This window comes from Sabethes cyaneus, chromosome 2, assembly GCF_943734655.1.
Source record: "Sabethes cyaneus chromosome 2, idSabCyanKW18_F2, whole genome shotgun sequence".
Taxonomy (NCBI): Eukaryota; Metazoa; Arthropoda; class Insecta; order Diptera; family Culicidae; genus Sabethes; species Sabethes cyaneus.
The window spans coordinates 137,577,057-137,649,145 of NC_071354.1; the positions used below are offsets into that span (position 1 = coordinate 137,577,057).

Here is a 72,089-nt window from a genome sequence, read left to right on the forward strand (position 1 = left end):
CTCTAGAACGCATCGTCGAATGAGGGAAGGAACACTCTTTTCTTCTTCATTGTTTGCTGAACAACCACGACGCCGTATTTCGCCAGCGGTGGAGGAGGATATCCTGGCTGTAGTGGAAAACAATCCTAGTATTAGTACTAGAAGAATTGCCATGCAGCTAGGACAATCTCACTGGACGGTATGGAGGGTACTGCACTCCGCTGGAATGCATCCGTATCACATAATGCCGGTCCAGGGGCTGCTCGATACCGACAAACCGCGAAGGGTGACCTTCTGCGAGCTGATGGTCGAAAAGGATGCCAGAACTGAACATTTTTTAGAAAACATTCTATGGACTGACGAAAGTACTTTCACGCGTGAAGGGTACTTCAATGTCCATAACGAGCACAGCTGGTCAGAAGGGAATCCGCGTTTGGTGAAGCCAACGCGTTTTCAGAGTCGATTTTCCGTAAATGTATGGGCCGGTATTGTTGGTAATCGGCTTATCGGCCCATACATTTTCGAAGGTACGCTTACTTCTGCTGTTTATCTCGATTTTTTAAAGAACGAGCTCCCAATCTTGCTGGAAGATGTCCCATTACGAACACGACAGCGACTGACATTCCAGCAAGATGGAGCTCCGGCACATTCCACTTTAACCGTAAGAGAACAACTGAACTTAGTGTTCCGTGAACCTTGGATAGGTAGAAATGGGCCTATTTTGTGGCCTCCACGTAGCCCGGATTTAACTCCGATGGATTTTTTTTTGTGGGGGTTTATGAAAGCCGAGGTCTACAAAGTACCAATCAACACAAGAGATCAGCTCATCACGAAGATCTTTGCTGCAGCAGAAGTGGTCCGAAATAAATTAGAAGAAATTAGTATTTCTGATGAAGTACGACGAAGAGTTAATAAATGTATCGAAGTCGGTGGTGGACATTTTGAACAATTTTTAAAATAAAAATAATAGAACATATCTTTTTGTACAATTTTATTTAAAATAGCAAGCATGCAAAAAAATACTCTGTTTATAAAACTCACTAACTATTTTCCCAGAGAGTATAACATGTCGGTTATATCTGACCATAAAATACACCACCGGTACGGCAAAACAAAGAGATGAAATTAGATCTCCTTAGGGTTGGGATACCGGGAGTACCGGTGCAGCGTCAGTGCCCAGTACGGGTAACATTGACCACCGGTGGCCGCGACGGTTACCATTGACCGAAGCTGCGGGACAGCGAAAGTTTTACCTTTCTGTACGGCTGTAAAGTTTAGTTCTATGCCAGGCTCAGGGGCACGCGCAGATGTTTGCACATGGAAAATAACAAACATTGTACGTCGAACGTGCGATGGGAGTTAGCTTAGTACATGTGTGAGAAGTTTCGCGCGCCAACTGAAACTCTCATAGAACTTAAGTTCCGCTCTACTCTCTCTTTGTTTTTCTCAGCAGCTGCTCTAGTACTTCTTGCTACGAGCAATTAAAAGCTGTTATAAATACGGGCGGCAACGCCGCGAGCAGGGGTTGTTGCTTTTTGGAAGATATTACCCCAAGTGAAAACGGGGGCTAGAAAGCGTTGTAGGGTTAGGATAGTAGATAGTGATTTTAGGAATAAATTTCTACACCCTCATCTTGTGTTTTCCTTTTAAAATCGCCGTAGCGTTTAAGCTACAGAGCTACACCGGAACCGGGAATACCGGTACTACCGACTAATTTTCTAGTACCAAAATACCGGTACTGGCATAAGAGAATACCGGTACTTTCAGTACTGATCAATTATGAATTTTTTGAGACATTCGTCTATAAAATCGAAAATTAGCAACAATTTAACATAATTTCCGGGATACGAGCAACCTAAGTGGAGATCGGGTAACCAACCCCGGTGCAAACTAGGTCGTAAACGGACAGGGCACACATGCTTCTGCTGAGTGTTGGCAAAAGGAACAGCCTTGTCAGCCGTGAGCCTCTGTCTACAGGTTAGGGATGGCTCACGACGGTGATCCCACTGCACGGCGAATCGCCGTTTTCGTATGAGGTATGAGGTATGCGGCTGTATCCCAGGTTAGGGACGGCATACAACAGCGACTGATCCGGAGCGGGCAGCTGACTTATGATACACTGTGTCTCACCAGCTATACCCAAGACGACAGCCCTGCCCGCAAGACTATGCATTGCAGCTCCAGTAAGGCGGTATGCTTGCAATTTCAGGACTCTACTTAAACCGGCGTGCGGTTATCCAGGCAAAAGAGCTGCAGAAGATGAAGGTCGATGTTGCAGCCATCCAAGAAGTGCAATGGCCGAAGATGGGAAAACGCAGATTCCGCGCAGTAGATCCTATTGCGAGTACGACATTCAAGTATCACATCACACAGCGGCGGCAACAAAGCAGAGCATGGAGTCGGATTCATACCCGTTGGATGAGCGCTGTTGACGTGGATGCTAGAGCAGCGAGTGTCAGGGGCGACTGGAGAGCGACAAGACCGAGAAATGTGGAGACGGCTCCTGAGCTCGGCATGGATTCGATAAGCGGATTGTCGCCGAAAACGTAAAGTAAAGTAAGTAACTTTATTAACCGTTATGTGTGCTACAAAATACACCTTAAGCAGGGCGGCAAGGGTACTCGGATTCCCAAAATTGATATTGTTATTACATTAACAATTTTAAACCGATTTTGATGAAATAGGTGTCATTTGATTCGTTTATTTATCTAGTTTTAAATTCTCTGACCATTTGGCCATTAAAAACATATGGTACCCGAAAATCCGGAGTTTCGACAGTGTGTCCGCAGTGAGGTAGAGAACTGATTGTGTTGCAGGAACATCAGTCATGCGGATGTCAAAAGTCTAGAAATTCATACAATGAACTATTTCACAATAAGGTTTTTTTTTGTATGCCAGAAGGGCACTGGGTTTAAAAATGCCACTGCGACAGTCACGAAGATTGTCTTTTGTGGCTGGCCCCGATTGCTGTACACAGTTTACGGATTGCTCATGCCCATTGATGGAGTTGAGCTGGGTTGTAAGACTGTGCCCCAATTAGGTATTACATGGTTAATAAAACCAACTACCTTCTTGGGATGAAGTTTCCATACTGAGTATGGAGTTAATAGGTAGTTTCCGAAGAAGCTGAACCTGGAAGACGCAAGAGCTCCACAGGAGCAGAGCAAGTGCGCTGAACTTTCTAGTTCTAAATTGCAAAAGCGGCACATGTCGGTTAAGACCTTGCCAATTCTTTTTAAATAGTAAAGAGTGAGACAATGTCCGGTGAGGAGTCCCGTGTTTGTGCGCAGTTCCCTACGCGTTAAGGTAAGTAGTTTGTTAACTACTGCAGGGTCTGGGTAGATAAACTGTTTACCTTGTCTACAGCCGTGCGCTTTATACCAACTGGATGCTATTTCTAGCTTTTCCCAGGTCAGTCATTCAATTTTGACTGCGGATATGGAGGTGCCCAGAAACGGTTCGGAGCCAATGAACTGATGAGCTGATCCTTGTCTCGCTAGGCTGTCGGCAAGCTTATTGCCTTCGATTCCGCAATGTCCAGGCACCCAGAATAATGAAACTTTGTTCTGGCGGGAGAGCTCCCTCAAGATTGTGCTGCACTCCCAAACTAATTTGGATGCACATTTGGTGGACTTGAGAGCCAGTTGTGCATCCTGGCTGTCCGTGAAGATTCCGATTTTAGCATACCTATATTTTCGTTTTAGACATATCTTGGTGCAGATGTATATTGCATATACTTCTGCTTGAAAAACGGTGGGCCACTTTCCTAATGAGATAGTTTCCCTGATATCGGGTCAGTAGACTCCAGAGCCTGTGCAAGTCCGATCCATCTGTAAAGAAGCAGATGGTACCGGATGGAAGAACAGGCCGTCCATTGCTCCATACAGCGCGATCAGTAACAATTACACTGTACGGAACATCCATGTTAGGCCGTGCAGTCAGAGCAGTCAGTCAGAGCAGTCAGTCAGAGATTGTCGTTACTAGGGGTGATGGTTTGAACTCCCTTAGTACGCGAAGGTGACCATTTGACAATGAGTACCACGTCGTCGGCGTACGCAATGACCTCATGGCCATGCTGTGACAGCTTGTGCAAGAGTGGGGAGTGGGGAGAGAACTCCTCCTTGAGGACATCCTTTGATCGCTGAGATTGTGATCGACTTATCTCCCAATAAGGCTGTGATTTCCCTGCTTGACAGCATTGCTTCAGTCCAGCTCATTGTCGGCTGATTAGTTCCTTTGTTAAGGAGAGCCGTTGTAATTGAGGCGAATGACGTGTTAGCGAAGGCACCTTCAATGTCCTTTTGGACATTCAATCTGTTCAACCTTTTGGAGTCGCGCCGCCACAGGCAGAGTCTGGATGCTTTCGCAAAACTTGACTCTGGACAGGGACGTAGCCAGAAAAGTGTCCCGGGGGGGGGGGGCAGTTTATTCAACAAATAAGGATTTAAAAATCCAATTGAAATAAAATCAGAAAAATGTTAAAATTTTACCTTTCCGTTGGCATTGAGGTATGTTGTACGTTCGAATCTCGGCTGTGAGAGGCTGTAAGAATACATACATTCAAGTCTCTTCGAGACGCGGCGAGGGTCGAGACAAGCTGGCAAGTTATCATGCATGCTTTTCAAAATCGCTCTTGAAGGGGTGATTCGACGAGCAGATATCGAATCAAGAAGTTTTATTTTCAGAAATGTAGCAAACTTTTTGGCTACGCAAACTACGCGGTTAAATATTAAAACCAGAAACTTTGCCACGGCATAGGCTATTTGCACTGGATTGAAAGCGGAAGCTAGGAGGATTGCGTCGAAGGCCAAAACATGTATGGTAGAGGCTCAAACAAGACCAACGTGCGCTTTTCGCGAACGGTGATTGTTGACACGGACGAACCAGAAGTGGTTGATGAGTTCATGTATGTGGGATCGCTGGTGGCCGCGGACAGCAACACAAATGAGGAGATCCAGCGACGTATTCAAACAAGACATCGAGCGTACTTCGCCCTTCTCAAAACGGTACGATCAAGAGACATAAACCACCGTACGAAGCCGACAATATACAAACAACTCCTTACTAGACCGATAGTTTTAAGGATTTGACAATGCGCACTGAGGACATACGTGTCCTTGTGGACGATATTTGGTGGAGTACAAACTGAAAGTGAAGAGTGGCGGAGGGTACATGAATCAAAGGCCACAAACACTACTGGAGGAAATTACTAACGGATTTGAAACGTCTTAAGGAAAACAGTTTTATTTAACAACCCCACCGGCACCCAGAACAGAGGGACTCAACGTTCGAGATGGCTCGACCAGATCTAAACCGACATTCTTTTATTTTTAAATAAAAAAACTGCACTTCAAAATTGCCTGGAAAATTGGCGACGAGTAACCCAAAATCGAGTTGAATGAAGGTTAAAACAGCACAAACCACCCCAGTTCTAAGCTGCTGACAACGATGACGAGGATAGTACAACCAGCCCCACAAATTTTGTTGTGCTCTGAACCAGAGCCCAGCAACGAAACAAATAAATGAAGCTGACTTTTTTTTACCTTCGCATCATACATGAAGCGACTGTTTTCAATTGTTGAACAGCAAGCGTCAGCTGAAGTTGATGATTGTTTCAAATGACGACAACTGAAAGTCGGGCACGATTTGTCGATGTTGACTAGGTTAAATATTTTATACGTTGTGTTATAGAAATTGTTACTCAAATTTAATTCATTTGCGTTAAAAGCTACTGATCTTCTACTGAATATTTGATAGAAAAGTTAAAAGAAACTTTAAAACCGATCGTCATGGTGAAGTGAAGTCCGTTTTACTGAAGCTGATTAAACCCAGTTTTAAAGCAGAGCGGGTAGGAAGTAGGAAGTAGGCTCTTGCGGGGTCATGGGTGACCAGTCTAAGATTTAAGGTAAAACCTAGCAATATGCGTATCAAAGTTCTTGCAATTGATTCGGTACGTGATTTTTTTTACATTTCGAAGTATTTTGATTGGTTATTTCGAAATTGGTCACTACATGATCACAGATGATAGCTTAGGATTCAAAATAATGCTTAGCGTTATCGGAACAGTTTCAAATGTATACCTATCCGTTCCGAAATGATCAATCAGAACTAAACTGGCCATATCAGTTCGAAGTGTCTAAAACGATACGCTAAATCTGTGACCTGACAATACCCAATTCTGGAATGGTCGATCTGGTTTAAAGTGATTAATTTACATTTGATTTGTTATTTGACAACCAAGTGCTTTATCTTATCAAAACCCCATTCTGGAGACATCGGCCATAATATGGAGTCCCTATACCGAAATTTGGAGCAACCGGATTGAAGCAGTACAGGTCACATTTCTACGTTTCGCTCTGAGGTTTTTATCGTGGCAAAACCCCAACCATTTGCCGCCTTATGCTGATCGTTGTCGACTGCTCGGAATCGACACACTGGCAAAGAGGCGAAATATTTTTCAAGAAATTTTCGTGGGAAAGCTATTAACTGGAGAAATAGATGCTCCCAATATCCCTACTAGCACGGTTGTTACAATGTAGTTGTAGTAACCGAATTATGACTAATTTCAGTCGTAATCCGGTTGCTTCAACTAAATGGACCTAGAGTGTGCTACTTGGGTTACTATCCGAAATCGATTTGAATGTGCCCTCCAGAAACCTAAGATCCCGTGATATCCTGCGCCTTTCATTCCACCGCACAGATTATGGCCAAAACGAACCCCTTAGGGTAAAGTGACCAGATTTTTTTTTGGATGAATGCGGGACATATTGAATGTCTTATTTACTAAATCGATTCGGTAGTAAAGATGAGGTCATTTAGAAATTGGGCACTTCATTTTGGCGATAGCGGCGCTCCCAGTGGTTATGGATGCTAGCTTTTGGTAGCGTTGTGTTATTTGTAAACGGTTCTGCTCGGTATATTTTTTTCGCAGTGTAAAGGTAACGTGGTTTGGAGATATTCATCGCGCAGGAGAAATGAAAGTAATTGTGTACGGTCACCTGCAGAATCCATCAGCGTTGCTCGGGAGCTGGCGAGACTGACGGATTATCCTAAAAGACCTGGGGTGTGAGTAATTGAAGGGTGCAAGGAAACTCTCAGGACTGTCCGCAAGGTACAGGCCAAACGTTGGAGTTGAACTCTTGATCATCAACTGCGGTTGAGGGTCATTCGGAAAGTCAAGGCTGATCTCAGCATTACGGCATAGCGCTTTGAGGACAAAACTAAATACTGACCGCTGTACTGTACGGCGAATCCGACTCGGAATGGCTACAAGCGTCAACGAGCAAATGGAGAGCCCAACAGGAGCCTAAAACAATAAACAAAGGCTAGAATGCGGTCTCGTGAGCTGTGCGGTCGGGTGGCGACGAAACGCGATGCATATGTCTGACTCGATGATGCATAAGCTTCAGAGAAAACCGATTTCAGCCAAATCCAAGGGTGCTCTGAGTCGCGGTAGGGTTTGTAGCAGATTCGAGATTGGTTTTGGGGAAGGGTTCATGATAAAAGTTCATGACTTGGCAAGAGATCTGTTTCATTGGCATGCGTGTGAAAACCAATCTTTTGTGACGGATAGGAATTCGGAGATACACAGGGGTAGATGCCTCACCAGGCGGATTTTGCTCTTCATTAAGTCCCATGATAGCCTGCCGCAGTCAGCATGCATGCTACAATGGACAATGGACTTCAGTTCATCTCAAAAGAGCTGAGTGCATCAAATTGTCCTCGAGTTTGTCCAGTATAGAAATACGGGGGGATAATGAAGCGAAAACTGAAGATGAAGAAAACAGTCGCCAGCGACATTGGTCAAATGAGGAGATCGAGGTACCGGCTGGCCGTGGCCGTGACTGGGGAGGGTGTGCACCAACTGACAAGCGGTGTAAGCAGTAGGGTTTTTCATGCAATGTAACATAATTTCCTATGTTTCATCCTTAGAAACTATTTCGATTAAAAAATTAATCAATGCGGGACACTTTACGGGACGCTTAGTAATCCGGGACAAGTCATCCGAATCCGGGACAGTCCCGCATAATCCGGGACGTCTGGTCAGCCTACCTTAGGGCGATGTGCATCGTGGTTAATAACGTGTTTGAATTGTTTGACTTCGATTTATCGAGTAATAGTTTTAAAAATAGACTAGGGCAAATAATGTAATATGCTAAGTTAGAAATGTGTCAATGTTAAGCTAAGTTGTACTATGTTGATATTGTATTTGTATGTAGTATGTAAGTCAGATTTGTAATAGTGTCAAAAGATAGTGGGATTTTTACGCGCACTTGAGAGTCGACCTCAGTTTCATTGAGACCCACAGAGGTCAGATAAACAAATACAAATAAATAAATAAAAAACTAGACAAATTTACAAATCAAATGCCATTAGTTTCATCCAAATCAAAATAGCCAAAGTTATGAACATAGCAAATCATGGGTACCCGGGTACCCTTGTCGCCCTCTTACGTAATAAAAAAGTTTAAATGCCTCTCATTGCTAATCCCCTTGATAGATATGCAAGAAATTACCTCATTTACTTAAGATCAATGAGTTTTACGATGTCAGAAAATTTCAGTGACGTATCTTTCAAATTGAATGAGTTATAACTATTTTCAAACTAAAAAGGTACCTGGGTACCCTGTCACACACATAATGGTTAAGAATACACATTTTTACAAGGGCCCTATTCTCATAGTCACCTCACTTACATTTTTTAGATGAGAACACAATTAGCGGTTCTAAAAGTCACCTGAGACTCCGGTTAGCTAAGTGACAGTACAAATGTAATGGTGACTGCAAGGTGCGGAGGGGTGACTTAGAATAGGGCCTCAAATAAATAAGTATTAGTAAATTTTTCTTTTCTTTAAAGGATTTTCATTTTAAAAACTTTGGGTACCGGTACAAGTACCAATATTACCGGTACTGATGCTTCCTGTACCGATATACCAGTTTTCAAAAATGCTTTCGGTACTCCTAACCCTAACTCCACTGCCGCCGGTTACCCGCCGTGGTCTTTACCTGTCGCCAGGATAGGTTCTCGTCTACAGCCCAAATGTCGTTGGCTAAGCTGCATCGCCCTGTGCCTCAGGAACTGTATCTCCTACGCTGTCCTTGCGGATCCCAGTCGAGTGCTTTTCTGCAGATCTCGTTCGCTTCCTTCCTCATGGTGTGTCCTGATGGTCACCGTGAAAGGGTTATGCCCGCAACACGATACAGTGATGTGGCCTGCGACCTCGTACAGTCAAGCAAATTACACCCTCACCCCGATCAGGAAAAAGGAGCTCATTTTGGCTGCCAGGGGTCTAAAAATGAAGAAAGCTCCCTGTCCTGACGAGGCACTGAAGGCGGCGATCCAAGGATATCCTGATATGTTATTTATTTATTTATTAACTTTTTTTTAATGGGGCTTTCAACCAGTGGTTGGTTCGCTCCAATCCTGATATGTTTAGAGAGACGCAAAAGATTCACAAACTCTTATAACTCATAATGAGCAGAACTTACAAAGTTTTTTATGATTCTAAACAAAACACACTAGTTAGTGATTCTTGTTACCGTTCGTAACATTTATACTGCATGTTGTAAAATTATTTGAGTAAAATTGTCTAATAAAATATTTGTAGTCTCCGGACCACTAAAAACAAATACGGCCAATTCAAATGTACACTAGACAAATAGGGATAGAGTTAAGCACATACTACACTAAAAACGAAAAAAGTTCAGTTCAATGGGTGGTTGGAAAAGGAAGTATAAGGAAACAGCGAAAGAGATGTCGAATAAAGTGGAAGGATTGTACAAACTCATCAGAGGAAGTTAATTAGTGACGAACCACAGACTAAAACACATTGAAGTGGACCAAAAAACATGGTTTTAGACAGAGTGAAGGGAAAAGTAGTTAAAACTTAGATCTAGATAGATTATTTAAAAATAAAAAGTGTAAGTTACAAAAAAGGGAAGAGTCGAATCAGGTAAACTAAAATGCCACAAAATACTGTTACTAGCGGTGCGAAAATGTTCAGGGGAAAGTCTTAACCAAATACCGTGCAACTCGTTTTTCCCCTTGGACCCGTTTAAATTGGTTTATTTGCCCGGTAATCAATTACGGCGATTCCGAAGGACCAGTCGGATTGGAGAATGGCTAGAGCCTATTTAGAGGCCATAGTCCCCCAAAGTTACAGCGATCGAATCGAATCGAACTGAAATCTCAACCAACCATTCACCACGTGTCTCCACAGTCTCAGTCAGTCCACAGTCTCCAGGGCCCGGATCAGAAGGTCGCCGCGTATACTTACGAGAAGCTACCGTTGCTGTTCGGTTGCTACTACCGGCCGCAGCTACTGAAAGAGGCAACCGTCGTTGGATACCATAGGCCGAGCTGGCCTCAGCCTACGGAGATTTGAATATTCCCTTGAATTACATCGTCGGCCACCCGTCAGTGTAGTCATTCCGTCATCGTCGCCATCCCGTCATCATCGTCACCCCGGCAGAAAGTCGAAAAACCACCGTACTGAACCACCCATTTATTACTCCAATACTCACACACAGTTCTATGTATCCGTTAGGGAAAATTAAAAGGATAAATTATACACAGTAGCTTTTCTTTCGAACACTTATCACAGTCCTGGTTCACGGAATAAGCCAGAGCCGACCTTGAGCTTTTTCAGTCTCTCGCTCGTGCTCGAGCGTGAAAAGAGGTCGTGAGCACCCGCCCCAGACGGTCCCCAGTGATTCGACCAGCGACCAGGGGTATAGTAGGTGGAACCCCTCTCGTTTCGCCAGTAACATTCTAAACAAAACACACTAGTTAGTTCATCAGTACCCATGAATGAAGCTATCTAGTTATTTGCTTATTTTCTTATTTATTTATTAATCTATTACTAACTTACCATAAATACATTTTTTTAAGTGCGACAAAGTACGAATTTTTATGCATGAGAACATCTTAAATAGTGTCGAATTCTGTTCACAGTTTTATACTAAACAATGGCATCGGGGTTCCCAGAAAAGAACGTGAAGAATAATTCCCATCTTGTTATTTTCTGATTTGCATTATGAAAAAAAAGTTGGTTTATTGTGGAATACAACCCAAAGTTTACCGCATTCGTATCGCACACTTTATTCATACCTCCACGTAACCACTTGGGATCGCATGAAGCAAACATCCATTAATCACAAGCTTTATTGATTGTAATTAAAAAAAAAGTGATTAATAACAAAACTTTGGGATTAGAACCCAGTGCCAACAGAACTGATGACGCAGACTTTACTGATATCACCACGTGAACACCTATGGTTGGTTCGAGAAAATAATGTTGATGAGTTGCGTTTGTTGACTCTGTGTGTTTGTCTCCATAGAGACATAATGCGCCGCTATGTGCAATGTACGATCGAGCAAGTACGGCAAGGGACGTCGAAGTTTCACGGTGTGTTCAACATTAAATTTAATTAAAAATTAAACTGCATTCAACAGCATTCAGATTAAATCTGAAATATCTCTCAAATTAATGGAGATAGAAGAATAGTGTAAAAGAGATAAATGTAGATGAATCAATGGCCGTTCTTTATAAATTTATGAAAGACTAGGTTCACGAGCTACTTTACTAGATAATTGTAAAAAACCTGTGATAAATGAGATACCATGAGAAGTTTTTTCTTGAAAAGTGTTTTTGTTTCATGTTTTTCTGTAATATTTATACACGATCTAACAGAAAATCTTCTCAACTTTCCATTTAACATAAAATAAACACAAATTAGTACGTTCATTTTCAACATAAATTAGATAATGTGCAAAAACGTAAAAAAACAGTAAAATGCTCATATTTCTGTAACCAGCAATTTGCGACCCCATGTTTCATAGAGTTTTTTTCTTGTCTAGGGTTCCTCTATCTGTGGTAAAAATATCCCAGATAGGGAACCTAACACCCTGTATATCGCAATTATCATACGTTCACTTAGTTACTAATGAGGTACTAGCATTGTAGCACCGTAACTACAAAAGATACAGCAAAACTTTATTCAACAAAATTGTAGATAATAACTAGTTCTACAAATGTCTCATATATAACTATGTCCAATTTTGCTCCGCTGAGACGGTACTATCAAATGAAGCAGAATTGAGTCACAGTGATAGGACCATCCCTGCTAAGAACCGACTGCGAAGGCTGTCGATAAAGAAGGATCAAGTCTAAAAGACGTTTAACAACCCAAGGTTTTCCTTTGGGCGTTCACTAATCGGCACAAAGTTAGCTATACATTTTCATTTAGGAAGAATGTTAAGTTCAGGACATCTTCCACATGATTGTGAGGAACTTGCTGCTCGAACCAAAGATGCTGATAGCTAATACATAAATACAAAACATAACATATTATTAAACCGTGATCTGCAGTTAGCCTTATACAAGTAACCATAGGTCGATAAATAAACCCTATATAAGGTCTATAAGAATGATATCATAAAAAATAAGTCTATAAGTATAAACCTAGTAGAAATATAAACCTAGACGCCAGATTTCGTTTTCGGAACTTAACCATCTATTAACTATAATAATAATTCCTGGTCGGAATTGGAACATACGACGATCGGTTTGTTAGAACAATTTCGTATCTCGAAGTCAAGTGGAAGGCATCTAAGAGGCAAATTTTGTAATTATCAGTAAAAGTCAGCATTGTCAGTAAAAGTAAAGTATGACGAGGCTAGGCCTTATATAACTGAACTTCAATACAGTTTTAAAGTTTCCTGTATTCTCAAAGTGCATAATTCGCCACGCGCTTTGAATAAAATATTACTTCCGGGAGGATGGTCCGCACCTCTAACCATATTAATAATGCCAAGGGGTAGTCATAACTTGCTTTCAAAAACCGGTTTCTTCATCACTTTCAGATAGCAACGACAGCACTAGTTAAAAGCGTACTAAAGAAAAATTACTAAGTAAAACACCGACATCGACTCCCACTGCATAACACATGTATATTTATCAGCAAAAGAGCGCAAAACAAGAAACAACAAACGATTTGTTGTTACGTAGCAGATACTGATACGCAAAGTCATATGATTCCAATTCATCTGGAGAGTCAAACAACAGTGTGGTTGTTTACCTGCTTATATACAACCAAATAATCTTTATTGTGACTGACTGTAACCCTTTCACTGCTAAAGGATATTGATTGTTTCAAACTGTCCAGCTTCTATCAGATAGATAAGAAACATAAAAATAATTATTGGCTTAGCTTAGCTTAGGTAGACTGGCCGTAGTTGCACTCCGTGATAAAACTTAAAAATAATTATTGAAAATACAAACAAAGTTTAGGTGATTTATATAAGTAATCTTACGGTAATCCAAACCAATTTTGTAGGTATGGACTATTTATAGAAATATTTTTCGTTCTTTGTCATTTTCCTAACATATATTGCTGATTGCGAGAAAAGTTGTACCATCCAGAGTGCGAAATCGCTCATAAAAGTGCTATTTTGCATTAAATCGTTTCGATATCTTCGGCGCACTTTTTCGTTACATTCCAAGCAATAAGTGCGCCGAAGAGACCAAAACGATTTAAACTAAAATAACGATTATGAGCGATTGCGCACTTATCGATTGGACAATTTTTCTTGCAATTAGCAATATTGTAATTGTTAGGACGCCCGAATGCTTTTTAAAAAAGGGCTTGGCTTTAAGTTTCGTTAAAGAGCAGCCAACGAGTGCCTGTATTGCTTAATACATAATTTACAATTTAGAGCATGTATCTTCTAAGTTCGTATTAAAAAATTATAAGTTATGTTTTTTTTCATATTATTGAATTATTAATATTCAATTATTGATCATATATCGGTATAGATAAATAACGTGATTCCTATATGACAACTCAACGAATAGTACCACAAAATTTAATGGCTATTCTGGAATAAACGATTCATAGTCAAATGCAGATCAAAAGGATACCCCGGACAAGTTTGTAATTTTAGATTGTGCAGAAATTATTCCAGCTCTATTTGAAGATGAAAATCGGTTTTTTTACGGAACATTTACAAGTTTAAGTATATGAAGTTTAACGGGAACAAAATGGAATGAGGTAAATATATTTTTCCAAAATTTCAGCATGGCACGGAGACATTGTATCAAAAAATGGTTCTTGCTGTTTCGATAACAAGTAATAGAAACTTGCAAAACATGAATAGAATAAACATTTAAAATACAATGCTTCATGAATGTACATACAGCAACTAAAAATTATTATCAAATATTCCGAAATGAAAAACACATCAGGCAACTAATGGGTTGCTCTACACAAATGGCAAACTGCACAGGCTGGACTAATCTAGAACTTAATTGCGGCAGATGTTTATAAAGATAGAAATTGATTCAACGCTGTATTAGACGTTGAATTAAAGATATGCATAATCTTGAAAACAATGTCAAAAATGCTGATGCATTTTTCGAAACCAATTTGCACTCACTCGATGAAATTTGATAAAACCGATTCTTTAAATAAATAACAGTTTTCCAGAACACAAAAATATTCTCTTCACAATATAGCTCTTTTAATACACTTTACACCAGATGTCTTTCTTTGGCATAAACTTGAAATTAGGCACTTTTACTATTCTAAATTGAATAGAAATTTATCGAACGCGCAAGACAAACTACAAACGAAATAATACACAAGCTGTACTGTCACACTGTCACTGAACTGGAAAGGATGCCAGATATTTTTGAAATATATCTACGACTGCTCGAAAACTCAAAACAAAAAATCAAGCAAAAAATGCTCGAAGATTGATAGACACTCAGCAAAAAAACACCTTCTTTCTACTTGAAACATCAAGAAATCTTTATTCATGAATTTTACCCAGGATTCGTGAGGCAATAGAACTTTCTGACAGCTCAAGCACTTGCACTCTGCTCCATAGCGCGTACGAGGAATCACGACTAATAGCGTTTATGTTTTTTAACCTGGGTTAGTTCCAACCCGACAACTGAATAAAAAAACATTTACGGAAGATTAAACAAACGTTTTCAGGTTGTCAGTGTATTGCTCATGGCGGGGTTAAAACTGTAAAAATACCCAGAGCGAACCCGTCGTCTAAACAGTTCAACCCAGAGTGAAACTAAGTTCAACCTGAGTAAAAAAACTGCGCTTCCGTATAACTAAATTCCTCTTCGGCTGATCTGCGAAAATTATCAATCTTTACATTTTTTTACATAACCGGCAAACAACTGTAGTGGCTTCCATAGTAATCGCAGTAACCGCTCCTGCATGCTGCATTGAATGTCAAAACCGAACTGTGCCCTTCAGAAAGTTGTACCCATCAGCCGCCATTATTGGATTATCGCTCGTGGAAAACAGAATTGGATTCCAATTCAGTTATTATCAAATCCCCCTCCAATTAGTTCCTGGACCACACGGACTACTTCGGAAGGCCGAAGTTTGGTCATCACTGCTGTAAAGCATATATTCCGATCACATTTAAAATCCTGTTTAAAATTCGAGCACACAGATTGAAAATATGCTGGCATTTAAAAGAAATTTAATCCGTACCTGGGGATGAAGGAATGCAATTTTTTCTCGAACGTCACCAACGTAAGGTCCCTACGGGGTGCGAATATCAACTCAGACTATTAGTGCATGTGCGGTCAAAACTATCGACGGCTTATACCTTACGACAAAGCTGCCCTCCTCGATTAAACATTCGAAGATTAGACAATACGTGAGCTGCCGAGAACTACGTGCCCACGCGTGTACTGGATGAAGTTTTACCGTGCTCTGTGGAGTTCCTTGGTGCTGCGACTGCGACCATCGAAGACGAACGGAGCAGGGGCGATTTTTGTAAGTTATGTTTTTCTTATTCTATTTAACTTGCAAAAAGTTGCTTAAATAACAATTCAGTTTTAAAACAAAAATTTTTGCGTACTATTGTCACTCGAAATATAACGTTTAAGTACGTTACATTCAGTGATCAAAGTTAACCAGTGGTGACAATCGTTAACCGCCAACCGACAAGCGTCGCTAACGGCTAATCCGCTAACAGAAAAAAGTTAGCTGGCTAATCGCTACTGATGAACTGATTTTAGTGATTTTTCACTAAAATGTACCGCCAATCTTAGCAACCCGTTTGCGGAAATAATTTGACAGCTGTGATGAAAACAGTCAAGCAACTACGTTCGACGCTTTGTTCGTACTGTCAACTGCAGCCCGGAGTGAAGAAATTGAACATCGTGAGGCACTTCGTGTCTGCTGGATATAATCGATCCACTCCCTGAAGCTGAAAAGGGACATCGAAAGCAATCCCAAGTAACATTTTTGTTGAATTATAGCTTATCAAGCACTTGTACCACGGGAATTGGCTGTACAATAGTTTAATAAGCTATTATATAACAAAATTGTTACTTGGGATGTACCCTCAGCCTTCCTCGCCTTGGGGAAATCGGAGCCAAACCTTAAAGAGTACCTTGCCAAAATGGACATTTTTATGTGGGTCCGTCAGTCGAGGTCGGCCATATCTAAGTAACAGGCAATCAAGGCCGAAGTTGCTAGTGAAAAACATCTTCCCGGGAAGGATGACGAGATCTACTTGATGTTGGACGGCAACGACTAGCAAAGCACTGGGTACATTACGCTCCACTGAAGAGGCAAGCGATGGCGTTAATATATCTCCCACACAGTTTCCATAGAAAGTCCTTCTGTAACCGATGATCAACGAAAAGGGAGTGTCCAAGCCGCTGTTTTTTCATGCGGGGCTTGCGGTGAACGGAGGAATATGCCCATTATGCCAAAAGATCACTAGATGAAATGAACCGGCTAAAAATCATCGTAGTAATGAATACCGCTAACCTTCCAAGCGTCCACCAGCTGCAATGAATAGAACATTTTTGGGCAAACCTCAAACGGAAGGTCTCGAATAATTTCATGGCCAAATCGGAGAAGCAGCTGATCGCCAACGCCACGGAAGAGCCGAACAACATGCCGATATCCATCGTTTCATCTGCCATGAATCAAGTTCCGGTTAACTGCCGTAAGGCCGCCCGGCAATAGTTTTTCCATCGGCGTTCGTATTTTGTTCATTTTTAATGTATTCGTTATCACCACAAACATGTATAGCTATCATTAAAGAAAGAAACTTAGTATTGTGTATCTATTATCTAAAAGCATTCGTGTTTCAGTTCCGTATTGCATGCTTTATCAGTATTTGTTTCTTATGTTATTATTGCTAGAAGTCAGATTTAGATACAATTAGAACTCGTTTGAATTCGACCTGTCCGGAAAAGATGAGTAGAACTCTCAGTATATCATGAAACTCCTTTTGTCATTCATCAGACAGTAATACTATATTTTTGGTGATTCAACCACGTAAAAACTTGTTAATGATCGCGTTTAAACATATGTGACATTATTTCTGACCAATCTATACCTATAAAAATGGATTTCTATATGTCTGTCTGTCCGTATGTTCCTTATAGAATCGAAAACTACTAAACCGATCGGCGTGGAAATTTATATATAGGAATTTTTGGGGCCGGGGAAGGTTCTTATGATAGTTGGATACCCCTCCCCCCACTAACAGGAGGAGCTCCCATACAAATCTATACCTATAAAAATGGATTTCTGTCTGTCTGTCCGTGTCCCTTATATAATCGACTACTGAACCGATCGGCGTGGAAATTTGCATGTAGGAGTTTTTGGGGTCGGGGAAGGTTCTTATGATGGTTAGCGAACCCTCTGGGGGGGGGGGGGCTCCCATACAAATGAAACACAAACTTCGGCATAACTCGAGAGCTAATCAGGCAAATGAAACCAAATTCGTCATGTGAAGGTTTTCGGAGGCAATTTTTTTTCTATGGTGAATTGAGACTCCCCTCTTTAGGAGGGGAATTAGGACCCCTCTCCCTATAACAGGGGGGGCTCCCATACAAATGAAACACAAATTTCCTCATAACTAAAGAACTAATTAAGCAAATGGAACCAAATTTGGCATGTGGGTGTTAACGGAGGCAAATTTTTTTTCTATGGTGAATTGAGACTCCCCTCTTTAGGAGGGGAATTAGGACCCCTCCCCACTTCAAGGGACTCCTATACAAATGAAATGCAAATTTCCTCTTATTCGAGAACTAATCAAGCAAATGGAACCAAATTTGGAATGTGAAGGTTTTTGGAGGCAAGAATTTTTTTCTATGATGAATTAGGACCCCTTCTCACTTTAGGAGGGGAGGCTCCTACACAAATGAAACACAAATTTCCTCATAACTCGAACACTAATCAATCAAATGGAACCAAACTTGGCATGTGAAGGTTTTTGGAGGCAAGCATTTTTAGGCATGAATTAGGACCCCTTCCCTTTTTAGAACGGGGGTTCCTATACAAATGAAATTCAAATTTCCGCATAACTCTAGAACTAATCAAGCAAATGGAACCAAATTTGGCATGTGGGTGTTTTTGGTGGCAATTTGTTTTATGGTGAACTGAGATCCCTCCCCTCTTTAAGAGGGGAATTATAACCCCTCCCTCCCATAAGAGGGGGCGCTCCCATACAAATGAAATTCAAATATCTTTATAACTAGAGAACTAATCAAGCAAATGGAACCAAATTTGGCATGTGAGGGATTTTGAGGGAACTTTTTTTATGATGGTTTGAGACCCTACACTCGCCACGGCGAGTCGAATTGAGTGCTGTCACCTAGGTGACAACCGTGTCACCTAGGTGACAACCATGTCACCTACTTAGGTAAGAAACCCGTGTCACCTAAGTGACAAACCCTGTCACCTAGGTGGCAAAGCGAGTCACCTAGGTGAAAATTGTCACCTTATTCGCGGTTTTATTTATTAGTCACGTCACTCGCCTCGCAGAATAAGGGTGAATGTCCTCGTTAAGTAACTATTTTACAAGGCATTTGCCAAAAAATTGACGAAACAAAAAGCATTTCACACAGTAAAAATTGGTGGAAATTGTGTCCCGTAACGCTGGAATGTGTCATCAGCATCCAGCAGGGGGTATATGTTGGTGATGGTTCGCGTGGCGGACTATGGAGACATTCCCAATGAAAAGCATATTTGAAATGGCTGTTACAGCCTGCCGAAAATTGCGCAGTGAGTGTAATGTCTGTTTTTCGTGCTAAAGGTATGAACTACTTACGAACTGGTTCGAAGGTTTCATATGTCCTATCTCACCTGTATCGTGTTTCATACGCTGAGCCGGTTGCAGGAAACATATGTTGCGGTTTGCGAGAGAGAGATGGACCAAATGTTCACCTTTTGACAAAATTTCGATGAATTTCGAAAATTCAATTTGCTATTCAACTCTGCATACTATATAAAAGTTAGAATACCGTGAAAGCACCAGATAGCATTTTCATCGATTTCAATGAACTGAGATTAAAAAACTTGATTCTATGTAGGTATACAGTTCTGTCGTCGCGATAGAACTACATGATGTACAAATACTGAACACTACTAAGGGAAAACTTTTTGATTGTAATCTAAATCATGTTACTAAAAATTACCATGCATGCTATCATCGGCAAGACAATTTATCAAAAAAAGCATTTTTTGTTGATAACTCCACTTATTTCACTCATTTCTGGATTAAGACTTACCACTAACATACATTTATACACAAGAAAAGATTTTCGAATTAAAATAAGTTAAATGCAACACAAAACAAGCAACTAATGTTGTTCAGTTAAATATATTTTAACCAACATAATTAAAACAAAGCTTTTCTTAACAAGAACAAAAATTTAAAAGAAAAAACAATATTCTACATATTTTACCGAATGTGCGTTGAATGCGCTTTTTGATTGGAATTAAAATTTTGTGTATTCTAATTTTGAAGGTTTGATCATAAACAAATGAGTTCGATCCAAAAGCGATATGGCGTCAAATGTACAACGGGTAATTTGTATATTTTACTACAAACGATGAAACTCAAATCATTATCATAAACAGTTGTTCCTTAAATAATTCTTGGTAATTCGGCAATGTCATAATTTAGCATCAACAAAAAATTACTGATACGGCAAACTTTTAGCAGAAATCCTTAGGCAAACCGTTTTATCTGCTTTGGCCTGTATTTTGATATGACGAAGTAATGCCACTAATTGGTGAGCCGTTTGTGGAGAAATGTGCAAATTAGGGCAAAACATGCACCATTTACAGGTTTGACAGTTTGTATATTCCTCTTCATTGTACGCTAGAAAAAAATGTCCGTCTTCATATTTTTGAATAATAGATTTTCCTACATACGGAAAGTTGCCTCCAATGAATAATATTATCGTATGTAACTTTTGGACTAGAAACTTTATTTTTCGTGAAATGCTACCTATTTATAATTCTCTTTTAGTTGTTCTTTACTGAGGATGTATTGCGTAATTACATCATTACTTCTATATTTCTAATCCTTAGGCTCGTAGAGGAAGTCAGCTTCATTTGGCAGTCTCTGCCTATATCTAGATATATTTCGTAGTGGAAACTAGCATTTGGAATAAACGAATAATACTTTATGCTAATTGCATGGAGTTAAGCATGCAGCAATTTGGTTTGTGCCTTGAGAAGGAAAATGTATTAGTGTGTAAACCAATTTTTGTTGGAGATCAGTCATACACGTCTTGCTGGTAAAGAAAAAACATTTTTCTGTATTACTACGGAAGGGGATGATATTACTTAGTTCAAACTAAAAATATCACATTTCTTAATTTTTACATTATTGTACGAAGAGAAGCTGTCTACAGCGGCATTTATAGATATTGAGTCTTTGTAGCAGTTAAAATTGGTATGAACTCACTGTTACCATTATTTCTATTAATAAATTAGGTATCAATAAATTAACCAACAGTTTTCTAATTTTAACTTACGAAAGTAATGCCAACCAGAATAAATTAGGATACTGATGGATTATAAATATATAATTTAACACTGTATCGAGCATTATCCACTACAAGTTTTTCTCTTTACCCAATTCAAACGATTTATCAACTGAATCATTTATGGGTTTTTCGATTGAAGTATTTCCATATGACTTCCTTTTTATAGCGGCTATAGAATCTGTGTCTAGATTATTACATTTGGTGGGTTTTCTAGCAATTGCAGCAGCAGCTGTTCCATTCTGTTGCTGGTTAAGGTTGTTGGGAAAAAGCAGTTGCGAATTTGTAGCGTTCAAGAACTGTTTGTGTTTCTCTCTCAAAACATCAATATTTCCATGAGCTATCCAAAATCGCCGAACCGTTAGCATACAAGCGTCTTTTAAGTTCAACACACACTCGAACAGCTTGTAAAATATCTCGGCAGTAGTGTCGAACTCGTTTGGAATAATACCGTCCACAGAGCTCTCGAAGTAGCTGAACATAGGAAACCAAATACGCGTGCGGTTCGAATCGTGGGACATTAGAGCCTGTAAAAGAATTCATAAATACAAATTAGTATACTAATATCATTAGGATTAGCACTTAGGGGCCGCCCATATGCCACGTAAACAGTTTAGGGGGTAGAGGGAGTGGGTTATGAAAATGTTCGCGCTTGTCTACGGAGGGGAAGGGAGAGGTGATATAGAAAATTCGATATTTGTTGTATGCCAGAAGGGTACTGAGTCCAAAAAGTCACTGCGACAATCTTGTGGCCCTGATTACTGTACACATTATTCCGTATAACAAAATTCAAATGGACCAGTTGAATGAGTTATACATTCATCTCTGGCGGAACTAGCGCTCATTTCTAGGGGGGGCTATAGCCCCGGAATTTTTTTCGACCATTTTATTGGTCGGCCAAGTCAATTTTTCTAGGGGGGGCTAAGTTTCCCCTAGAGGGGGCTTAGTCTTCCCCTAGACCCCCCCCCTAGTTCCGCCAATGACATTCATATAAGCAAAAACCCTTGATCAGTGTTTGTCAGCTCAAATAAGGTTCCGAAGCATATGGTGACGTAAACACATGCACCGAGCATAACTAGAGGGCGTATGTAGTATATTTCTTGTTGGAAGAATTAAGTCTGCATTAGTACTTAAGGATGTTGATTGCCCAGCCTGTATTTTCTGCATAACCAAAAGAAGATAAAATCACTATTACTACATCTTCGGCTAATTTGAAGAGGTTTACTTTGAATCATCTATCATTTGCTGTCAAACGTCCAGCATCACTTATTAATCATGGGTTAGAGTTAACACAAACTAATTTACGAATTCGCTGTATAATGGGAGCCAATTATAATCGGATTTGTACCCAATATAGCGTAGTTTGATCCGCAGATTCCTCAGTTTTGGTAAAGAAGAATACTGTACAAACCTAATAAGCGTTGCTTCAATGACTCTCCCTTACCTAATTTTCAGCTCATTCCCCTACGCACCTTGTCTCTCTTGAGACACTATATCAACATGACGATGTAAAAATTACCGTTATAAAAAATTAATGCCTGACATTCATCATTAGAAAGGTCAACGACCAGTCACTTGTTAAAGCAGACTCGGTAACTTAGCGGTCACATATCCACCGATGCTCCCGCTACCGATTAAAATACCGATGATGAACTACGAAAAATATCGGAAGTTAATTAAATTTATCGTTGCAGCTTGATCGACGCTACTCTCCGGCGGCAGCCAGCTGGATTTCGTGACAATTTGTAGACCATATCACAACGATCCGCATTATATTGGAGCAGATCAACGAATTCAGGATTCTCTTCTGCTGGTGATCGTTGAATTTGAAAAAGCATTTAACCGACTCAAATTCGAAAAAGATTTGTGTGAAGCGCACTTTGACGTGGAGTTCCAGATAAGCTAATCCATCTCATCGAGGATCAGTTACTGCGGGTGTGAATACATTGTGAAACAGGGCTGCATCTTATTAATGCTACTGTTTTTCATCGTTATCGATGAGATATTAGTAGGTGCGATTGACTGTAGACCAAATAGAGGATTAGCTTCTAACGACGGAGCCGCGAAATGATCTCGACTTAGCCGACATTGTCTTATTCGCACAATGCCGAATCGATATGCAGAGCAACTTAAATTACCTCTCCGAGAGCTCCCAGGCAGCAGGTAGGGAAAACTGATAATCCCACAAAAACACACCCGACGGTGGTACCAAGACTGATATAACCGTATGAATCAGGAAGGCCAGGGGTGCCTTTGCAGGTCTGCGCAACATTCGGTGCTCAAACCAAATCACTCTACATACCAAAACCCGAATTTTCAACTCAAACGTTCAATCTGTATTGCTGTATTGCTCAGCAGAAATAACGTTGAAACTGCAAGTTTTTATTAATTGCTACCTGAGACACATCATTCGTGCCTGATGGCTTGACAACTGGATATCCAACGAGGAACCTCATCGGCGATGTCATCAATGGCCGATAGCAACAGAAAATCGAGAACGTATGTGAAAGACGATTGGATATACCTTCAGGATAGGAGCCCTGCGATATTTGGAATGGAATCTTGTTTGTTAGAAACACTGAAGATTGCCGTGAGCTGCAGAAAATTCTTCATCTTTTTGTTCAGTGGTGCAAGTGGAACCGTATCATCATAAGTGTCGAGAAATGCTGTGTTGTCATTCACGCGTAGCAAGAATCCAATACTTCACGACTATTACATCGAAGGAAGCTGTTTGGCAAGAATTCATGAAGTAAAAGACCTAGGCGTTACATTGGATAGTAAATTAACTTTCGATACGCATCGATCGATCCTCGTAGAGAAAGCAAACTGCCAACTAGGGTTCATCAAAAAAATTGTGCGTTCGATCGTTGTACTGCGCTTTGGTAAGACCTCTCCTAGAAACTTCTTGCATTATCTGGGGCCCGTACCAGGAGTACTGGAACGACCGTATACTACAAATACAAAAGCGATTCGTTCGGTTTGCTCTACAAGGATTACCTTGGAGAGATGCCAACAACTTGCGGTCGTATCCAGATCGGTGTCAACTGATCAATTTAAGTACACTACTTACACGTCGTAAAATTGCCCAGGTCGCATTTGCAGCCAAAATTCTAAAAGGCGAAATTGGCAGCCCCGCCCTACTGTCACGTTTCCAGTTTAACACGTCCGAACGGCCATTACGTCAACATAGGTTAATCGATTTACCATTCCAAAGTAGGCAATACGTCAGTAACGAACCAATCGCCAGGCTCCAACGAACATTTACCGAGGTTGTCGAACTATTCGACTTTCACGAAACTACTGGATCCTTCAAAAACAAGCTGAAGACGACAAAATTTTGAACTAGTGATGTATTATGTAGTGTGTCGAACGTTTTAATTTAATTGACTTTTTGTCAATTTGACTATTGATTTGACTATTTGACTATATTGATTTGAGTGATTTGACTATTACTTACTTACTTACTTAGGTGGCTTGCCGTCCTAAGACAAAGCCTGTTGAACAAAATTTCTCCATGTAACTCGGTTGAGGGCTACCGCTCTCCAATTCCTCGGACACCGAGTACTCTCCGCCAGATCTCGCTCCACCTGGTCTAACCATCTTGCTCGCTGCGCTCCTGGTCGTCTTGTTCCTACCGGATTTGAGGCGAACACCATCTTTGCAGGGAAGTTGTCCGGCATTCTTGCAACATGCCCTGCCCATCGCATCCGTCCAGCTTTAGCCACCTTCTGGATACTGGGTTCGCCATAGAGCTGTGCGAGTTCATGGTTCATCCTCCGCCTCCATACTCCGTTCTCCTGTACGCCGCCGAAGATCGTTCTTAGCACTCGTCGTTCGAAAACTCCGAGCACTCGCAGGTCCTCCTCGAGCATTGTCCATGTTTCATGCCCGTAGAGAACAACCGGTCTAATAAGCGTCTTGTACAGGGTGCACTTTGTACGGGGACTTAGTCTGCTCGACCGCAATTGCTTGTGGAGCCCATAGTAAGCACGACTTCCGCTGATAATACGCCTCCGAATCTCACGGCTGGTATCATTGTCCGCCGTTACCAGTGAGCCAAGGTAGACAAATTCATCGACTACCTCAAACTCATCGCCGTCGATCAATATACTACTGCCCAAGCGGTGTCGTTCGGCCTCGGTTCCGCTGGCCAGCATGTACTTTGTTTTAGACGTATTTACCTTTAACCCAATCTTTTCTGCTTCGCGCTTTAGTCTGGTGTACTGTTCAGCCACCGCCACAGATGTTCTGCCGATAATATCCATGTCATCGGCAAAGCAGACGAATTGACTAGATTTGTTGAATATCGTGCCCCGCGTGTTGATATCCGCTCGGTTCATAACACCTTGTAGCGCTACGTTGAACAGCAGGCATGAAAGACCATCACCTTGACGAAGCCCTCTGTGTGATTCGAATGAACTTGACAATCCACCCGAAATCCGAACACAGCACTGTGTACCATCCATCGTAAATTTAATCAGTTTGATGAGCTTCCTGGGGAAGCTGTTCTCGTCCATGATTTTCCATAGGTCTTTCCGGTCGATGGTATCATATGCGGCTTTGAAGTCAACGAATAAATGGTGCGTGGGAACTCTGTATTCACGGCCCTTTTGAAGGATTTGCCGCAGTGTAAATATTTGATCCGTTGTAGACCGACCTTCGACGAAGCCGGCTTGATAAGTTCCCACAAATCTATTCGCAATTGGTGATAGACGGCGGAAAATGATTTGGGACAGCACTTTATAAGCGGCATTGAGAACGGTGATCGCTCGATAGTTCTCACAGTCCAACTTGTCGCCCTTTTTGTAGATCGGGCAGATAACCCCATCTTTCCACTCCTCCGGTAGCTGTTCCGTATCCCAAATTCTAACAATCAGTCGGTGTAGACAAACGGCCAGCTTTTCTGGTCCCATTTTAATAAGCTCCGCTCCGATGCCATCTTTTCCAGCTGACTTGTTGTTCTTTAGCTGCATGATGGCCTCCTTAACTTCGCCTATCGTTGGGGCTGGCACCTCTTCCCCGTTTGCTGCACCGTCGAAATCGCTTTCCCCGCCGCCATGGTTTTCCGCCTGGGCGCCATTCAGGTGTTCGTCGAAGTGCTGCTTCCACCTATCCGCCACCTCACGATCGTCCGTCAGAATACTGCCAGTCTTATCCCGACACATTTCGGCTCGCGGCACAAAGCCTTTGCGGGATCCGTTCAGTTTCTGGTAGAACTTCCGCGTTTCCTGAGAACGATGCAGCCGCTCCAACTCCGCATATTCCTGCTCTTCCAGGTTGCGCTTTTTCTCCCGAAAGATTTGGTTTCGCTGCATCTTCTTCTGTTTGTGTCTTTCCACGTTCTGACGTGTGGCACTGCGCATCTTGGCCGCCCGCGCAGCGTTCTCCTCATCCATCACCCTCCTACATTCATCGTCAAACCAATCGTTCCGCTGATTCCGGGCCACATGCCCGATGGAGCTCTCCGCTACACTGCTGATGGCTGTTTTGATAGTGTTCCAACAGTCCTCGAGAGGGGCTTCGTCCAGCTCGTCCTCTTCCGGCAGTGCAGCTTCGAGTGAATGCGCGTAGTTTGCGGCGACGTCTGGCTGCTTCAGCCGCGCGAGATCTAACCGAGGCTGGCGTCGGTACCGAATGTTGTTCACAACGGAGAGTCTTGGGCGCATCTTAACCATCACTAGGTAGTGGTCCGAGTCAACGTTAGCGCTTCGATAGGATCTGACGTCGATAATGTCTGAGAAGTGCCGACTGTCGATCAAAACGTGGTCGATCTGTGATTCTGTCTGATTTGGTGACCTCCAGGTGTACTTATGATGGATTCTGTGCTGGAAAAAGGTACTACGTACGGCCATATTCTTGGAGGCGGCAAAGTCGATAAGTCTTAAGCCCATTTCATTGGTTCGCTGGTGTGCACTGAACCTTCCAATCACCGGTTTGTATTCCTCCTCCTGGCCGACCTGAGCATTGAAATCCCCGATGACGATCTTGATATCATGTTTTGGGCAGCGGTCGTATTCACTCTCTAACTGCGCGTAGAATTCATCCTTGTCATCGGTACTTCTGAGGTGAGGGCTGTGCACGTTGATGATGCTTATGTTGAAGAATCGGCCCTTGATTCTCAACCTGCACATTCGAGGATTGATTGGCCACCACCCAATCACCCGTTTCCGCATCTCGCCCATCACTATGAAAGCTGTACCCAGCTCGTGTGTGTTGCCGCAGCTCTGGTAGATGGTATGTCCATCTCTGAACGTACGTACCGTTGAGCTCTTCCAGCACACCTCCTGCAGCGCTACGACGTCGAACTTGCGGCTCTTCAATACGTCGGAGAGCACTCGAGTGCTCCCTTGGAAGTTGAGAGATCGGCAGTTCCACGTCCCGAGTTTCCAATCCATAGTCCTTTTTCGTCGCGTGGGTCTATTCCGATTGTTCCAGTAAGAATATATTTGTTCTTCGTTCCATGCTTTAATATTTTTTCGTGGTGACGGCTTGCAAAGCCTGCTACACCAACCCCCTGTTTCGCCGGAGGGCCAACGAAGCTCGAAAGAGCCCTCCTTTCCTGTCAGCATACGACCTTGGCTTCCACCGGGGTTGGTTACCCGATCTCCACTATTATTCCATGTATGTATGTATGTGCCTAAAAGATGGTGGGATTTTTATACCTCTTGAGAATATCAAGACGTTTTTTCCCCACCCTAATATCATTAAGATTAAGATCAGATGATTATATTTAATAAACATAAACATGGCATAAATTGAAAAAGGACACACCACAATAGTGATTAGATGAAGGTAGCGTTGTATCGTGATATCCGAGACGAGAACGTATGCGGATTTATTGAAAGTACTGATAGTACTATAGCGCATCCGTCGTTCTGAATTCCACTGGGGTCTATCATAAGGTGGTGTAAGGGCTCATCAAGCACCTATACAGTAGAAATTTGTCCTTAATAAGTTTAAATAATGCACATGGATATCAGATGGAAAAATTAATTTATTTTTGGATATTAGACGCACTGATGAAAACTCAAATAATGCGATAAGTAAGAAAATGTAATATGAACCCCATCAGCAATTTGGTAAGATCGTTTCAAGTAGAATTTTTCTACATGCCACTATATACGGGTCGACTCTTTTGGTAATAACATACCAACCGAGTTGAAAGTCCGAATGTAATAGTATAATCCATATGATTCTAGTATTACCTTCAGGCGGGGCTTACTGACTAGAAAATGATTCCGGAATGCGCTGCAAGTACTCAGTCATTCTTCATGGGTGTTTGGATAGTCAGTAGAGCTAACACCATCTATAACCCGAAACTAAGATAATTGCATAGACTAACCATCAATGCAGTTAGCTTTTTTTTATAATGTCACTGCCGGACAGTGGGAGATAGATAGGTTATACATACACACATACACATCTATGTATCCAAATATCCCTAACCCCTTCCAGTTATATTTGACGTATTTCACGCCAACTCATCTATGGGGTTGGCAGTACCCTCTCAGAATTCAATGAAACTTTGTGTGTGTAAAGCGTTCATGTAAATAAGCAACTTTCCATACTCAAATTTTTTTCAAAATTGGTCTGCAATAACCTAATTTTTTCTCTTTTTTATAAAAAATATAACTCGAAAATTATAGCACCTACAAAAAAACAATCTATGAGTGATTTTTCAAAAATATTTTGAATTTTCATAAAAAATGAAAATAAATTTCTACACCGACATAAAAAAGCATTTCAAAAACTAAAAATCGATTTTTTAAAACAGGGCTTCGCATAAATTGAAAAAAAGAAAGAAAGATAGTTATGTGGCCTACAAGTCCGGAGTGATTCGCGATTGGGGCTCAACTGGTAAATTGTAAACAAATCGTTTTATCACACCATTAGCCTTAAAAAGACTGATAATATCCTTGGCAAGAATCCTTTCTTCTGTTTTAATCGTTAAAATTATTTAAAACAAGTTTTTAGTAATGGGCGATAGAAGTGTTTAATCAAAACAAAAGACAGTTTGCAGTTTAGCCCCTCGCATTGTTATGAAGTGACAGGCTTATTTGCAAATCGTTTTGTAAACAGGCGATAGTAAAGAGCGAAACTGCGTTGTTTTTAAAACACAGGCGCATTGTAAACAGGCGAAACTAAATAAAAAGATCAAAACAAGGCGAAACAGGGCTGGGCGAATCTCATTGTCGAAATGCTTTGAGGCTCATTCCAAGGGGTTCAACTATAAAACTTAGATTTTAAGCTTGAATGCACAAATTTTATGCAGTATTGTTGTGAAATTATAAGATTGATTTATTTTACACCAATTCTGGCTTTAGTTTTCAGAAGTTCGCATAATCAACCCTTTTACATGCATTATGCGACCTTTTGAAAACTAAAGCCAGAATTTATGTCTTTAAACTTGATTTTTGTAACTTTTATTTAAATTAAAAGTTGAAAATGTACTGGCAAATTATCGCAGTGATATTTCTCATTGTTTACACTTTGTAAGTTGCGCCCTTATCGCGAATCGCTCCGGAAGTCTTCCATGCCTCACAAATCCATATTTAAGGGAAAAAAGGTTTTCTAACAAAGCTTTTTCATGTCCTTACTGAGAGGGTCATACCAACCTCTGGCCGAGTTGACGTGAAATCCCTGTCATTTACAGTCAGTCCACAATCATGGGTCACACCCAATTAAGGGTCATTTTAGCTTTATCTGCTGATTAATGCGGGAAAATTATACCAATTGATTGATAAAATTGTTACTCATAAGTATCACTAATAATTTGATCAATCATTATGCGATAATTAAACGGAAATTAGCAGCTAAAGCTTAAATGACCCACAATTGTGTGTGGCCCATGATTGTGGACTGACTGTACAACCTTTTCTGTACCAATTATAAGGATTGCGTCGCATTTTCTTGAAGTTACCTACTTTACATTTTCACAGAGAAGTTTACGAAATAATTTTAGATGAAAATTTAGCTTTATGTATTTAGCATTATGTAAACGTGGTTGCAAATGTCTATAAATGATTTTACCCGCTAAAGGGTTAATTGTACTCTCGCCTATCACCCTAGCGTTTGAACAAAACAAACAAACGTAGAACATAAAGCTTACCTGATTATTGGCCAAGGTATGATAGTACAGAAACAACCTAGACGTTATGTAAAAAGCAACAAATACATCGATGGAATAGTGCTCATGAGCGGCCAAGATAAAAAATATACCAAACATGTTGAGTAACCAAGTCAATGTATGAAGAAAGTACAGATTTCGCGGAGTATCTGAAATAAAGAAAACATTCGTTGATAGTAATAATGACAAAGATTACAATATTAAATTACGCCAGGTATCATTCCTTACATTCGGTGATGAAAAAATTCAGCAATGTTAAGGCAACCGTATGACCGCTAAACATGTAGTCGCCACACGTCCGTACGCCCTGAATCGACATTCCTAGCCCGCTCCAGATTGTGTACGCCCGGCTTATCCGCAAGTAGATCATTTCAGTAATTTTCACACTCGAGCTGTCATCAAACTTATGATCATGAGGAGTGCATTCTAAATGAGTTCCTGGAACGCTCAGTGACGTAATCAACATAGTTACACAACGCAGTAAAAATACTGTTCCCGCTAAGGCGAAGAACCGGCGGAGCAACACTGTTCTAAAGAAGCATAAATAAATCGAGTAAAACCAAACAAGTTTCAGAATTGCTGTGATGCGATACCGGTACTTACCGATGCTTATGTATTGTTAGCACGCAAGCCCATATACAGAACAGCAACGTGCCGGTAACTTCACACATTTGAAAAGCCCATGGTATGTGCGGAACGTTATCGAGAAAAATATCCGGTAATGGAGGATATTTCTTCATGTCTGGCACCCGCTCGTGTACTACCACCATTACAAACGCAGTTATCCAAGTAACTAAAAAAGCGTATCCTGAAATAAATGATTGATTTCCATTAATAAATGTGAGATTAGTCATCATCGATTCTGCAAATTTCAAGAGCAGCCTTTTTGTTTGAAACAACTATTCTGTTCATGAAAATATATTCGCTGTGTTCAGATTGGCAGGAACAATACAGTGAATACATTTCTATAAACAAAACCCCGCTTTTGAGCCCAAAAACTGCTTTCAAAATAGGGCTCTCCGTCGAAAAGTTAATGACTGCTAGTTTCCCGTTAAAGCAATAATTCATCAGTTACATATAAGGGAATGCTGTCGTGGTTGGGCCACCTTTTTGGCAATCGTCCATAACTTTAGTTTCAAAAAGACTTCTGGAAATCTAATGACATCATTGCAAATGTCTAGAAATTAGGTATTTTTCTGTTTCTGTTTCTGTTTGCAGCACAAGGTGGGGCAGTTAGAGCCAAGTCTGTCCAGGGCTGAGATAAGGTGGTTGTGATAATGTTAAAAGAATCCGTGCGGATTACGCTAGCTCCATAATGTATTGGTGATTATGGATTAATGGGCGGAAGAAGAGTGACAGAACTTGGCTTGATATAATTGTGTGCTTGGTATATTGACCAAGATAAGATATAAGATATCTTATAAGATAAGATGGCATAAGATGGCTTGTACTTATCTTGTTTTCTCCTTCCTTTGTTTGTTTCCTCATCTTGTTCGTAGTCAATCCTATTAAACCTGAAGCAGGCTCCACGCCGGCCGTCCTCTTTATCGTTGTCACCAGTGTGGTCATCTGTGGCTGGTCTCTTGCCTCCCCTCACGGCAACATTATTGTTGCCGTGAGAAGAAGCGATAGAGATCAGGCAGAAAAGAAAAGAAAAGAAAAAAAAAGAGGAATTTTTTAGTCAACATGTTGATTGCAATTTTCAAGTTAGTAATATCACGAGAATTCTATGTCTGTCCATCACCTATGCTACTACCGACTAACTACTCGCTAGGCTGGACGCTACTCATCTCCCAAATACCCATGTCATCACGATTGACCCAGCGCTGTTCCACAACCTATGCTCATTAAAAGCCACAGCCGCCTCTTTATCTACCATCTTTGCAGTATTGTAGCTGATGGCGTAAATTTTCGAATATTTTGTGCGGAATATTATTCAAGAGCAATATTATCGCTCAGAACTATCGAAAAACCACTTGAACTTCCGAAAAATAGAGCAGATGCGATGTAATGGGGACTGGTACTCGCTCGTATTATTCCCGGTGGCATTAATTGCATATTTGTAGCGGTAGTCAACCGATTTGTCGGTATGCTCTTCAGACCGTGGTCAATTGAAATGATTCTGTAACTAAAAAGGGATGAGGTGGATCAAAAAGAACTTCACTTGGAGATATGTATATATGCCGTGTTAGGTCTTAAGTGCAAGTTGTCACTAAAGCAAGACTTAATAAGATGTTAACGACGTTGATAATTCTGTGAGGATGGTATTGAATCGAAAAATAAATCCTCATACCACGGCCATATATTATGTACTATGACCCCATTTTAGGAAGTGGAAATGATTGAGGACAGCCCTTCGCTATCGCTTGAATCAGCCAGAGAATCGAATACCTGTTTTTACTTGAAGAAGTTTTAACTCTAAAAGATTTAGTTAGAAATGGAATTTCAGTTGAAGTCTGCCAGCATTGGGCAATGGACAGAACAAGATATATATCGAGGCTATAAATCTTTTCGAGTGATCCACTAAGTCCGACCGCGACGACAGCCGCAAGAATGGAGAGGAGCAGGCCGCCGGTGAGTTGCCACCGTTCGACTTGATGGACTCTCCGACAGAGGCTCATCAGCATTAGGAAGGCCCTTGGGAGACAAACAGCGTCATACATGATCATTTTATGTTGTTAGTTGAATACCGTTGACGCGGTTAGTCACAAGACATGCAAATCATTCTAATAAAGGAGGGAAATAAGAAAAAAAAAAACGAAAAAAAAAATTATAATTACATCCAAAACAATACAATAGAGGTGACAGTAACAGCAACGATAGCAATATTAGTAATAATAGTAATAGCATAGGATACTGATACAGGAAACACAGCTACTGACTATAACTTCCTGCCCATTAATAATTGTAATTTGGCAGCATAGGTATAAGAAGAATTTCCGACTCATCATAGAACACTCAAACATATATTCATTCGTACCTATACACCCATGCACACTCATACATGCATACACATGTATACATGTACGTGTGTGTATATTTTTCAGTGCTGTGCTGTCCATAATCGCATAACAGCCACAAATTCTATGGCAATCTCATGGAAAATGTCTCGATTACGCAAATAAAGACATCACATCATTTTTGAACACTCGTTCGTTCTAACTAGCGATAAATTTTAATTTTCATGAGTAAGTCAAAATCTCATGAATGGTGGGTAGGATTTGGTTTCAGTTTTCTAGAGAAATTTCTGTGCATACCAGCAATTCATCTAGGGAACCGAGTAAGCCCTCCCGGTGCTTCGGCCCAAACGGATTGAATTTAAAATCAAATCCGTTCGATTTCGCTCCATTCCGCTTTACGAGACACATGCTACGCATAAAGCTAAATTATGCAATACTACATACTACACATATATCCAACTTAAACTATAAACATTCTACATGCGGAACTAAGAATTTTTAGGTCGTTTGGCCGAAGTACGCGTCAAACCACCTACCCATGGGAGGGTCTAGAAATTAGGTATTTTTCTGGAAAAATAATATAGTTATAGTCACATAAAGAATATTTTTTTTTTGAAACGATGATTCTACAATTGATGAAGGGACGGTAAGGGAAAGTAATGAAGAAGGATTTTTTCGGGAATGAAGGGGAAGGGTGGAAAATCCTTCTTCATTACTTTCCCTTACCGTCCCTTCATCAATTGTAGAATCATCGTTTCAAAAAAAAAAAAAAAAATATTAATATATGCCTGACCGCATTTCAAGGTCATGACTAAAGTCACGAGTTTGGTCACATAAAGAATGTTTTCAAACTCCGGCCATGTTGTATGGCTTGGACCAGCACTGAAGATCGAAGAAATATGTATTTAAAGTCTATATAGAGACATGAAAAGAAGGAATTACGTAAAAAACGGCCCATATAAATATACGTAAGCAACGGCCCATATACAGTCACTCGACAATTGTGGATAACCCAAAGTTATGGATCAACATTGATTTAAAATCTCTGTTAAAGCCAAATTAATCATTCAACTTGATGAGATCTAGTATCACTTAAACGGTGATTTACTTGTTGACTTCACCATATGTTGTTTGAGAGGTCCATTTGTTTGATGAAATCTTTTGCGGTTCGATTTCATCGCATTTTATGGGTTTTACGCCAAGAAAGAGCTCCATTTTCAGAAGGTGTTATTTCATTGATTGTCAACCACGAAACCCAATGAAAGTTTTTTTTAGATACAATTAGTATTCAATAGAAAATAGTGCAATATTAATAGTCATTTATAAATAACTAAGATATCAAGTGAAATATATCTGATCCATAATTGTGGGGAATTATGGATCATATGAATCAATAACAACTCTACTTTTCTTTATGTGTTCTAAGTAAAGAAAGGTGTTGGTGATTCATAAAAAAGTAATGAAAATGGTCCATTGGCTGACGTATTCATTTTTGGCCAAGGCATAGAACTTAAAAACGTGAAGTTTTTAATTTACTCATTGAACCTCTCCAAGGTCTACATCATTTTTAGCACATGAAAATTCATTATAGTGGGCGTGGTTTTTTTTATCTTTCAATATTTTCTCACCAAATTTGGGAATTTTTCCGAAAATCTATAAAATCTATCTCGCAGTAAAATAGAAAAGAACTCCCCCAATTGCATAACCTGATTAAATATTCACCGTCATTACAAACCATTTCGCCGAATACCATTTTGCGGAACACCAATTCTCGGTTGACCATAACGCGTAATATAGAGTTTCGCAGAATACCATTTCGCGAAAAACCTTACGTGGGATGTACTATTTCACGGAAAATCTTTTCGTAGAAAGTACCATTTCGCATGGGTGACCGAGCTGAAGGAAAGTAATAGAGGTCAGTAGATCTAAGAAAATAAATAAACCTAGATAGAGGTGATCTCTACGGGGGGCTGACCTCCCCCCCTCCCGCAGTGGCCGGCGCTTCCGACGGCAGGTCGCCGGCAACACTCGCGGCCTGTGTCCGTCTCGCCTTGAATCATCCAATGTTACTATTCATAGTTTCTGGTGGTCTTGTTATTGACTAATGTTTTATGAAAGAGTAGAATTTCTCGAGTTCGATTAGTTTTTGAGTTACGCAAAAATTTCTGTTTTATTTGTATGAGAGTCCTTATCCCCCTACCACAGGGGTGAGAGGTCTCAAACCATCATAAAAAAAATCCTGCCTCCAAAAACTCCCCACATGTGTTTTCTCCATTCGTTCAAGAATGAACGAAACGACCGAATGAGCGATACGCCTGAACCACTACCGCCGGCTTAACAAACTGAGCAGCAGCACTCACGAAAGACTCTCATTCACGAGTGTTCAATCGCGTGAGAGAACATTTTCGTTCCATACGCTTGAACTGTCTGATTCACCCCAGCGTTGCTGCTTTGAAGCAATATGGTTCACCAAAATATTTGTTGGTGAACCAAAATCTTTTATGCGTCCAGAAGCTTGTAAATGTGTATCGCGAAGGTTACTTTTGAGTATTTTGACGTAGGACTACGTCTTTGTTTACTTGTACTTTGTTTGAATGAAAGATTTCAAATATTAATAAATACTAAACTACTGAACGAAACTGAACAATTTATGTGTCGTTGGATAGATAAAATGACAGCAATTTTATAGGTGGATACGATATTTAAGGATTTAAGGATAGCAAATTTAAGGAGGGCGTAAGAGGGGGGGCTCCTATAGAAATGAAACACAAATTCTCAAAACTCGAAAACTAATCAAGCCAATGGAACACAATTTGGCATGTGGGGGTTTCAGAAGACAGGATTTCTTTCTACGGTGTACTGAGACCTCTTCTCTCCTTAGGGGGGGGGCTCCCATGCAATTGACATACAAATTTCCCCATAACTCCAGAACTAAAAGCAAAAGGAACCAAAATTGGAATGTTTTGGAGGTAAGATGTTTTTCTATGGTGTACTGAGATCCCTTCTTCTTCGAAGAGGGGGGGCTCCCATACAAATGAAATACAAATTTCCTCATAACTCTAAAACTAATCAAGCAAATGGAAACAAATTTGGCATGTGGGCGTTTTCAAAGCATGAATTTATTTTGAATTTATTTATTTTATGATGGTTTGAGACCCCTCACCCCTGTGGTAGGAGAATAGGGACTCTTATATAAATAAAACAGAAACTTTTGCGTATGTGCCATATTTTCTGCTATGTAACAAGCGGTAAGCTGTAAAAGTAAACTAGTAAACACACACGATTGACTGCAAATAAATAAATAAATAAAACCTTCTCGGAGCAATAGACAGTGAATCGAAAGAGAAGGACATTCGAATGGCACGTTATATTTGCGATGAACGGCGTGCTTTGGTTTTAATGTTATTTGTAACCAATGGTTCGTTTAAAATCCACAAGCGAGTTAAAGAAAGATTATTGAAACATATCAAACTACACATAATCGTATTCCATACAATAATCTGTTGAATGGTCATTCATTACCATTTCAAACTTTATGATGCACACAAGTGATTTTTAAAAGAAATCTCTATGTATCAAAGGTTGCAGGCGTTGTACTTATGAACCCCTATCCACGTATTTTCAAAGTCACTCTGCATTCAATGAAGAATTGAGTCTGAATACTTCGCTCCTCTCTTTTAAACATTCATTTAAACAATGGCACTCACAGATTCTTATAAACGTACCTCTGCCAGAAATGCAGTTTGCATTAGTCTTTGATCTGATTATCTGATATAGTCCTACGTCACCCTTTCGTACAACCCTTAGGGCTGTATACCTTGTAGTTTTTTCATTTCGTGTCCACACCGGTTGAATAAACGAATTTATTAATCGATGAATGTGCTTAGCAGAACATGACTGCTACGATCATTCGTTACTTTCTAATATTGTAACGTCACTTTTGAATCGCATTAACAAGTTCAAAATACACAGTACACTGAAGTCGCTTTTTACGCGGTTTTTTACGCGAATTTCGGAGTTTGCGCGGTTTTTTTACGCGAATTTCGGAGTTTACGTGGTTTTTTTACGCGAATTTCGAAATTTACGCGGCTTTTTTATGCGATTTTCGGAATTTACGCGGTTTTTTTACGCGATTTTCGTAATTTACGCAAATGTGTTCAAAACGTTTATTTTTTCCCGTAGTGTTGAAATCCACAAAGTTTTTTTTACGCGAAATTTTGAAATTTACGCGGTTTCTTTTTACGCGAATTTCGGAATTTACGCGGTTTTTTTACGTGAATTTTGGAATTCACGCGGTTTTGATTTACGCGGGACGTATCCTTCGCGTAAAAAGCGACTTGAGTGTACATATAATGTAACAACTAAATTAGGAAATCTATGTTTTGTAATGTTACAAACTGAAATCTTGTAATAAATAATGTTACGTGACATCTAAAAAGTAACTACGTTACCATTATGCTTTGTGGACTTTACGTTTAATTTTGATAACTTTAAAGCATCACAATCTTAGTTTTGTGTTACATTACACCAACACTTGTACATATTGTTAAAATTGATCCAATACGACACGAAGTCCTGATGCATCCAACATGATAGTTTCTTCGGTTCAGAGTGTAAAAGCCGCAAGCGCACAGCATATGAATGAGGAACAGTCGTAGTTTTCGCTCACCAGTTTATTTGGTTCGCAATGCAAGTTGGTTCATGAACGTATGCAAGTCGTGAATGAGCGTTTTCGCTGTATATTTTTGTTTGCAGTGGTTCGCATCGTACCGGTGTTCACAAGCAAGAAGCTATGCGAGAGTGATTCACTCAGTGGTTCGCACTGCGCTCTCCAAGCATTGGGGAGGGGCCATAATTCCCCTCATAAAGAGGGGAGGAGTCTCAATTCACCATAGAAAAAAAATTGCCTACAAAAACGCCCACATGCTAAATTTGGTTCCATTTGCTTGATTAGTTCTGGGCTTATGAGGAAACTTGTATTTCATTTGTATAGGAGCCCCCCTCCTAAAGTGGGGAGGGGTCCTAATTCACCATAGACAAAATTCTTGCCTCCAAAAACCTTCACATGCCAAAGTTGGTTCCATTTGTTTGATTAGTTCTCGAGTTATGAAGAAATTTGTATCTCATTTGTATAGGAGCCCCCCTCCTAAAGTGGGAAGGGGTCCTAATTCACCATAGACAAAATTCTTGCCTCCAAAAACCTTCACATGCCAAATTTGGTTCCATTTGTTTGATTAGTTCTCGAGTTATGCAGAAATTTGTGATTCATTTGTATGGGAGCCCCCCCTTTTAGTGGGGGAGGGGTTTTTAACCATCATAAGAACCTTCCCTGGCCCCAAAAACCCCTATATGCAAATTTTAACTCCGATCGGTTTAATAGTTTTCGATTCTATAAGGAACATACGGGCAGACAGACAGAAATCCATTTTTATGGGTATAGATTTGTATGGGAGCCCCCCCCCCTCTTAGTGGGGGAGGGGTTTCTAACCATCATAAGAACGTTCCCTGGCCCCAAAAACCCCTACATGCAAATTTCACGCCGATCGGTTCAGTAGTTTTCGATTCTATAAGGGGCATACGGACAGACACGGACAGAAATCTATTTTTATAGGTATAGATTTGTTGGAAACATGCTGATTTTTTTTAACAAAGCATCGACTGTTGTCATATCAGTTACTTTGCTGCAATTACAAGCCACGGTGCGCACCATCCGTTTCCGGGGGGGACACCGGCAATCTGGAACCGGTTCTCAAAGAGGAACATTTCAGTATCAGTAAAATATGTCATGTCGCATATCCAAAATCGATATCCAAACCACTTTACGATATATAGATTGTTGACCATTTCATGTCTCTCAGAGGCCATATGGCCCATTTTATGTCCAGCACAAATTCCTTCGAAATCCGTACCGTGCTTGGATCACAGAAGAAAATCTCCCTGGGGCCCGGAAGCGGCCATATGGCCCAATCCCGATTCTCAACGCGGATTTTCGGGTTGAAGGCTCCGTTCCTATGAGATTCCAGCATTTGAAAAAAGGTAGGAGTCACAACAACTTCTTGTTAAGCGTAGCTACTAATAACCGGCGCCCCCGCCCCCGTCTCACCTTTCCGCTGTTTCTCCTTCACTCTAAAATTTAATTACTTTCTTCTATGTCCCTTCATCTTGTAAAAGAACTACCGTTTCAAAAAGATATTAATATTAAATATGGTTCGATTATCCGTAGTGAATTTTTTTTTCAATATTCCGGATAATCGAGTTCGACCTGTATCGATTCAGTGTAATAGAAACGAAGCATGATACTTGGTCGGTGTTAAATCAGACCGAACCAAGTGACAAACCTCCGATTTCGAGAAAAACTGCTAATGAAGTATTTGAAGCTGACTTGGATAAGGTTCGTTCAATTATCAAAAAAATCAAGAATATGAAAGCACCTGGTGATGATGGGATATTTTATATCTTAATTGAAAAACTCACTGAATTTACTTATCAATTTTTGGTGAAAATATTTAATAACTGTTTTAAATTAGCATATTTTCCTAATTTATGGAAAACTGCTAAGATTACACTTATTTCGAAGCCAGATAAAAATCCAGCGGAGGCTTCAAGCTATAGGCCAATTAGTTTACTTCCTTCCATAAGTAAATTATTTGAGAGAATAATTCTTAACAGAATGATGTCGCACATTATTGAACATTCAATTTTTGCAGATGAACAATTTGGTTTTCAACATGGTCATTCCACTACTCATCAATTGCTCGGAGTTGCTAATATGATACGAGCTAATAAAGCCGACGGCTATTCTACTGGAGTTGCGCTTCTAGACATACAAAAAGCATTCGACAGTGTTTGACATAAAGGTTTAATCACGAAATTGCTAAATTATTTAACTGATCGATTTTTACAGGTTGTCTATCAGAATTCTAAATTTGATAAATTTCCTGTTAAAGCAGGTGTGCCTCAAGGGTCGATCCTGGGCCCAATTCTGTATAACATATAAACATCTGATCTTCCTGAATTACCAGTTGGCTGCACTAAGTCATTATTCTGCGACGATACAAGCATTTCCATAAAAGGAAAAGTTTTCGTGTCATATGTAGTCGACCGCAGAAAAGCTTGGATATTTTCTCCAAATACTTGCAAAAGTGGAAAATTTCTCCCAATGCTTTAACGCTGAATTAATTATTTTTCCTCATAAGCCAAGAGCTTCTTCTCTCAAGCCAAATAATAATCACATTAACAAGATGAATAGAGTCACTTTGAGTTGGTCTGACCAAGTTAAATATTTGGGATTAATTTATGACTTTCTTACTTTTAAAGGCTACATTGAAAGCAAGCAAAATGTAATAAATACAGAAACAGAAATTCTAGAATTTGTCAGAAAAATAAACTATTGATTTACAAACAAATTTTTAGACCGGCAACGTTATATGCCGTACTGATTTGGTCAAGTTGTTGTACTACAAGGAAGAAGAGTCTTCAGAGGATTCAGAATAAAATTTTGAAAATGTTTTTGAAGCATCCTCTTTGGTTTAGTACATTCGAATTACATAGACTTACTGGTGTTGGAATCCTAGAAGCTATGTCAAACAAAATTATTTAAAATTTCCGACAAAAATCGTTGCAATCCTCTGTGACGATTAGGTCTCTTTATAGATCATAAGTTAGCTAGGTTAGATATTAGGTTAAGATCACAGAACAGAACTGGAAGTCCGAACGATTCGGCGATCAAAACTGGTAACAGAATCTTTTTTGCTTTTATTTTTCTTTGGGAAGGTTTTCGCACAGAAGCGAATAACAGCAATATAAGCAGAATGCTCGCTACCTGTCGCATAGCAGCTTTTACATGCTTTCGTGTGCATTCGTGAGCGTTCGGGTGTTTTCGTGGAAAAAAGCGATTCGCCACCGCCAGGTTTGCTAATATCTGTAGAAAGTAGCATGTACGTGTTTGGATTTTAACTTCCACTTCTGTTAATGTGTAATTGTAATGTGTAATTGTGTTAAGATTTTATATTTTTCCTGACATGTAGGTTTTAATCCCTTCTATTAAAGTTTTTTTTTTGTTAGTCGTAACAAATCGTAAGAAATCATCATGGGATAGTTACTTTTAAGTATTTTATGTAATCGAATATTTACCCCAATAAAAAAAGCGCTAGTGCATTTTTTTCTTCTATTTCTTGTTTCTCAAACTGTCTTTCGTTTACCAAGCTCAAAAGTTATAAAAGTCTTGACGAAGCTTCTACCAACAAAACAAAGAAAAGTTTGTTTCAATACGTTGTGTAGTTTCTGAGAAAAAAAAGTACATACAAGTTTGAAAATCGTGTTTTTGCAGAGGTGGCCTTTTATTCCATCGAAGGTGTTCCACACCGCACTGGAATGCTCAGGTGTATGATCGTTTTTCGCCCACTTCCCGTTGTCGGATTGTTACAAAATTAATATCAAAACAAGCAAAAAAGACTATAGAATCAAAATATGAAAGTAAAAAAATTACATTTTTTTCAAAACTTTTAGTCGTTTATGTACCCTTAAAGCACACGGGTACTATATCTGTTCAGTATTGTTATATAGCGGATAACTTTTTATTTGGGAAAGCACAACAAAAGAAGAGGAATGTAGGCTGAAAATACCCTCCGGTACCTTAGTTGGTGTTTTAATTTGCTTGCAGAGAGCAAAATAAGGTGCTTGACGAGATGAGCTGCCATCGGCCTCAGCAGTCGTCATTTTCAAGGATGCTTTCAAGAATGGTACAGCTAGGCTAGGTGCTACATTCCGTTATCGAAACTTGACCTTCTGTTTTTTATACGACAAGCTTCACAGTCAGCTGTTAGAGCGCAGGACAATTGCAGGGGCAGTTGCTGCGATCCTATTGACTCTAACGGCCTCTCCTACATATAATTAAAATTCAACGAAATTGAGAACATGAACTTACTCCACATGGCTAGAAAATCTTCAAACGGGCTACAATCAAAACTTCTGGGGAACTAATTGTTTATAATCTATAGTAAGTCGAAGATGTCGAAGTCTAAAAATATTGTCAGCCCAATATATGTTTACCCGGTGCATGTGTGCATTTATATTGATCTTTACTCCCTATACATCGCATCGCAATTATCCCACAATCAATTACTGTATTTTTTTGCCTTATCGCCAAACAGAAACAAAACAAGACAAGGAAAAATGTTTGTTCACAGAGAGTTTCAAGCCTAATAAGTGATTATCTTTAAAATTACTCATGCGGTAGCCAAAGTAAATATTCAAAAAAGGGAAAAGAAAGACTATTTGAAAACCAGAAATTGGAGAATGCTAGAATATGTTGACTTTGCACATAGAACCAACATCTTTTACTGATATAAGGTATTCTGTATTTAATCAGCTTATCGTTATGTTGGTATTTTACTGGTTTTTACAACGTTGATTTTGAACCCAATTCGTACCGTCATCACACTTATCTCGTTTTTGTCATGGTCGTTTCATTGATGAGTCACTATAATAACTGTAACTGTGAGAAACGCAAATGTTTTAATTATAAAATCGAAGGCTTTGGATGCTAATGCGCAAAATAACTCCAGTTGTAAATCTGAGTTGGTCTAGATGTTTAACATGATTTGTCTACGTTTTGATAATATTGATGTAAAAAAGTTGATTCAACAATACGTTTATTCGTTAATCGCGTGAAAGCCGCAGTACAGTACACATTAAAAAACACAGTTATATTGATTTGCATCTTTTTGGGCAAAACGACCCATTTTGAAAGGGGCATAATGGGTCATTAAGCTCATTGTTATCATGAGTTTTCACATGTTTTGCTCACGTTTCAAGTTAATTGTTTCTTCTGACAACAGATGAAAATAAAAAGCAAGAAAAACAATATACTAAATAGCTCGTTTCTGTAATCCGAATGTCTGCTGTAGGAGTCTACCCCTTCTATACCTATGATGATTTTCCGTTTGTCCGAATGAAGGATGAACTAAACATTTGAGCTCCAGCAGGGACAATTTTCAGGGCACACCTCGGCGGATGGATGCAGCCGGATTTGTTTGTGGGTTGTGTGTAGTGTGTGTGTTTGTGATGGTTATTTGGACATTTTTTATATTGTTTATTGTCGATTTCAATGTTCTATAAAATTCTAAATTCAATTGATTGTGAGTCAAGTTTTCAAGTTTTGGAAAACTTAGGGTAATCAACCTAGTTTGGATCCCTTCTGTAGCGGATAGGGCCCTATAATGCAAGTCATGTTGGGCAACTCGACTCGACTCGACATTGCACAACCAAAACACAACAAACTCACTCGTAATTTGCTGACAGCTGAGTTACGAGCTTTTCGACTCAACCGAGTTACTCGACAAAATCGTGTCACGTGTGACATACATAATATCATAATTAGACCACATTAGACCAAACTAGCAAGGTAACTCTCGACATGACGCGTTTAGGGCTCATAATTTGGATACGAAGATTTCACAAACGAAAAAGGAAATCCTCTGATTAGCGGTTCGTTTGAGTTTCACGAACAGTGAAAACTATTTAAATATATTAAGTAGTAAGAAAACAATATAAAACACTATGCGTATTATAATGGATGCGATACACAACCATTTATTTTAACGCTAGAATAGTCACTTATATGAGCGTTGTAGCGTTGCAGTTTGCAGGGCATATGAATGACTGAATTAATTTAAAATCCTTGTATAGATATTTGATGCGATGCCTAAACAAACTGAATTTATTCTGCACAATATAGACAAAGGGATTGTGCATGAATATCAGTCGGTCTGAATAATGATACTAGTATTTGCGCAACAAACTTAACTTGGGGGACAGCCACGCTACGGCAGCTGATTTGGTAGCATGTCAAGGCTATCGCACACGAAAATGATTGGTATTACAATCGGTGATGTCGCTTTTTAGCAGTGCGTCGCATGCCACTTGCATTGCTATTCATCTTTACTCCTTTAAAAGTGTCCGTATGGCATACTAAATTACATATGTAGGATGATTCCATTCAGTTATAGCTTACCTAAGCTTATCATTGTTTTGAAAAACTCTGGTTGTATGCAGGTCGCTCTCCCATCAATAGACATTGGCGGTGAGATGCGTTCTATCTCACTAAAGTTGATATCTGCTGAAGCGTAACTAGTACCCATGCTGGACAGCAATGAGTGATGGTGACTATTGGGGGCACCCAATGCATCACTGCCACCACCCGGAAGTATACCTAAATATGCCAGTGTTGTAATATTTTGTTTCTGAACTAGGCGCACCGAGAACCAAAATCGCTTCATATCACCTAAAGTCAGTGCATACGCATACTTCTCTCGCAGACTTTTAATATCATTTTCGCACAACGTCAGCAGACACTTTCCATCGATATCTTCTTTTACAATGCATTCGATGATCTTCCGATTGAGACACTCTTTTCGGGCCCATTCCGCCACATTTTCTCTTGTCCAATTAATGACACTCTGTTCGTTTGTCGTCATTGTTCCGATATTCGTTGCACTGCGAATTCCGGAATTTTTCTTCAATAAATTGTGCAAGTTATTTTCATACTTAAGCGGCATTAGCAAAGCACTGTTACACTAAGTCTTGTTAAACGAAAGCGCTGGAATCATTCCTTGTTATTAACACTTAACACTTTTTAACATACAGTATGCATGTAATGCTTCTGTCACCCTATCATAAAATAGTCTTTGGAAGTTATGAGTAGAAACGAACAACACAGGAACACGGATCCACTTTGCACAACGGTCAATAGTAAATTAATGAAATGAAAACTTTTGACACTTTTCTATGCTCGCCTTATGAACGTTTGTTTATATTTCGTTATGCTTCTTCTATATTTTCGTTTTTATAGATCTAGAGAGCCTTAGAGAGTCGCCATCTTAAACCGAAAATTCCAATCGAAGATCGAGCAGAATCAGTTGTCAAAAGTAAGTCCAATGTCCTAGAGTGACTATATACAGAGTGGCGACAATGTCAACCAGGGGGGATCTATTGCTGTCAGATTCCATACATGTGTGCGTTACCGCCAAGCCCATGGCAGACAACCATGTTCTCGCCGCCAACATCTCGTGTGTGCGAAAATGAGATAGCAATTCAGCACTGCGTTTCACTCAACTGCCAGCAGTCTGATTTGGGCCCGCTGTCAAATTTTGAGCCCCGGACATGCTGTCGCTGACGTTTACTGCAGCTCGATATAGAGATGTCGATGGGGTGGTTACCGCAGATGGTGTTTGGTCCATGACGTTTGTACTGTCATGGACCAAACGGCGTGTGATTGATTTCGAGCCAAGGGACTCGCAACTCTATTTTTGTCTGCTGCAGTTGACAGAAACTCAAACCCAAACACGCAGCGCAATTGTCGTTTGTATTGTTTTGATCCCGATAATGGATTTATCTGCTTTTTAGCGTAAATAAAACAAACTAATAAACTTTTCGGAAGCTACATATACAGGTAAGAGCAGCAAATCGGTAAGAAAAAAAGTAGTAAGAGCGGCATTGAAAATTATGGTCACCTGCCTGCCCCTTCACATGTGAGTTTCACAATTCCTTACCGATAGATCCCCCCTGATGTCAACATTGGAATGATAATTATCTGTCAGTGTCATTCCAATCGAGCAGACGACCTATCCAACGCGTATGCAGGAAAGAGAAAGAAAAACCTTGGAAAAACCAAGGGTATGTAATCATGCTATCTCTTTCTCATGTAGGAGTGAAGAGAGCATCCTTCAACTAGTTCACCAGCAATTAGAATTTCCATTGAATAAAGCGTTAGCCGTCACTCGGACCGAAATGTCAGAAAAAACGGTTACCCTGCAATCATATGCATTTGACGTTCGTTTCACACCCCTGGGAAAAACCGCAATGATGCATACATTTGGGATGTAAGCGACTATCGCGGCCCATCCCCTTACCAACTAGCTGCTAGGCAAGTGGTCTCGAAGGAGCTTCCGATTTTCTCCGGAGATCCGATCGATTGGCCGCTGTTTATAAGCAGCTACCAGCATTCAACAGACTCGTGCGGGTATAGTAACGCAGAAAATCTTTTGCGTTTGCAGCGAAGCCTGAAAGGCAGTGCAAAGGACTCCGTTAGCAGCTTTTTACTCCATCCGTCGACAGTACCCCAAGTCTTGTCTACTCTGCAGCAGTTGTATGGGCGCCCAGAACAAATCGTGAATAATATGATTGCCAAGGTACGGGAAACCCCTGCTCCGAAACCAGATCGGTTGGAGACACTAGTCAGTTTTGGGCTGGTGGTTCAAAATTTGTGTGGACATCTGAAAGCAGTGGGGCTCGAACGACATCTCGCAAATCCAATCCTCCTCCAAGAACTAGTTGATAAGCTACCAGCAAAGGTGAAGTTCAACTGGGCGCTTTATCAGGAACAAATTCCAGTTGTCGACTTGGAGGTATTTAGTAACTATATGGCGAAAATATCCTCAGCTGCGAGCGGCGTGACACAGCTTGCAACCATTCCCCAGAAATCCGCGAAAGATGAGCGGAACCGACCAAGGGAAAGATCGTTTGTCAACGCGCACGTGTCCACGGATCAACCGAACACGAGTCGTCAGGAAGAAGAAAAAACAGGTAACAGTTATGAACAGAAGAAAGAAGTTGGTGATAGCACGAGTGGGTGCAAATCGTGCGCAGTTTGCAACGTCGACAGTCACCGAATCGAAAATTGCTCTTCGTTCAAAAGGATGGATTTAGATGCCAAGTGGAAGGCAGTGAAGGTCCATAAACTCTGTGCTCGCTGCCTCACATCGCACGCACGGTAGCCCTGCAAAGGGGAGATCTGTGGGATCAACGACTGCCCTAAGCGACATCACCGTTTACGACCCACCGGCAGCTTCGAAGACTACCAGTGCGGTGGTAACAGTTCATCGTCAACTCTCGTCATCGACTCTCTTTCGTATCCTCCCGGTTACTTTGTTTGGTAAAAGCGGGCAGTTTAACACCTACGCGTTCCTCGACGATGGATCATCGGTAACACTCATTGAGCGGTCGATCGCAAATGCACTCGGTGTCAACGGAGAACAGGAGACCTTGCGTATTGAATGGACTGGTGGCATCAAGAAAACTATTGTTGGTGCGGAAGTTGTAACGATGGAGATATCGGAAGTTAGTGGTAGTAAGCGATATCGGTTATCTGAAGTAAACACTGTCGACAACCTCGGTTTACCGCAACAGACCCCGAATTACGAAGAGCTCGCTGCACGATTTGCTCATCTAAGTAAGCTTCCGGTGAAGAGTTTCTCGTCCGTTGTGCCAGGTATCCTGATCGGGCAGAACAACTGTCATATACTGGTTACTTTGAAATTGCGGGAGGGCAAGTTGCACGAGCCGATCGCAACAAAAACCAGGATTGGATGGGCAGTATGTGGGAGTCTGCGGAAAGCGCTAGCAAGCACGTCCCACAGGCAGCTCCACGTGCATGCTGATCCTACCAATGTTGATCTCCACGACTACGTTCAGCGCTTTTTTGACGTCGAAAGTCTAGGTGTTGCCGTTGCCCCAGCTGTGAAAGGAATCGAAGAGCAGCGAGCGTATAAGATTCTGGAAGAAACCATGCACCGTACCAGCAGTGGAAAGCTCGAGATCGGATTGCTTTGGAGGTACGATTATATAGAGTTTCCCGATAGCCGACCCATGGCGGAAAGACGCTTCAGATGCCTCGAAAAGCGTTTGTCACGGAATCCCGATCTTTACGATAGCGTTCGGCAACAAATAGCGGACTTCAAGGCCAAAGGCTATATACATGAGGCGACGCCGGAAGAAATAGAAGAGTTTGATTTGCGACGGACTTGGTTTTTGCAGATTGGAGTTGTCGTTAACGAAAAGAAGCCAGGGAAAGTGCGAGTCATCTGGGATGCAGCGGCGAAGGTTGAAGGTGTGTCGTTAAATTCGATGTTGCTTAAGGGTTCCGATCTTTTGATTCCGTTGTTGTCCGTACTTTTTCCATACCGAGAGCGAGAAGTAGCGGTATCAGCGGACGTTAAAGAAATGTTTCTGCAAATGCTCGTTCGGAAAGAGGATCGCAGCGCTTTGTTATTCCCGTATAGAGATTCCCCAGATCTTCCTATGAGTACGATGGTGTCCGACGTGGCGATATTCGGAGCAGCTTGCTCGCCAGCACATTCACAGTACGTGAAGAATTTAAATGCGACAGAACAAGAAGCAGAACTTCCGCGAGTGGCGGCAGCTGTAAAAAGAAGGCATTACGTGGACGACTACGTAGATAGTTTTGATACGGCAGTGGACGCATTCGCGGTGGCGAAGGAAGTAATCGAGGTGCATTAGCGAGCGGGGTTTCACATCCGCAACTGGATGTCGAGCGACAGGAGCGTGCTAGACAAGCTAGGTGAAGAAAGCCAGAAGTCATCGAAAGCCATGTTACCGGAGAAGGACATTGGATTCGAACGAGTGCTTGGAATGGCGTGGATTCCGGAGAAGGATGTCTTCACATTTTCACTACAGTTTTGCGAGAAGGTGTGGATTCTGCTAGATGGGGACACGATCCCGACAAAGAGAGAAATGCTTCGGTTGGTTATGAGCATCTACGATCCCTTAGGGCTGGTAGCGTCATTTGTCGTACACGGAAAAATCCTAATTCAGGATGTTTGGCGAAGTGCAACGGACTGGGACAGCAATATTCCCTTGGAGATAGCTACACGCTGGTTTGAATGGTTGGCAGTATTGAGGAACATGACCGGACTACGTATCCCCCGGTGTTATTCTCCAGGTTACGATCCGGAAAGCTTCAAAAGTCTCGAGCTGCACATATTCGTAGACGCGAGTGCTCAGGCGTTTGCTGCGGTGGCGTATTTTCGCATAATAGATCGAGGGCAAGTCAGAGTTTCGCTTGTCTCGTCGAAGACGAAGGTTGCGCCACTCCGAGGAGTGTCGATTCCACGGTTGGAGTTGATGGCAGCGTTGCTAGGAGCTCGTTTGCGGAAAAGTATTGTAGAAAATCATTTACTAGAGATAAAAAAGACCTGTTTCTGGAGCGACTGTCTACAGTTTGTTCCTGGATAAAATCGGACACCCGTCGGTATCGCCAGTTCGTCGCTTTCAGAGTTGACGAAATATTGAGCCTTTCAAACATCGAGGAATGGCAGTGGATTTCGACGAAGGTCAACGTGGCAGACGAAGCCACAAAGTGGGGAAAGGGCCCTTCGTGCAATACAGAAAGCCGTTGGTTCCAGGGACCTGAATTTCTCTACAACAGCAGTGGTACAAATTGATCGACGGTTCCGGAAGATGGCACAGATGAAAGCGACAGGGAGTTACGCGAGGCATTCGTATGCAGTCATCTCGTAAGGCAATCGGTAGTGGAGACTACAAGATTTTCACGATTCGAAAGAATGTTACGGTCGATAGCGTACGTTCATCATTACGTTGATAGCCTGCGTACATCGGAGAACGTTGGATCTACAGGTATGGTTGGGTTGACTAGTGCTGAGATTCAGAAAGCGGAAAGAACGCTGTGGTTGATCGCGCAGTCTGAAGCGTTCCCAGACGAAGTGGCGGTATTAAAGCAGAATGCGGAAGGAAGTAGAGCACAGAAGCAAATAGGCGTGGCCAGTAGCCTAGTAAAGATGTCACCATTCGCTGACGAGTACGGAGTGCTAAGGGTAGGTGGTAGAGTCGCTGCTGCGCAAATTCTAGCCTACGACACGAAGTTTCCTATCATCATGCCGAGAAACCATCGGATTACGGAACTGCTGCTGGACTTCTACCATCGGAAGTACGGTCATGCCAACGATGAGACCGTAGTCAACGAGGTTCGTCAGAGATTCCACATTCCACGATTGCGAGTGGAAGTTCGTTTGACCAGAAAACGCTGCGTGTGGTGCCGTGTATACAAGACAATGCCAGTTGCTCCTAGAATGGGACCACTACCAGCGGTGCGATTGGAACCGTGTGTGCGTCCATTCACCTACGTGGGCGTAGATCTCTTTGGACCGTACTCGATAAAGGTCGGCCGAAGCGTAGCTAAACGATAGGTGTGCCTTTTCACTTGCCTCACAATCAGAGCCGTCCATCTTGAGGTAGTGTCCAGTTTGTCTACCGATGCTTGTAAAAAGGCGATCCGGAGGTTTGTAGCACGACGAGGCGCCCCACAGGAAATCTACTCCGACAATGGGACAAACTTTGTTGGGGCGGGCCGGGAACTGAAGGATGAAATTAAGAGGATTCACTCTGAATTGGGTAGTACCTTCACGAATGCCCAAACTCAGTGGCGGTTTAATCCTCCTGCTGCTCCTCATATGGGAGGCTGCTGGGAGAGAATGGTTCGAGCTGTAAAATCTGCGCTTGGATGTGTTCCGGTAGTAAGAAAACTGGACGATGAATCGTTCGCAACGGTGTTGGTAGAGGCGGAAAGTATGATAAATTCTAGGCCATTGACATTCATTCCTCTCGAATCGGCCGACCATGCGTCGTTAACCCCTAAAGATTTTCTGCTGCTACACTCCAGTGGCGTCCGAGATCCAGTGAAACTGCCAACGGACGAAGGTATAGCGTTGAGGAGTAGCTAGAGCATGGTGAAGCATACCCTGGATAACTTTTGGCGGCGCTGGGTGGTTGAATACTTGCCAACTATCGTTAGACGTACGAAGTGGTTCCGAGACGTCAAACCGGTAAAAGTGGGAGATCTCGTTCTCGTGGTGGACGGGAACATTCGGAACTGATGGTTGCGTGGACGAGTGATCCATACAGTACCTGGAAAGGATGGGGTAACGCGTCGAGCAGAAGTGAAGACGTCGGCAGGAATCTTGAAGAGACCTGTTACAAAGTTGGCTGTGCTGGACGTAGAAGAATCTGGTGACGCTGATCCGGAAGTTAAGGCGACACTGGGGGGAGGATGTTCGCCGCAACAGCCCGTTGTTTGTAAACAGCCCCTGGTACGTGAACAACCCTAGTGAGTAAGCGTGACCCAGCATCTATACGCAACCACGGGAATGACACTTCCAATACCAACCTGTACAAAAAAACGTAGCCAACATAGAGCGGGCCCAAGCTGACAGCTTCATAGATGGGCTCAAGCTGACAACCGAGTCGGATGTGTAAATTGTTAAATTTTGTTAGTTTTAGTTTGATTTTAGCCAAGGTTTTAGCGTCACATGGCTAATGCCAGGCAGGCGAAATTGATGCGAAACAAAAGAAGCTGTGAAAATGGTTAGTTAAATTCGTTTTGTGAAATCGCTTTGCGTTTGCCGCCTTTTTCATGTGAGCAACGAAAATGTGACGTCATATCAGCCCCCTGTACGCAACTGACTGGGTGACACTGTCAAAGTGAGATCATGAATGAGCATAAACGAATTGTAAACAAACCGTAATTATTTCGATAGCTGAGATTCGATTGCAGTAAAAAGAACTTTCAATTAAAATTAAACTTACATTTCTAATTTAGAAGTTATACTTACGTTAAAGGTAAACTATATTTACATTCTTAAATCGAGATTAAAACTTACATGCTATTTATAGGCTAACAAGTTAAAACTTAAGTCTAAAAAGAACCTTGTTGTGTGCAGATAAAAACTTGAACGGAGACTGAAATGTGAGTAATAATATGAATCTAGAAGTGAACTTAGCCTAAAATAAATATTCTTTATAGCTTTAAGCTGATCATAAGCAAATAACGTCGTTTGATCATCGCTAGAAGAACTCATATATCTCCCGCAACATATTCAAAATAAATGCTTCAGAGAAAGGTTCCTTGAGTATGTTATTATTATATGTAGCATCGTGAATTGAGAGGGGAGAGGTGTGGAGCAACGTACCGTTTGTCTGTGTTAGCGGTGTTAGCAGAGCAAAAAATGTAAACAGCAGAAGTGACGTCAATCTCGCACTATTCTTCAACGGGCATAAAAAAGCATTAAACATTATGGCCGTACAACGATGACACTAAAGACCCAGACACAATGCATGCGGGTTTTACTACGTTGTGACAATTTGACAGTTTTTCCGTGGGTTTTCTGTCAAATTTCCGCAACGTTATAAAATCCATATGCATTGTGTCTGGGCCTTAATACCAGAGACAGACATACAATTGTACCAGCGTTGTACCTGTACAATTGTATGTCTGTCACCGTGTACAACGATAGAATCACGCAAGCAAAGTGGTACAACGGTGGTTTCTGTACCTACCTCTTTCACCGTTGTACGAAGCTACAACTGCTGGATTTTTACTGCGCGCAGCGCCAATGACTACTAGTTGTGATAACAAAAACTAAACAGAGTTTAAAATTAATTATTATTTTGCAAGATTTTAGCAAAGATTTAACGCTAAACGCTCGGCATCTTGAAATTTGTGTTTACATTTCGTGAATAGGAACAAAAACCAACGCTTAGACCATGCAATTAGAGAATATCAGTGATGAGCACAACCACGTACAACGTACAGCAGTATGTCTGTCACCCTTCCGTTGTACATGTACAACGCTGTACACGTACAACGCTGGTACAATTGTATGTCTTCTTCTTCTTCAGTAGCATAGAGCCGGGGTGGCTCGTGCTGTTTCAAGCACTCGTCTCCATTCAGCTCGGTCTTGGGCCACGCGTCGCCAATTTGCTAGTCGTCTCAGAAGTCGCAAATCGCTCTCGACCTGGTCGAGCCATCGTGCACGTTGGGCCCCCCCGTTCCTGGTGCCGGTGGGGTTGTTGAAGAGGACTATTTTCGTCGCACAGTCGTCCGGCATCCTTACGACGTGTCCGGCCCACCGTAGCCTGCTAACTTTCGCTAGATGTACGATGGGAGTCTCCCCAAGCAGTGCCTGTAGCTCGTGATTCATACGCCTCCGCCACTCTCCGCTTTCAGTTTGTACTCCGCCAAATATCGTCCGCAGCACTTTCCGCTCAAACACGGCAAGGGCGCGTATGTCCTCCGTAAGCAGCGTCACGGCTTCAAGTCCATAAAGAACTACCGGTCTAATAATGGTTTTGTACATTGTTAGCTTCGTGCGGCGGCGTATGCTTCCTGATCGTAGCGTTTTACGAAGGGCAAAGTAGGCCCGATTTCCCGCTTGGATGCGCCGCTGGATCTCCTTACTAGTGTTGTTGTCCGCGGTCACCAGCGATCCCAAATACACGAACTCTTCTACCACTTCTAGTTCGTCGCCGTCAACGGTTACCGTCCGTGGGAGGCGCACATTTGTTTCCTTTGAGCCTCTTCCTTTCATGTATTTGGTCTTCGACGCATTTATTTTTAGCCCAATTCTCCTAGACTCCGCTTTCAGTCTGGCGTAGATTGCCTCCGCCGTCGCAAAGTTCCTGGCAATGATATCGAAGTCATCTGCAAAGCCTAGAAGTTGGCTACTCTTGGTAAAAATCGTGCCTCTCGTTTCGATGCCCGCTCGTCGGATCACCCCCTCAAGAGCGATGTTGAACAGCGTGGAGGATAGACCGTCACCTTGTCTCAACCCTCGTCGCGTCTCGAAGGGACTCGAGAGTGTCCCAGAGATGCGTACGAAACACATCACTCGATCCAATGTAGCTCTGATCAGTCGCGTCAGTTTGTCCGGAAAACCGTATTCGTGCATTATCTGCCATAGCTTGTCTCGATCGACTGTATCGTATGCTGCTTTGAAATCAATAAAGATGTGATGCGTGGGCACGTTGTACTCCCGACATTTCTGCAAGATCTGTCGGATAGTAAAAATTTGGTCCGTAGTTGCGCGAGCCCTCATGAAACCCGCCTGATAATTCCCTACGAAACCTTGTGCTATCGGTGACAGCCGGCGTAACAGGATCTGGGAGAGTACCTTGTAGGCGGCATTTACCAGCGTAATACCGCGATAGTTGCAGCAGTCTAGCCGATCACCCTTTTTGTAGATGGGACAAACCACTCCTTCCATCAATTCCTCCGGTAGCTTTTCCTCCTCCCAAATCCTCGAAATAACCCAGTGTAGAGCCTTTGCTAGCGTTTCTCCGTCATGTTTATAAAGCTCTGCCGGTAGGCGGTCCTTCCCAGCGGCTTTATTGGTCTTCAGCAACCTGATTTCTCGTTTGACTTCTTGGAGATCAGGTGCTAGGACATCACTATCTTCCATGGGCGCTCCTAGGTTAATTTCCGTTCCGCCTCCTTCTGCGACTTCGCCATTGAGGTGTTCATCGAAGAACTGCTTCCACCTGTCGACCACCTCGCGCTCGTTTGTAATTAGATTCCCTCCCTCGTCCCTACACATGTCAGGTTTCGGTGTGTAGCCCTTCCGAGTTTTGTTCACCTTCTCATAAAACTTGCGCGTGTCATTAGCTCGGAATAGTTGTTCTAATTCTTCACGATCTCTGTCCTCCTTTTGGCGCTTTTTTCTCCTCAGGATCGTGGTCAACTGGTTCCTAGCTCGTCGGTACTTGGCCAGGTTCTCTCTAGTGGCAATACTTAGATAATTTTTCCAAGCGTTTTTTTTCTCCTCCACCGCTTGTTGGCATTCCCCATCAAACCAATCATTTTGTGTACTCCGAGGCTCAATACCTAGTGCCGCGTTAGCGGCCTCTCCGATGGCCGAGCGTATTCTGCCCCAACCGTCTTCGAGGTTTGAAGCACCTAACTCCTCGGAAGAAGGCAGTGCCTCATTCGCGCGTAGTTCTCGGCAGCTTGTGGGTTATCTAGCTGCCTGATGTTCAGCCGAGGAGGGCGGCTTTGACGTGTCCGGTATACGGTGAACAGCTTTGAGCGCACATGTACTGCTACTAGGTAATGGTCAGAATCGATATCCGCACCCCGACGGGAGCGTACGTTCGTGATGTTAGAGAAGAACCGGCCTTCTATGAGAACGTGGTCAATTTGGTTCATTGTACGTTGGTCAGGTGATCTCCAGGTGGCTTTGTGGATATCCTTGCGCGGGAAAAAGGTGCTTCGGATCACCAGGCCTCGGGAAGCTGCGAAGTTTATGCATCGTTGGCCGTTATCGTTTGTGTCGGTGTGCAGGCTATGGGGTCCTACCACCGGTTTATACATTTCTTCCCTACCGACCTGGGCGTTCATATCCCCGATGACGATCTTGATGTCCCGTGACGAGCAGCTGTCGTACGTTGCCTCCAGCCTCGCGTAGAACGCTTCTTTCTCATCGTCGGGTCTACCTTCGTGCGGGCAGTGCACGTTAATGATGCTATAATTGAAGAAACGGCCCTTTATCCTCAATACACACATTCTCTCGTTGATCGCCTTCCAATCTATCACGCGATCCTGCATTCCGCCCAGCACTACAAAGCCCGTTCCCAGTTCGTTGGTAGCGCCACCGCTCTGGTAAAACTGGGCCTTTCCGCCACGGATCTTCCATACCTTCTCTCCTTTGCGACAGATTTCCTGCAGAGCTACGATGCCGAGTTTGCGGGGTTCCAGCTGTTCAATCAGCACCCGCTCGCAACCTGCGAAATTTAGCGATCTGCAGTTCCAAGTCCCGAGTCTCCATTCGTCGTCCTTATTCCGTCGCCTAGGTCGATGCCGAATATTCCGCTCCGAATATGCTTGAATGTTGTTAGTTTACTTTTATTTAGGTGTGTAGCCGTACTGGGGCAACACTACCGAGTCTCGCCAAGGGGCTGCCATCTTATAGTGCCGAGACTCACTACCTCCTTCCCGGTTAGTATACGACCTTAGTTTCCACCGGGGTTGGTTACCCGATCTCCGCTAAGGTTGCTCGTATTCCGGCTGGTACCACGAGGAGGTCGGGATCGGAGTTGCTGGATAAGAGGCTAACGACCACTATGGGGTCTATATTCCGCATTATCCGGCCGTTTACCAACCGACAATTGTATGTCTGTCTAGGGTATAAACCTATACCACAGACAAACAGACATAACTCTTGGAAGAAAAATCCACAAAAATGGTCGTACCTCACATTTAGTCTGAACACTAGCGCCATCTATGATCGACATTCCCAAATATCAAATAGCAACATGGGTATCCCTCGAAGTACCCAAGGAACAAAACGGCAGCACCTAAACAAGCATAGGTGTGGAATAAGAGTTGTGTGGTAGCATTCGGTGCTGAATAAGCGAATTTGCTGAATTGTCTGTTGTTTAAACGTCATATCCTATATTTTTTCTAGCTTCTAATCAACATCTATACGTTGTTATATAAGTGCAGAATAAGAGTCGAATAAACGTTATGCAAACGTATCGGCAGTACGGCTAAGAGCAGGTGTGGAATAATGGTTGCTTAAAAGCTACTATGAAAATGCATGTCGAATAGACGTTGTGCAAACATATCAGTCAAGAGCAATTGTGGAGTAAAGGTGGAATAAGAGTGGAATAAGCATTGCGCAAACGTATCAGCTGCATTGCTAAGAGGATTTATGGAGTATGTGTCGAATAATCGTCGTACAAACGTATCAGTAGCACCACCAAGAGCAGGTGTGGAATAAAAGGTGCTTGATGGCAGCCAATAACACCAATAACTTGAATGACACTTTATCGACCCCCCGGCACATCGCCATTTTTCTATGACCAAAATCTAAACGTCAAAAGCACTGGGCGGGAAATCACTTCATAGAAATTCTATGCAGCCGCCGTTGTTGTTTGGGGCCCAGCACCGAGGGGCGCATCAGTATGGGGGTACTGTCAAATCATATGTGAGAGTGTATTGGTGACACCGGGCTGCACTTTATACTTTACACTTTATAATTTATGCTTTAAATTTATATTAGGTACACATTATTTTTATTTTTTTTAGATACAAGCAGAATAGAAAACATTTGCATAACCACTTTTAGCCGCCGCAAATCTTTGCTGGTAGTAGAATTCCTTTTAGGTGTTGTTGCTTGTACGGTGTGTATTTTTGCCCTCGGCGTGTTGTTATCCCTCGTCGTACCGATAATTTTAACAAACTTATATCCAAAGGCTGCTTGACACTTTGCGAGTTACTCACAATGGATTTGCTCAATGAGATGAATTTCGTCGGGCTGAAGTCGCCAGAATTGTTATGATCGGATGGTATAGTGGCGATACCACCACCACTGCTGGTAGCGCCGTAATCGTGTGACTAGCTCCCGCTCCTGCTGCCGGTGCGCGAAAACACCACTGCTTCTCGTGCCATCCACTGCTCTTTTTTGTTTTTTGGATGAAAAAAACTAAATCAGAGCCGATGACAAATAGATTTGCACAGACAGCGAGCGACTTAAAGCAGCAATAAGCTCAGCAAAGTACTAGCACGAATCACTCCTGCTGTTAACTAATCACTGCTGCTGCTAATCACATCACTGCTAACTAAATGAACAATCGCTAGCCGAACATTCTGGATTTCTAGTTTCCAGTGAATTTTATTCAGTAGCACCGCTCACCGTCGTCAATATTCAAAATGAAAAAGGCCTCGGCGTTGTAAGTGTGTTATGTTGCTGGTGGTACAAGCGAAATGCTTTATTGTACAAATAGTTTATTAAATGTTTAACATGTGCGGAATAAATACTTCTAAAGTAATCTAGTATAGCAGATGCCAAACAGGATTTAAGAAACTACTCTTCAGCGCTTAAATGTATTTTAGCCCATTTTTGTTCCACGCTTGACAAACTTAAGCTGGTCTGGTAAATCTACATCGGCTAAAAACTCGGCGCCTGTCATATGTCAGATTATCTCAGATGTGTTCGTTGACGGCTTCCGACCGACAGGATGTAAGTTCGAATCCGGGTGAATAAAAAAAGTGTATGGCAGGCTTGATGAATTTTGAGCCAACCAATGATTTCCTACTAAGCCTCTTATTAAATTATAATATATGCAACATGGCCATGAAAATAACGAAACCCACAAAATAAAATAAAAATACTTCCTGCATATATTTTTTTCTTTTTGCTTGCTAAAGCGGGGTGCGCTGCTGAAAAGTAATGGGTAAAAAGATAGGACAAGAAATGCTCAAGAAATCGATTTCGTTTACGATTTCTTAAGCAGTACGCACTTCATAAGAAATATTATTTCACGTTCAGATGGCGCAGTTTTACATGCAGGTGAATTAAAACGTCACTTTTCCGTACGGAATAATATCCGGCGCAATTATTACCACAAGAAAAAATGACAGGTGGTTGCTTGCATTGGAGTTGTCAAAATTTCTTCGGTAAATAGCAAGATTTTTTCTTGAGCTGTTTTCTTTTCAGCAGCGTACCCCGCTTAAAGGTTGAACTGCTGTGGAATAAACGTAGCTTCAGTGCCATCAGCAAAAGTTTAATAAACATATCTATACGTACTGAATAAACATTTTACTATACGTTGCATAACAGTCATACAAACGCATCTTCCACGCCCATATTCAGCACTGTGCTGTTTAAATTCTCCAAAACCAACTGTATAAGCATTGAACAGAGGTGTTTAGACATACTTGAAAAGCAGCTATATAGCATGTGCTGAATAAAAGCTGTCGGTAAAACGTTTAATAAGCAAAAATTGTTCCTTGGGTAGTAAGTATCTTTTATGGGGAATTCCCCTTCTTTCGTCAAAAAGCGCCACTTTGACCCAAACGGAGACATTCCCAACTAAGCCCAAATTTGTAATGACGGTTTAATCGGTACGATGAATGGAAAACGAGTGTTATGTCTGTTTGTCTGTGCCTATACTTTTAGCGCATATTACGAACACCGCGTTTGCCGTAAACACTTGAAAAAACACTCTGAGCAGCCGAACGTTCGGTAAAATTTTTTTATGATGCCAAACATTACTAATGATCCATAAGCGTCGATTGGCACCACCCACATCCCGAAACGCGCAGGTAGCACATCACTCGCTCCAGGGTAGCTTTGATCAGCCGCGCCAGTTTGTCCTGAAAATCGCACTCGTCCATTATCTGCCATACCTGTTCGCGTTCAACAGTATCGTATGCTGCTCTGCAATCCACGAAAATATGATGCGTTGTACGCTCGACATTTCTGTAGAATTTGTCAGACAGTAAAATTTTTATCCGTAGCAGCACGGGCCGCCACAAAGCCCGCCTGATACTGCCCTACGAAATCTCTTGCTATTGGGGATAGACGATGCAAATAAATTTGGGATAGCACCTTGTAGGCGGCGTTGACCAAGACCATGATAGCGGAGGAAGTGACCACATTGGTGCAGCAAGCGACGAAGATGTGCCACCCCCATCGACAAGGGAAGTTAAAGAAGCCATCCAGCGGCTGAAGCACAACAAAGCAGCGGGAAAGGATGGCATTGGAGCGGAACTTATTAAAATGGGCCCGGACAAGTTGGCCGGCTGTCTGCATCAACTGATTGTCAAGATTTGGGATACGGAACGACTACCGGAGGAGTGGAAAGACGGGGCCTATCTACAAGAAAGGTGATAAGCTGGATTGTGAGAACTACCGAGCGATCACTATCCTGAATGCCGCCTACAAAGTGCTGTCCCAAGTCCTCTTTCATCAACTATCGCCAATAGCCAATAGATTTGTGGGAAGTTACCAGGCCGGTTTCATGGAGGGTCGGTCTACTACAGACCAAATCTTTACCCTGCGGCAGATCCTCCAGAAGTGCCGCGAATTCCGAGTCCCCACGCACCACCTGTTCATCGATTTCAAAGCCGCATATGATAGCGTAAACCGACAAGAGCTATGGAAAATTTTGAACGAAAACGGCTTTCCGGGTAAGCTTACTAGACTTATCATGGCTACGATGGATGGGATCCAGGTCTGTGTGAGAATCTCGGGTGGATTGTCGGACCCATTCGAATCTCGCAGGGGACTTCGACAAGGAGATGGTCTTTCCTGCCTGCTATTCAACATTGCGCTTGAAGGTGTTATAAGGCGAGCGGCGATCGAAATGCGGGGCACGATTTTCAATAAATCCAGTCAATTTATCTGCTTTGCTGGCGACGTGGATGCTGTCGGCAGAACATTTGAGGCGGTGGAAGATCAGTACACCAGACTGAAACGCGAAGCAGAGAAGATTGGATTGAAGATAAATACGTCTAAAATGAAGTATATGCGGGACCGAGCGCGACAGGGCTCGCTTGGGCAGTACCGTGGTAATCGATGGGGATGAGTTCGAGGTAGTCGACGAGTTCGTCTACCTTGGCTCACTGGCAACAGAGGACAACAATACCAGCCGTGAGATTAAAAGACGTATTATCAGCGAAAGTCGGGCCTACTACGGACTCCACAAACACTTGCGGTCGAACAATTTGAGCCCCCGTACAAAGTGCACACTGTACAAAACTCTAATTAGACCGGTTGTCCTCTACGGGCACGCAACGTGGACACTGCTAGAAGAGGACCTACGAGCACTCGGAGTTTTCGAACGGCGGGTGCTAAGAACCATCTTTGGCGGAGTGCAAGAGAACGGTGTATGGAGGCGAAGAATGAACCACGAGCTCGCGCGTCTCTTCGGCGAACCAAGTATTCAGAAAGTGGTTAAAGCTGGACGGATACGTTGGGCAGGACATGTTTTACATTTGTTTTATATTTGTTTTATTTTATTAACGTCAACAGGTAAAATATCACCCCAATGACAGAGATAACTAAGTAACGTATTTACAATACTCGTCTGTTTAGATTATTAACATAAAATACGTCTAAAATTATACTTGTTTGTTTCTCGAGACACATTAAAGTCAAATACATGGTAACATTGATTGAATAGACGAGACATACTGCGCACTGGTTCATGTAGACCATAATTCGTCCTAGCTGGAGTCATACTGAGGAACGAGTGATATCGTAGATTGCGGCGTCGTATATTGATATCCAGCATGCTGAGGAGTATTGAACAATCAACGTTACCTTGCAGGAGATCGCCAATAAAGCATACATTTGCCACATTGCGTCTTTCCTCTAGTAATTCCAGGCCGATCAGCATGCAACGGTTTTTATAGCTGGGTAAGTTCCGTGGATCCGTTCATCTGAGATGACGTAAAGCGAAGCGGATGAACTTTCGCTGAATAGCTTCGATGCGTTGAATTTCGTTCTGGTAATAAGAAGACCAGACGCGAGACGCGTATTCCAGTACAGGTCGCACAATTGAACAATAGAGTGTTTTCAGGCAGTAGATGTCCTTAAATTTTTTTCGCGAAACGAAATAAAAAGCCCAGCTGTGAAGAAGCTTTTGCCACCACGTATGAAATGTGATCCTTGAAAGTTAATTTTGCATCGATTAAGACTCCCAAATCCTTAACTGTGGATTCACGCAGTAAACGTACGCCTGCCAAGGCATAGTCATACTGGAATAGTGAATGTTTTCGTCCAAATGAGATTACCGAGCACTTAGACACATTCAGCGACAATCGGTTAATTTGACACCATTTAGCGAAGTTTTCCAACTGCTCCTGCAGAAAACTCATATCCAGTGGTTGCTTAATCGTATGGTATAGCTTTAGATCGTCAGCGTATGAGAGTTTCGCGCATTTCAAAATGGAATTAACGTCGTTCATATACAGCAGGAATAAAAACGGTCCTAGGTGGCTTCCTTGTGGAACACCAGAACAAACAGGAAATGGCGAAGAAATGTGATCACCAATTTTCACAGACATGCTACGACCACATAGGTAAGATTGAAGCCAGAGTAGGAAATGTTCGTTCATCCCAAGTCGATCAAATTTGGCAATTGCAATTTGATGATTCATTTTATCAAATGCTGCAGATAAGTTTGTGTATATCGCGTCCACTTGATGACCATCCTCAATTTGGCGTGTTACAAACGAAGTGAAGGAAGTCAAGTTGGTTGTTGTAGATCGTTTAGGCATAAATCCGTGCTGATCCGACGAGATGTAGTGATTATATCTCTGGGCAAGTTCCTGGAGAATAATCAACTCAAACAGTTTTGAAGTGGCACTTAATGCAGCTATACCCCGGTAGTTCGAGACTACTCGCTTACAACCTTTTTTAAAGACAGGAAAAACATATGACTGTTTCCAGCAGTTTGGAAAAATGCCTGTAGCCAAGGATAGGTTGAATACCGCTGCAAGCGGTGCCGCTAGCGTCTCCATACAGCGTTTCAAAATGATTGACGGGATACCGTCAGGGCCATATCCCGTGGATGATTTTAGTCTTTTTCCAGCTGACGTAACCATGTCCAACGAGATAACAAACTGCGACAAAGGTACAGAAAGTCGAGGAACATTTTCGATGGCGACGGCTACGTCCTGCGGTTCGAGATGATCATTGGTGAAAACGTTATTGAAATGAGAACGGAACAAGTCGGCAATGTCAGCGGCGGAGTCGGCTTCGAGCAGACCATTGGACATCGTAGAGGGTAATCCCGATTCTTTACGTTGCTCATTCACGTAGCGCCAAAAACTTTTTGGATTTGCCTTGAGACGGAGTTGCAGATTGTTCTAATGGGCGTTATACAGGTGATCATTGAGTTGTTTATAGGTAGTATTTATTTCTACGTATCTTATTCTCGTGGCATCAGTGCGATACTTGCTGTGACGTCTAAGGGCTGCACGTTTAATCGTTTTAAGGCGCTTGAGATCAGCGTTCGCCCAGGCTGGTTTAGGCGGTACGCGCTTTGACTTGACGGGCAGGAACTGGTCGATAGCATATGCCAGTATGCTAGAAATGGTTGATGCAGCGAGACTAGCGTCCTGATCACGGAGAACCTCCTCCCAATCAACGTAGCCCAGAAAATCGTTCATACCGTTGAAATTGGTTTTACTAAACTCATATGGAAGGCTTTCGGAAGTATCCCGGAAGCGTTGCTGTGGCCTGATCTTTAATTGCGTTAGTAAAGGAGGATGATGCCTGCAGATCTTTACGAGTGGTACCGGAGCTTCTGTAACCGTACAGTCTACGCACAGCTCGTCACTAACGAAGCACAGATCAAGGGTCCGATGATTCTCGTTTTCAATCCCATTCATCTGTTTAAGTCCAGCGGTGCTATATGTATCAAGCAGTTTTCGCGGGGCTGTGCCTATGGACGATCGAGAGGCGATCGGGAATAGAGAACCGTGGGAATTACGCTGCCAAGAGATCGCGCTTAAGTTAAAATCACCCAAAATAACAATTTTATCTCTAGGCTTTAATTGCGACACAACCCAATTGATAGCTTCAAGATGGTTGCCCATCAAGTTTTCGTCGTTGACTCGATCGGGAGGGATGTAAACTACGCAGAGATAGAGTATTCTGTCAACATTGGTAATCGCGACCCATAATTGTTCAACTGCCGAACTGTTGGGAGGATTAACTGCACAGGACTTGAATCCTGAGCGAACAGCTAACAAAACGCCACCTCCAGTACTTTTACAACTATTTGAACGCGACCGATCCTGTCAGTAAACGGAGTAGGAATCGTTAAACAGCTGGCTTGTCATCGTATTTTGATTCAACCAGGTTTCGGTGAGGGCGTATACGTCATAACAGCAATCACTGAAGGCTAACTGGTACTCAGCGAGAGAGCTGTTCATTCCTCCAACGTTTTGATAGTATACCAGGACATTCGTGGTGGCAGATGCAGCAATACTTGTTACGGTTGATGTCCTGGGAATTGAGGATGCGTCAGAGCGATGGATACCGTCATTGATAGGAAACTTGCCATGGAAGGCGGCTTGGAAAACCCCTTCACCAGCACTAGACTCAGGGCCGGGACGACTTGGGTGGCAGGAACGAGTCGGTTGCGATTGTAATTCGGTGTCTACGGCGGGCTCGACTGAGCTAGGCGGATCAGGGGTTTCCATATCGCGTTGTGGTAGGCGTCCCGGACCGGATAAGCTGAAGTCATGGTAGTTTCGATGGAATATCCGAAGTCCAGCAGTCGGAGTGTCGTCAGCAAAGTTTTGTTCAAGTACCGCTAACGGATCATGCAAGTGTGTAGTACTGGAAACACGGCACGGGTCAGTGGACGCAAGGGTATTTACAAATGTGTACTTGCCGTGAAGAGAGTTTTGGAAGCCCCTTTCCCCACGCTCACACGTAGGACCGGGACGACTGATGAGCGCTGGCGGCAGTAGCGCGACTACGGTGGGGGGGTCGGAGGCATCCATGATACCAACAACAGAGCGTCCCAGTGTCATGCTATTTGATGAAATAAGCGGTCGTCTGAAGCGCCGATCCTGGATGGCAGTAGCGTCGGATTGACAAAAGTCGGCTGGAGCTTGGTGCAGTTTAATATCGTCGGTGTGACGGAAACTATGGTCCGTCTACTGCAGAATGTTGCTAGAATGCCGGACAACTATCCTGCAAAAATGGTTTTCGCATCAAATCCGGTAGGAACAAGACGAAGACGGGCACAGCGAGCGAGGTGGCAAGACCAGGTGGAGCAAGATCTGGCGAGCACTGGGTGCCCGCGGAACTGGAGATCAGTTGCCATGGACCGAAACAGACGGAGAAATTATACTGTGCAGGCCTTGTCATAAGACGTTAGGCCAATTAAGTAAGTAAGTAAGTAAGTAAGTAAGTAAGTGGTCATCGAAGTACTGTTTCCACCTGTCGACCACCTCGCGCTCGTTTGTGATTGGATCCCCTCTCTCGTTCCTACACATGTCAGGTTTAGGTTTGTAGCTCTTACAAGTTTGGTTCACCTTCTCACTTCTGAACAACGCAACAATCACATTTGGTAATTCTTACCGCGCAAATTTACAAAAGTATTCTATAATATGTATTCACATTCAGAATTAAACGTGTCTGTTGTTCATTTACTGATTAGTTAAAAAGGCCCTACACCACCTCAAGGTTCAGTTTTATCGTAGGGGATAAAATTTGGATGTAAAATAGCAAAAAATAATTTTACAATCCAATGCAACGTAACACATGCTTGTGGCTAATGTATCTAACTCCAACTGAAAAGTAGATGGTTGAATCAACAAGGTGTATTCGGAAAAATTATAGGAAACTAAATTCAGTTAATGAAAATTTCAGCGAAAAGATGGTACAATACGGATAACATATAAAAAGGGCCCATGTAAAATTTAACGGGAAATTAGCAGTCACCAACTTTTCGTCGGAAAGCCCAATTTTGGAAGCAGTTTTTGGGCCCAAAAGCGGAGTTTTGTTCGTAAAATTTGTAAATACTGCATTCTTCTTGCGAATCTGAACACTTCAAATATATTTTCATGAACGGAATTTTTGTTTCAAACAAAAAAACTGCTTTTGAAATTGGCAGAATCGATGACGACTAATTTCACCTTAAAAAATAAAAATAAACTCTTTTTTTAATAACTCGGAATGACGCATTTAGAAAGATAATTACCACAAGTCACATACCAAATTGTTATTAGTATTCAAAATACATACGTAAAGTGAAAAATTCTTATTTTGAAAAAAAAAACAAAAAAAAAAATCGTGGAAATCGAGTCGCTGTTCTATACGAAGTACGAAGTTCGTTAATAAATTTTGTTTCATCTCAGAATCGGGTCAGGTTTTCAATGGAAAGAGGATGATTAAGATCTGTTGGAATGCAGAGTAAGGTTTTAATTTGGATGATGCTTTAACGTAATCATGTTGCGAAGAGGGGAAATTTAACAGTACTTTCGTACGCAATTGTGTTCGATTATGCCGTTGTGAAAAGGGACAGACAAAATGTTTTCTCTAGTGGTTTTTGGAACGAAGCTGTTTAATTTTAACGTTTATTACGATTATTTGTTTATCAATGTTCCTGTATTGTGAAAATAATAATAGAGCGTAAGCTGATACAGATAAAACAAACGATTATGCTTCAGTACGTATTCTATTCGGGTTGAGTAAGGATTTATTTTTGCAAGACGGAGTACGATTTTGCTAATTATCTATCTCGGTGACTGAAATATGTAAAGTAAGTCGTCATACGAGTTGATTTCTATAAGTTCCACATACAAAATAAAAACTTCACGTGAAGTGATCACAAATATTTTCTCATTTTTTTTGCTACAAAGCATTTGAATTCACAATACAAACTATCAGATTTTTAGGAATAAATTTGAACAAAGACGAATGGACACGTCATTGAATAATTTAAACACCTGATTTTGCACCGATCTGGCACAATCGGGTTGATATACTACTGTTAATTTCAGTGATTTAAATGAATACACTCCGACAGTATTTCCCTGGTACCTTTATTGCTACTGAAGATCTAAATCATCAGACAACTTTTCGACCAAAATTCAAAATAAAACCATTCAGTTATTCCATTGCCTTTTAAAATTTATTTTTAGATGCTATTTGCGTTCATAGTTAAACAATAACTACTATCATCAATCACTGAGAGAAAATAGAAAAAAAAAACTTGCAGCTGTTTATCAATGTTCAAGTTGTAATTATGTGAAACTAGTTTTATGCTACCTATGCCAATATAATTTGATTCCAATTTTGCACGATGACTACCGATTTAGCTATGTCATGTGAAATCCGCATGTAGTTCATTCTGAACTCTAAAATTATTTTCTGAGTTTCCAGTCAATAATGCGTTCATTGCTTCAATGCTTTTGTATTATGTTTTTCACATCTGATATTGTTCGAGATAGGTAGGTAAGTTCAATCATATGTATTTTCATTTTCTCTTGTTTTAAATCTATGATTTTGATATTATATAAGCGATGCGAATTTTTTTATAACGCACATTTGTTTATAACAAAATAATAACTTTTCATCCTCTGTGGTTGACGCGTAAGTAAGTACCTCATTTCCTATCGCTTGTTAATCTGCAAAATTTGAAAAGCTGCAAAACTATCAATCGTGATGCGGTTAAATGAAATACATCACGCCTTACTTTTATTCTAAAATCTTTCGAAATTATTCAAGAGGCATCTGTGCATTTGAATGCGTATACAATATTTTCACCTTCATAGGCAGTCGACTGTTCACACTTCCATATATCTTTATTTTAGTTTTACGTCTGGTTACGATAACTAGCAACATCTTATAACTCCTCTAGTAGTAGATAATAAATTTCAGGCTGTATTTTTGCAGCGTTTTATTATAATGTAGTACGACTTCCATTGGCAAAAAACGTCTTTATATTATTACGGTCGCAATCTTGGTACGGTAATAGTGTTTATTGTGGTAAACTGGTGATATTTTGGGACACTTAAGATGATGCGGCTACATTAAGATGATGCAAATTAAAAATCAATATATGTATAACTAAAACCCAATAATTGTATTTTTGTATTTATGTTGATTTACCTTTTTTTGGAAATAGAACTTTTCATAACTTTGGAAATCAATCAAGAATGGAGCCGCGGTACTGTGGCACGTTTCAATTGAAAAACATTTGATGAAAAATATATGAAAATCAAAAGTTGTAGGTCATTCTGCAGGTTTTCTTAGTTACTTCATTGAAATGGATGAATCCTTAGATCGAGCTGCCTGCTTTATCCTCGGAAACCGCTCTAAATTTAACTCGTTTTAAGATAACATAGAATCATAAATGTGTTCAATAGCAATTCAGCTAGTACCCCATCATGGGTATTTCTTAATACACGAGTGAGATTGATCCAACATACCTAATAGCCAGAGATCCCCCTTTTCACCACATTATCACGTTAAGCACGGCTGCAATTGTAACAGTTTAAATCTGTGCACCGTACTATCGCTTCATGATTACTTTGCTGCTGCCATGCGCGCAATTAAACTGTAGAATTTTGTTTTACAAAATATATGCAATATATGTAAATGACTAATTCGTAAACAATTGATATTAGAAATAGTAAATCAGTTTAACAATGAGGACAATCCTTTATGAATTTAATGTTAATAAATCCTTTCACATCGACTTGCTTGCTTTCATTTCTTCTACTTCTCATTCTTACTGTTCGCGAGCCAAATGTCGAATCATTTCGTCGTATTTTTAACGTAAAATCAGTTGCTCAATTATTCCTTATACATTGAAGTATCCATTGGACTGGCCGGTTGCACGAAGGATGAATTCCCACCGAAGGAAACGTTGCTGCTAGTGTTATATGTTGAGGACGACGTCATACTGTTGTTGAGTGAAGTGGCACCACCACTTGAAGAACCTCCACCCCCGCCACTACCAGAACCAGCACTGGTGGAAAGCATCGGAAAATGGCTAGTATTGCCACTAGTACCACTTCCGCTGCTACTACAGAGACCGGCCATACTATTGTGATGGTGCAGCACATTCGGTGCTGATGTATTGAGGCCAAGCGGAATAGCTGGCTTGATGAATCTTTCGCTTGTTCGCCGAGTGACTAATTGTCCGCAAGCGTGGCATCTTGTTAGAGCTCCCGGACTGAGCGGCCGATTACTGCTACTACCACCAAAGGCTGACACACTTTCATTAAACAGTCGTTCCTCTTCGAATTCAAGAGAACTTTCAGATTCGGATAAATGTCGAGAGAGAGCTTCACGGCGCTCTACTTCTTGCTGTAACTTTCGTTGCAAACGCTTGTTTTCATCCCGAATACACTTTTCTTCTTGAGCAAATTGTTGAGATTTTTCCTTACTTTCTTTTTCAGCAGCGGCTAAGTTACTACGAAGTTGATCTACCTCAGAACGAAGGTTTTGAATGTGTGCTGTTAGTTGTGAGGCAGTGTCATTGCCATTTTCGTTGCGGTGATGAATTTCTCTGAAGCAAAAAAAAATATATGTATATACAAAATTATTGTGTACATGATAAATAATGTTATTCACTAAGACTCACTTTGGGCTTGTTGGATCTGAAACAGGTTGATCAAGCTTTATTTGCAGTGAACGTTTCTCAGCTTCTAGCTTATCCATACGCTTCCATAACTTATTAACTAGCGCTTCCTGTTCTTGTTCTAGAGTATTTTCCAGCTCAACCATTTCGCGTCGCAACTGTTCCAAATGATTTTGCTTGGCTGACGTTTCTGCTTCCAACTTTTCAATCTTCCGCATCAACTTGTTCACTAGACATTCCTGTTCCTGTTCTAATGTAAGTTCTAGTTTGCATTTTTCTTGTCGCAGTTGATCAAGTTTTCGTGACAAATCGTTTGTTAGGCATTCTTCCTCGCGCTCATAATGATGAGCCAATGTTTCTTTCTCTTTTTTTAGCGCTTGAATTTTTTTCAACAAAGTGTTGGAAATATATTCTTCCTCCTGCTCGGCTTTTGCTTGCTGTAAAAATATAACAAACAATTGTTGAGCCGAAAGCAATGAAGCAAGGGTCTAGAATTTAAACTAAAGATACCCAATTTTTTCTGTTAAAACCCTGTTTGAGCTCGAATTTTTATTTTTCGTCAAATCCGAAATGAGCCCTCAGCCCGAGGTTCATCTTGCTCTTAATTTTCGAGAATTCGATTCTGACTTCTGTAATTTTTATAAAGCTTGCAACGCCATCCAAATCCTATTAGTTTTTTCATATTACCTTTAACGTCCAAACTCAGAAATTCATTCGAAATTTTAGATTTTCAACATCTTTGAGCTGACATTCTAGAAAATTAAACTGAACTAGCCTTTACTTTTTACGGGGTGCGTTGCTTGTTTTCTATGAACCCGTGTAAAAATCGAAACGAAAAATTTATGTTGAAAATTATTCATAATGCTTGGATCTGGTTCCATAATGTTATAGTAATGTCCAACGGCCTTGAAGCAGTTTTCAAAATTTTCTATGCTGACATCAAAAATTATTACAAAATTTCATGAGTTATATTTATGCGTTATTTTGGGCCTTGCCATTTGATTTTGCCGTCAATGTTCCAAATAGATAAATCACCCTACTTGTGCTTTATCAATTTACTTTCCGAAAAAAGATCCATTTTCCGTTCAAAAGTATACGAATATTTCGAAAGATGGTAGAACACATTAATGTGCTAATTTCGCAAAAAGATAGCAGACATAGAAATCAGTATACAAATCAACAAATTTGTGATGGCATGAAATTCTTTTTCTCAGTCGACCCAACCAAACCAGCGGACACGATTCGCGAGGTAAGTTACAGGACATTTAGTCTAAGGAAACGAAAAAAAAACATACCACGTAAAGAGCAGCTCATGTGTAACTAATATTTGATTGATGTCATTAACTTATGGCTTGCTCTATTGTGTTTAAGTAATGCTTTTATCACCGTGTTATTTTGAAAATTATTTTGCATATCTGCTGCAATAATTTCACACGAGTTGAATGTGGAAATGGTCGCATTTTACGGCATTCATCCAGATAATTATTTTTGCACGACTATAGAAACAAGCTTTTTTTGTCCGTATTTACATGACAAATAATAATATTAGCTTGATCCCGTTGAAGATAATCTGCAGCGTTATGTGATGTATAAAGACAGTTTGATATACTCTTGTTAGTATTGTTGGTTATTGATAGCAAACTAGTTTTACTTTGCTCATAATTTAGAAATAGAGAAGAGACAAATGAGCTAAAAACAAAATCAAATATAGAAATCCGCTCAGATTCACAAGCTGAGCATATATCTAAGCGTATTTGTTAATTGAACTTGTAAAACATATTCAATAAAATAAGGATAGGTGAGGAAAGCACTCAGTTTTAGGTGACATATGCTTGGGATAGCTACTTACAATAATAACCGAAGCCTGGCGCAACGCGCGGTTCTCTTCTTGGATGACTTTTACACGAATTTTGTATGTTTCAAGTTCCACCTTAAGCACTCTAGTAGAGTTGAGAAACAAAAAAACAGATTAGTGAATAATATTGAAGAGTTAATTATTGCTTAAAGTAACCAAAGTATGCTTAACCAATTAATACTCACTTATTCTGTTGTGTTAGACTTTCAATACGCTTCTGCAGCTGTTCGCGAGAGACTGGACTTGGGGGGAGCATTGCTCCACCGTCCAAAGAACCTTCCGACTCACAGGGACTATCCATTCCGATCGAATTTCAAGATTGTGAAGTAATTTCTGCAATAAATTTGATTTTATTAGTTTACAATCCAGAAATGTTACTTTTTTATCATTGCACATTTTTAAATTTTGAACATATTACATAGGTATAACAAACAAATTAACTGTTCTGTCACTTGCGTCTAGTAATTTGTACAGTGTGTGAAAATACAGAACTGATTTAACCATACGTTTACCATGACCGAATTAAATGCGAATCACTGATAGTTGGGGCGAAATCAGTAAAACTTTAAAAGCCACGCAATGAACGCAAAGTTTCTATAAGGTACACTCAAGTCTTTTTTACACGGTTTGTTTTTTTCGATTACTCGAAAACGGTGCAGCTAAGGAACTATTTACAATCTACGTGAGGAATGTCGAGCTACTCCCAAATGTATTGAGAAATAAATGAATGGTCTCTAAGTTACCCCGTTCTTAATACTCAAAAAACTAAACCGTGTAAAAAAAGTACTTGAGTGTAAGCCTAAAATCTAAATATCCTGGGATGTGGTTGAAATTCAGCAGTTTTCTTTGTTTGGCAATAACAAGATGCATTCATGTTAATAAAATAAAAAATAATTTCAAAATATATTGCGACAAAATACACATACGACATCTATCAGTCGCACGGGTGAATCATGAGTACATGTCGCCATTGGAATAGGTGCATCTGATGGTTTTCCAGGTGGCGATATAACTACATTGAGATCGAACATATATGACTATTGGCCGATAGTTTTTATTGAGATTCATCCAAAAATTAGTGTTAAAATTACTTGTTACTGTTGCGCTAACTCCCGCAATATACTTTTGTACAATAACCGGTAGGTACATATCATCGATTAAAAAGGGGTAGTAAATGTTTCTACGTTTGGTTTTATTTTTAGTAATGAAACATCGAATATTCCTTGGCAAAATTGCTAAAATTTAGTATCGCAAGATTATTACGATTTCAAAGTAGCTAATGTCTAGTTATACCTTTTAAATCGTATAGAATGAAACATTGTTTGTAGCGCTTGTTTGATAAAACGTGAGGTATTTACAAAAAAAAACATTGCAAGTAAATATAACATCAAAATGAAAAACGCTAACACAAGATTTTTTTTTATTTGTTCGCGATTGGCGAGTCTCTTTTGTTAGTGTAGTTTGTAAAATATGTTGATTATCATATTTTCAAAAAAGTTGCACAACACCGTTAAATTGTAAATAAATGATCAAAATTGAAGCAGAAAATCTGACACGGATTTTGTTACCATCTTCCAGCAAAAAATGTTAAAAGGGCGGCTTACCTTACAGTATTGAAAAGTCAAACGCCACAAGTTAAGTTGGATAGCTACTTACAATCCAATCCAGAATTTCGCTGCTTCTTCTTCCGTGATGAAGTTTATAGAAAATGCAATTTGACAAAACAGGTGCTTAACATGAAAGTAAAAATTTCTCTTTTATATACACTAGTTCAAACGTGAAAACATCAATTGCTACTAATGCTACAAATGGCCATTGCAATTTCGAAGTTATTTTTGCTGATGTCAA

At 41.2% G+C, this 72,089-nt stretch overlaps 2 protein-coding genes across 4 annotated transcripts in view; both read right to left on the reverse strand.

Moving 5' to 3' along the window:
- Positions 1–19,716: 19,716 nt before the first annotated feature.
- Positions 19,717–44,588, reverse strand: LOC128734196 (ceramide phosphoethanolamine synthase-like). Its single transcript, XM_053828256.1, has 5 exons — positions 43,914–44,588; positions 30,543–30,747; positions 30,168–30,469; positions 29,922–30,088; positions 19,717–21,339 (listed from the first exon to the last, which is right to left on the reverse strand). Exons 1-5 carry the CDS (start codon positions 44,455–44,457, stop codon positions 20,884–20,886), a joined length of 1,674 nt encoding a protein of 557 aa, XP_053684231.1. The 5' UTR covers positions 44,458–44,588; the 3' UTR covers positions 19,717–20,883.
- Positions 44,589–65,392: 20,804 nt separating this feature from the next.
- The window catches only part of LOC128738814 (coiled-coil domain-containing protein 6), a 6,924-nt gene continuing 227 nt past the window's right edge, over positions 65,393–72,089 (reverse strand). The window contains exons 1-5 of one of the 3 annotated variants that reach the window (XM_053834217.1): positions 71,898–72,089; positions 70,427–70,574; positions 70,236–70,326; positions 68,390–68,823; positions 65,393–68,314 (exon numbers count right to left, since the gene is read on the reverse strand). The exon at positions 71,898–72,089 is cut by the window's right edge and continues 227 nt beyond it. In XM_053834217.1, coding sequence (XP_053690192.1) covers positions 67,597–68,314; positions 68,390–68,823; positions 70,236–70,326; positions 70,427–70,542 — 1,359 coding nt within the window. In that variant the 5' untranslated portion in view covers positions 70,543–70,574; positions 71,898–72,089 and the 3' untranslated portion in view covers positions 65,393–67,596. Of the gene's footprint in view, positions 68,315–68,389; positions 68,824–70,235; positions 70,327–70,426; positions 70,575–71,845 lie in introns of all 3 variants that reach the window. The other 2 variants (XM_053834218.1, XM_053834219.1) reach the window with 2 other exon arrangements.

Coding starts and splice junctions, on each gene's coding strand:
- LOC128734196 (XM_053828256.1), bottom strand. CDS start 44,457: ATGCCGCTTAAGTATGAAAATAACTTGCACAATTTATTGAAGAAAAAT. Junction 30,470..30,542: donor CTAACAATACATAAGCATCG/GTAAGTACCGGT, acceptor ATGCTTCTTTAG/AACAGTGTTGCTCCGCCGGT. Junction 21,340..29,921: donor ATACCTTGGCCAATAATCAG/GTAAGCTTTATG, acceptor ATTCTTTTACAG/GCTCTAATGTCCCACGATTC.